Below are 72,089 nucleotides of genomic sequence, written 5' to 3' on the forward strand. Positions count from 1 at the left end.
TAATTGTCAATATTATTGGTGGTGTTTGATAATCGACTAGAGTTTATCATCTCGGTTATTTATAAATGTATTTACTTCTTGTGAGTGTGAAGATGGAAAGCAATCAATTTGGTTCGATTTTTGTTATACATGAAAAAAAACAACCCAATTTGAAGTACCAACAGAATATTTATAGAATGTGTTTTGCTCAATGTGTTATGATGAAAAAGCCATAAAAGCAAAGCAGAAGTAAGACCAATTTGTTGTATCAACAAAAATCCCACTTGATAATTTTTTATACTCCATAATGTGACAAGTTCAATAGTTTTGTATATATTCTTTTCAATTTATGCCAAATGTGCAAATGGTTACCGAGTCTTTTACATATATGTGCTTTTTTTTTTTAATATAGTTTAACCATTTGTCAAATTTTACCCTAATACTTTCGGTGAAGTGTAAATTTAGTCTTAACGTACGAAATTGTTTAAATTTAACCCTACGTTACCGAAAATTTAAAAAATTAGATTGTTATTTAAATGTCATATCAGAATTTTAAAATAACAATTACGTTTAAGATATTTAATGTGTCACTAGCATAGTTACAAAAAAACCTATAAAAAATACTGATAACTAAATCTACCACTTAATAATTAATTATAAATTATAAATTACATCCAAATCTAGCACAGTTGTAAATTATATATTTTTGTTATCTTAGGTAATATGATCCTTCTTAAAAAAAGAAGGTTAACAAACATTTTTGTTATTTTTGAAAATATAACTTTTGATACATAAAGATAATTGTTTAATAATAGGTTTACAATTATTATCTGGGTTTATTGATTAGAACATTTTGAAAAACCCATGCAATATTAGAACATTTTAATATTAGAACATTAGCAATGCTTTCTCGACTATCTCTTTAACGTGATGTGAATATTAGAACATTTATTTTTTACCAAGCACTAGCAATTGAATTTGTTTCATTTTTGTTTCATTTTTGGGACTTTTTAATAGTGTATATGTACTTTTAACATTTAATTAGTAATATCTACTTGGGTTGTTAAAAAAAAACAATACTCAAATTTAATAGCTTTTGATTCATTTTTTTTGTTTGTTTTAATTGTTATCAAATTACCCACTCAAGTCGGGATGCGGATGAAAGTGTAAAAAAGCCTATGCAATGAAATTCTCACAAAATCTATAAATCAGAATTATAATATGTAAGTTTTTTTTATATTGATTATTATAATTTTAAGTCATTGTTTGAATTTCTTTTTTACCAAAATATTATAAGGCATCCCGTGCATTGCACGGGGTTAATGCTAGTTTTATAATATTTGTTGAAAAAAAATGAACAAACCACAAGCTCACTTTATTTTTGGGCTGCTAGCCGCTGGTGTCATTTCTGGAATTGGTGCTCAGGTATTAGGGGTAAATTACACCCATGGAAACTGAACTTTATCCATTTTCACATTATGGTCATTAAACTTTATTTCTTTCCGGTATAGCTACTGAACTTTATACTTTTAACACCGATGACCACTCAACGCCTCAAAACGACCGTTGACGGCTAAAAATAAAAACTCCAAAGCGTTAATAATATTCTAAGGAACTTTAATTTTTGAAATTTTTTGTTTTGAGGTCATTTAGGTGTTGTTTGGTTAGGAGAGAGAAAATGTTTTTTTAGAAAGAGAAAACTCCAAAAAATGTGATTTTCGAAAACAAAAATTGTGGATTCATGGTAAATGTCGTTCTGAACAACTTTAATTCTTGAATATTTTCATTTTGATGTCGTTTAACGGTCATTTTGAGAAGTTAGTTAAAATTGAGTGGCCACCGGTGTTAAAAAGTGTAAAGTTCAGTGGCCATACTGAGAAGAAATGAAGTTCAGTGGCCATAATGTGAAAATGGGTAAAGTCCAGTGGCCATGGATATAATTTACCCATATTAGTAAGGCATAAATGAGCCGAGCTAAACCCACATAGGTTTGGTATTGGCTCGTTAATATTTTGATCCAAGCCCTCTCAAACCAAGCTTTGACGAGCTTTGACCGAATCTAACCGAGTCGAGTTTTTATCGAACTTCTAACAAGTTTAATTAAAATTCATCATACGTGCATAGAAAAAGTAGTATAAGAGAAATTTATCTTATAACATACTCCATATGAATTTAAAAAAATTAAAAAAATAATAATCACATGTTAGATTCAAGAAAAGTAGATAATACTCTTTGTCAGAGAACACAAACTCACAAAAAACATTAACAATGAAATATATATTAACGTTTACATTTTGTTCCTTATTAAAACCTAACTTTCTAGCTAAAGACTTAAAGGCCTAAGCTTTTTGTTTTTTTATCATGTTTCTTATGAGTTAAATCTTATGTGAGTTATAAATTATGATGAAAATTAATAATAATTAATGAAAAAAAATTAAAACAATGAAATATATCTAGTAATTAAAAATAATCGAGCTTGTATCTCTTCTCTTTTAGATCTTTCCCTCTCTTTTAGATCTATCTTCTCTTTTTCAGATCTGTCTTCTCTCTCTCAGATCTGTTGTCATGGTGAAGAATTTTTATGAATATTGAGAGTTTTGAGATCTATCTCTTCTCTTTTAGATCTATCTTCTCTTTTTCAGATCTGTCTTCGCTCTCTCAGATCTGTTGTCATTGTGAAGAATTTTTATGAAGATGGAGAATTTTGAGATCTATCTTCTCTCTCACAGATCTATTTCTCTCTTTTAGATCTTTTTCTCTCTTTTAGATCTATCTCCTCTCTTTCAGATCTCTCTTCTCTCTCTAAAACACAGGATCAATTTTATAACTCAATTTTTTTTTTCTCTCTCTCTCTCAATTAGTTATAACTAAATTAACTATAACTAATAGTAGAATTTAAGACCTAAATCCTAAAAACAAACGGGCGATTCTTTTGGCGATTTTTCATGGCGAAGGAACGGGAGGCTAGGTCTAGGGTGATGATGGGAGGAGCGGGCGGCCGGGCTGCGAAGGAGGCGATGGCTCGTGTGGCGGCGAAGGGGCTGGGTGTGGATCTGGATCCGGATGGAAGATTGGCGGAGGAGGCTAGGAGATCGGCGGATATTTCTCCGCGGGTTAGACGGTTCAGTACCGACCGTATCCGTGAAAGGTCGAGGGAATGGGTTTCTGTTCCGGAGGAAGGCGTTGCTAGGGCGGGGCTTGGTGGCTCGGAGTGTGGCCAGATTACGGCCGCGGCTTCGGGGGCGCTGGGACTGGTTGATGGTGTAGGCGGGAGCGCTGGCTCCGTTTCTCTGCCAGCTGTAGGAGAGGGAGAGCATGAGCGGGGGGCGGGATCCTTGGCCTGCGTTGCGGATTTTATCGCCCCGGCTGGGGAGGGCGGTAGGCCTTCGCCTGGCGCTCCTGCGAGTATAGGCAGCGACGTGGGGTTGCCGGCACTAAAGGTGGATGCCCAAGGCGAGGCCTCGAAGGATGGCACAGAGTTTAGGGATGTTGGGGATTTTGTGGCTCCCCCGTTGAGCGGGGCTTTGGCCCAGGGGGCTGCTTGCCTAAAAATCTCAGTTCCTAGGTCTAATCCCGGTATTTATGGTAACCCTGGATTAGGGCTGGGGAATTTATCCTGGAAAGACAGGGTAATGGAGGTGGTAGAGGAAGAACCCATGATTGAGGATGACATTATCGAGGAGGTTTCTGAGGGAGATGTTTCTGACTCAGATATTGAGGATGGTGAGCAAGAGGACCCTTTGTGTCCTGTTATCCGGCTTTCATCGGAAGACAAGTGGGTTCTTAGATTCAAATGGAAACTCTCCTTAATTGTTACTGTTCTTGGGAAAAGGATAAGCTTCAATTACTTTGCCCAGAGGATCCAGGCCCAATGGGCAAAGAAAGGGAAGGTTACCATCACAGATCTGGAGGATGACTATTATGTCATAAAATTTACAAGGGCGGAAGATTACAATTCAGTGATTAATGGTGGACCTTATATCATATCCAATCATGTTTTAGCGCTGAGGCCTTGGGTACCAAATTTTAATCCGCATGATTGCTCTGTTAATAGGATCCTTACTTGGGTTAGATTCCCAGGTCTACCCATTGAATACTATAATGAAAGATTTCTGAATAAGATTGGTGGCCTGGTTGGGAAAGTTCACCACGTTGACAAGACTACCGTGGGGGCAGAAAGAGGCAAGTTTGCCAGGGTTTGTATTGATATTGATCTTGCTAAGCCTCTTCTGTCTAAATTCTCCATTCAGAATAAGGTCTTTTATATTGAATACGAAGGTATTCACAATATCTGCTATGAATGCGGTATGTTTGGCCATACCTATGATGGCTGCCCCAGAAGAAGGAAAGTGGTCGAGGAGGTGGTGGTGCCTATCATAGGCAGAGATGAAGGTAGCAAAGGTGAGGAGAAGAATTTTGGGCCATGGATGTTGGCCAAAAGGTCAGCCCGAAGGAAGCCACGTGCTTATGCTTCTCGGAATCAAGTTTCAGACATCAGCAAGGAGATGACCTCTCTCCAAATTGCTCTTGAGATCAAGGCTAGGCCTCCTGATACTAAGAGTGGTGTTGGTAGGGACTCAGCTTCCGGTTCATGATCTAGATTCGGAGCCCACTTGTTAGACGAGGTGCCGCGGCCTAATCTCCCGGGCGGACCGGGGGGTGGACACCTCATGGCGACGTAAGCGGTGATTGGCGCCGAAAGCAACCAATCGTGGAATCAAGCTGCTCGGCAGGACCGGAGCTCGGAGTATGGAAGAGTCGCCACCCACGAATGGGAAAATGAACACCGATCCCTTGCGGGAGACCGGTGAGGGTTCGGGAAACTTAGGTACGAGCCGAGAAGGCTAGCTCCTTTCCGGAGAAAGGCTACTAGGCACCCCGACATCGCCCGGTTATGAACCACCGGCCTCCTACTCAGCGTGTTAGGCGATAACGGACTAATCGCATATTTCTTTAAGTTTAAAATTCATTTGAAACCTTTTCTTTCTCGTTTTGAAAACCGTTTTGAGCATATATCATTGAAAGCCACTTTGGTAAAGAATCACCCATTTACATTGCTGCTAAGTATAAAAGAGAGAGGGGGAGAAGGAAGAATTGATTTATTTACAGTGTGTCTTATGCCTCGATTCGTATGTTAACTCTACACTAAACTCACTCCCCGAAAACGAGTTTATTTACATGGTTCGTACCTTAATCGCCGTTGGAACGATTTAGGTACGTTTCAAAACCCCGTTAATTTACATGGCATCTACTTGAATCGCCGTTGGAACGACTCGAGCGTTTGAAGACGTGGAATAAAGAATTTTAACCCGAAAACGTGGTTAGGCATACAAGTCAATTTATTTTATACAAATCATTTAAGAAAACGATTCAAAACTTTTATTATTTTCAATAAAAACGATTTTAATTACAAGGTTCGCCTAATCCGTCGTTGGAATGGATTAAGGTTTCAACAAGTGATGTTTTGAAAATGGTTTTAAGAATGTCAAGAAAACGTTATTTACACTTTAGGAATATCTAGAAAACTTTAAATTTAGATAAGCAAATTAAACTCTCTTTTTGTGATTTTACTTTTTCCCTTTTCACTCAATTAACCTTTAACATTATCATAATTACAACCATAAACCAATTAAACCAAAATTCACTAAGTAAAACCCATTTGGAATATATACATATATACAAGAATAAAATAGAAATACATATATACATAGTTTTATCTAAAAATAGGGATATATCTATAGATGAAAATAAGTAAGAAATATTATATGATATAACAAAGAAAGTGAAAAAGAATACTAAATATTATACCTTTTTATTCTAATTCAAAACATGTAAAAACAATGAACCAAGTTCATAAATGGGAAGAATAACATTTATTCTCCAAAATAGTTTTACCCAATGATAACTAACATAATTCAAATGAGCCAAAAAACCATATATATATACATATATACTACTTTATAATATTAAATCCAAACGAATTAAATTTCAACATGAAATAAATAAATCTATAGTACATAATAAATAGTTATAGGATTAAAAAAATAATTTTTATAAACATATTACACAATAATATACATATATATACAAGTAGAAATGTCAAAAAGTGGAGAAAGGAGGGTAAAAATGGTGATTTTCGGTTTCCAGCAGATTACAGACGGAAAATCCGTCGCCAATCTGCTGTTAGTGACAGAAAAGGTAGAATTACAGCAGCACTCCAAAACTTTCCAGATTCGTTCAAAAGCTTTAAATTAAATCTAATTCAATCGTTTTGGATCTCCGAACTACCAAAAATGGATCATAGTCTATAACGGAGTTTCCTAAAACGACGTTTTTATTTTAAAACGTTATTCGGAAATGTCTTTTCAAAACGTATAATTACAACGTTTTTAATACCCGAACTACCTTTTAATCGGATCACGGTTCGTATTGGGATATTAAAACGAGGTTTTTTATTTTAAAACAAAACCGAATTTTTATTTAACACGGGATAAAAATAAATAAATACGAAGAATTAAATAAAACGTGATAAATAAATGAATAACTAAATAAATAAAATTATAACATAAGAATAAATAAAGAAAATAAAATAAATGAAATAAATAAAACGAGTCTAGTCCTCGGATAATACTTCAAGTTCGGTATTGACGGTTGAAGTCGGTTCATTCCACGAATCGTGCTTTCCCGGTGTTTTTATGTTTTTGGTAAAATTTTAACTTTTAGGAAATTTGGATTTTTTAGGAAAAAAAATGTTTTTTCCCAAAAAAAAGATTTTCTCTCTCTAAAAATGTTTAGAGTGAGAAGCTCCTCCCAAAAGTCCTCCTTTGAATGCATGGGTATCCGTGCCTTATATAGGCAAACGGATCCCCGGAACTTTGGGCGACGCCCGAAGAAAATTGGGCGTCGCCCAAAGTCAGTTGGGCGAACGCCCAACTTATGTTGGGCGAACGCCCAACATGGTTGGGCGCGCGCCCAACCAGCGTTGGGCGCGCGCGCCCAACTGACGTTGGGCGTTCGCCCGACAATCGTCGGGCGTCCGCCTAACGTCGCTGGGCGCTCGCCCAGCGGCCGTCGGGCGTGCGCCCGCGCTGTCGGGCGTGCGCGCCCCACGGTCGTCGAGCGCGCGCTCCGCGCTGCCGAGCATGCGCGCCCAACGGACGTCGAGCATGCGTCCCGCGCTGCCGGACGCGCGTCCAACTGTCGTCGGACACGCGTCGGCTGCCGCTAGGCGCTCGCACCACGTCGCTGAGCACTCGCGAGCCGTCCACTTGACGACCGCGACTCACATTAATTTTTCTTTTCTTATTATATATTTTTGTTTTAAAACTTCCGGAATCAACCGCTTCGACCGTCTTGTTTACAGGTTTTCATCACAGGTCCTCCGACTCGGTGTCTACACCTGTCTATTGTGGATGGTCAGGATTCGGAGTTACCAGCTGAACACATGGAGTTAAGTATGCCAAGCCTGGAATCTGCTGAGCCAGCTACCATCCTTGGTGACTCTATTAATCCTCTCTTCGATCCCAAAGCTTATGCCAAGGGGAAATCCCAGATCACTGGCTCGACAGGGAAAGCAAAGCTTAATGAGGTTAGCGTCCTGAATCCCCTTGTAGACCCCCTAATTGGGAAGTCTATAGGAGTTAATAAGTCTCTTCTGAAGAAACCTAAGGCTAACCTTAAAAAGAACCTTGGTTCTTTGGATTCTTGGGATAAAAGAGGGCCGACTGGCACCTCTTCTAGGCTCTCAGGAGCCCCGAATAAATACCTGTTCTAGGGTGTGTGCCTGTGATCAGTTGTCTTCCTTCTGATGGACTTCTTTGTTTGGAATGTTAGAGGTGCGGCTAGCAAGGCAACCCGCATCCATGTTAATGATCTTATTAAGCAATTTAACCCTTCTTGTTTTGCTCTTCTTGAAACCAAGGTTAGTGGTTCTAAAGCAGATGAGGTGGTTAAAAAGTTTAAGAATTGGAAGTGTGTCAGGTCGGAGGCGACTGGTCGAGCAGGGGGGATCTGGCTTTTTTGGAAGCCAGGTCGTGTAAGTATTAATATTATTACTATTGATAACCAATTCATTCATAGCAAGGTGTGTTATCCTAGCAACAAACCTTTCTTTGTGTCCTTTGTCTATGCTGATCCGATCCTGACTAATCGGAAGAGGCTTTGGGAGATCCTGTTCTCTATTAGTACGAATATGATGGATCTTTGGTTGGTCGCTGGTGACTTTAATGATATTGCCCGGATGAGTGATCAGAAAAGGGGGGGGGGCAATCATTATATCAACCGGTGCCTTAACCATAAGCAGAATATGGATCTTTGCGGGCTATCGGACCTTGGTGCGGCTGGCCATAAGTTCACCTGGAAAAGGAACAACGTGTTTGTTCGGTTGGATACAGTGTATGCGAATGTAGCGGCGTTCTATAGATTTCCTGAGGTAAACGTGTTGAACCTCCCTTTTCGCCACTCGGACCATAGTCCTATCCTCGTTAAGCTGGTTAAAGGTCATCGGCCCAAAGGGAATAGACCGTTTAGGTACCTTATTGCTTGGGACACCCATCCTGAGTTCAGGAACTTTGTTAAGGATAATTGGCAACCCCATTCTAATGTTCTCCTTGCTGCTGAGGAGTTTAGAAGAAATGTGGTGGGATGGAATAAAAACATCTTTGGCCATCCGAAGGAAAAATAAACTCTTAAGGAGGATGGAAGGCATTCAACGTTGTTTGGAGATCCGTTTTGACCACAGTATGAATTGTCATCTTAGATCTCTCCAGAACGAGCTGGAAGCGGTCCTTAGACAGGAAGAGCTCCTTTGGTTCCAGAAATCTAGGAAGGCTTGGATTAAGGATGGTGACCGGAACACCAGATTCTTCCACCTTTCTACTATTATTAGAAGGCAAAGGAACCAGATCGATGCTATTAAAGATTCTAATGGTGACTGGATTTATGAGGAAGAAGATATTCGTCGCCTTGCTCTTGAGTTCTATAAAAACCTCTTTAAAGAGGAAGTTGTGGATCTGGACAAAGCCCACTCTAGGGTCACCTTTCCTAGGCTGGAGGAGGAGGTAATTGTTGATGCCTTTCATCCTATCGACCGGAAATAAATTGATCTTGCCTTCACCAGTATTGGAGCTACTAAAGCTCCAGGGATTGATGGTATCCCTGCTAGTTTCTACCATAAACACTGGGACTCGGTGAAGGAAGGTGTCTATAATTTTATCTTTGGAGTCTTCCGTGGTTCCAACGAGATTAGCCCGGTGAATAAAACCCTCCTGGTTCTGATCCCTAAGGTTGAAAAGCCCTCCTACTTTTTACAAATGAGGCCGATCAGCCTATGTAATGTTTTATACAAAGCTATCACTAAGATTGTGGCGAATAGGATCCGGCGGATCCTTCCTGAGATTATTAGCCAAAATCAAGGTAGCTTTGTTCCTGGTAGGCAAATGATGGACAATGTGGTAATTGCCCAGGAGATGGTCCATTCCATGAAAATGAGGAAGGGTAAGAAAGGGATCGTGGCTCTCAAGCTTGATCTGGAGAAAGCTTATGATCGTTTAAACTGGAGCTTTCTTTTGGATAGCTTAAGTAAAGCTGGTATTCCTGAGAACTGGAGGAGTTTGATTGAAGGTTACGTGTCTTCTCCTGCTTTCCAGGTTCTGATCAATGGAGATATGTCTGATGAGTTTTCTCCTTCTAGGGGTATCCGTCAAGGAGATCCTATAAGCCCTTTCCTTTTTGTGATAGCAATGGAAAGGCTGGTGTTAGACGAGGTGTCGCGGCCTAATCTCCCGGGTGGACCGGGGGGTGGACAACCTCATGGCGACGTAAGCGGTGATTGGCGCCGAAAGCAACCAATCGTGGAATCAAACTGCTCGGCAGGACCGGAGCTCGGAGATATGGAAGAGTCGCCACCCACGAATGGGAAAATGAACACCGATCCCTTGCGGGAGACCGGTGTGGGTTTGGGAAACTTAGGTACGAGCCGAGAAGGCTAGCTCCTTTCCGGAGAAAGGCAACTAGGCACCCCGACATCGCCCGGTTATGAACCATCGGCCTCCTACTCAGCATGTTAGGCGATAACGGACTAATCGTATACTTCTTTAAGTTTAAAATTCATTTGAAACCTTTTCTTTCTCTTTTTAGAAACCGTTTTGCGCATATATTATTGAAAAGCCACATTAGTAAAGAATCACTCATTTATATTATACATACACAGAGAAGGTGGAAGAAAGAAGTGGTTTACGACTTTATTTAAATGTCATGTTGTGTGTTTACTCTATGCTAACTCATTTCCCCAAAACGAGTTCATTTACATGGTTCGCACCTTAATCGCCGTTGGAACGATTTAGGTGCGTTTTAAAACCCCGTTTGGTGAAGTTCACCCGAATCGCCGTTGGAACGACTCGAGTGTTTGAAAACGTTAGGATGAAAACCTTTTAATAAGAAAACGTGGTTAAACATACAAGTCGATTTTATTTTGTACAAGTCCTTTAAGAAAATGGTTCAAAAACTCTATTATTCACAAAGAAAACGATTTTAATTACAATGTTCACTTAATCCGCCTTTGGAACGGATTAAGGTTTTAAAACATGGTGTTTTGAAAACGATTTGAAATATTAACAAAAAAAACAACTCCATTTATTTACATTAGGAACCTCTAAAAATTCATTAGTTTAAATAATTAAATTGAAAACTCTCTTTTTGTGATTTATTTTCCCCTCTTACTTAATGGACTCTTTACCTATTATGAATAAACCCCTTTAAACCAAGATTCACACTCAAATAAAGCCCATTTGAAACCCGGGCCCATGGATGGGCCAAAAGAATAAAGAAAACAATTTAAGTATATATATATACATTTAAATCAAAAAGAGAATATGAGAATGAAAGTTAATAAAAAAGGAACTATATAATACATGTATGAAAATACTAGATATAATACATTTATACTTTAAAAATATGAAAATAGTAAATAAATCTCATAAATAAGAAAATAATCTTTATCCAAAATAGTTTCATATAATAATCAATAACATAACCCATATACCCCAAAACTACATATATACACAACTAATATAGTTTTAAATATAAAAAATAACATATACCAATATCTACTAATTATTTTCCAAAATGCCCAAGTAAATAACCTTTAAAATAGGATCTAATATAACTCAAATGAATAAAAAAAAAACATATATATACATATACTTATGTTTAAAAATTAAATAAAGAATGATATACAAACATCCTAAATAATTATATACACTAAATATCTAAAATAGTTTGAAAAACATATATTACATAACTATACATATATATATTAAGGATTAAAAGCTTAAAAGTTAAGAAAAAGGGACTGAAATGGCATTTTTTACGTTTTGGCAGATTTATCGACGGAAAATCCGTCGGTAAACAGCAATTAGTGACAGAAATGGCAAATTACAGCAGCACTCCAATTATTTCCAGATTTATTCAAAAGCTTTAAATTAAATTTAATACAATCGTTTTGGATTTCCGAACTACCAAAAATGGATCATAGTCAATAACGGAAGTTCCTAAAACGATGTTTTTTATTTTAAAACATTATTCGGAAATTTCTTTTAGATTAAAAAAACTTATAATCTCAACGTTTTTCGATACCCGAACTACCTTTTTATCGGATCATGATTCGTATTGGGATATCAAAACGAGGTTTCTTATTTTAAAACAAAACCGAATTTTATTCAACACGAAACGAAAATTAAATAAATATGCTAATTAAATAAAACGTGACAAAATAAATGAATAACTAAATAAATAAAAACTATAGCATAAAAATAAATAGAAGGAGAAGATAAATAAAATAAAATAAAAGAGTCTAGTCCTCGGATAATACCTTAAATTCGGTATCTGACAGTCGAAGCCGATTGATTCCACGAGTTGCGATCTCCCGTTTTTTATATTTTTTTAGTAAAAATTTAACTTTAGGAACTTTGGAATTTTTTGAGAAAAAAAATATTTTTCTCAAAAAAAATTTCACTTTCTCTCTCTAAAAATGTTTAGAGTGAGAAAGGCTCCCTAGAAAATCTCCTTTCTTCATTGGGATCCGTGCCCCTTTTTATAGGGAAACGGGTCCCGGAACAATGGGCGACGCCCGAGTAAAATCGGGCGTCGCCCAAAGCCGTTGGGCGGCCGCCAAGGCTTGTTGGGCGGCCGCCCAACAATTGTTGGGCGGTCGCCCAACAGCGTTGGGCGCCCGCCCGACGCGGTTGGGCGCTCGCGCCCGCCTACCGTTGGGCTTCCGCCCGACGCGGTCGGGCACTCATTCAACGGCCGCCGGGGCGCGTCTTACGTCGTCGGGCGTGCACACCCCGCGGCTGTCGATCTCGCGCTCCGCATCGTCGGGCGTTCATGCGTCGTGACCGCCGAACGCGTGTTCCGCGCTGCCGGGCGCACACGCCTCGTGGCTGATGAGCGCGCGTCCCGTGCCGCCAAGCTCGTGTCTTGCTCGGACACCGAGCGCGTACCATTCATGGTTGGATGCGTGCGTCCGACAGACGTCGAGCGCGCGCTTTACGTCGTCGAGCGGGCGTCCGATTATCGTCAAACGCGCGCCAGCCGCCGCTAAGCACTCGTACCGTGCCGTTAAGCATTCGCGAGCTTATCCGATCGACAACAGCGACCGATCGTAACTTATTTATTTTATTTATTTATTATTATTTTTTTCTTTTTGAAACTTTCAGAATCAATCGCTTCCACCGTCTTGTTTCCAGGTTTTCGTCACAGGTCCTCCGACTCGGTGTCTACAGTTGCCCCTACTTTTCTATTTTGACAGTGATGTGTGTGTTTTGAAAACGTTTTTTGCTAATGTAACACATGCAATGTAAAACATATAAAAGTAAAAGACACGTAAAGAGTAGGAGGGAGCATACCTGACCTTCGCGCTGCGCGTTCCGGTGTCGTTCTTTGATTCCTTCCATCGTCGCCTCTGGAGTGGCCGTCGATGAATGTTCTTTTCTTGGAATCTTGCGTACATTGGTTATGGGTAAGAATGGCTCAAAAGCAATTTCATTCTACGATCGTAAGTGAAATGGCTCAAAGGCAGCTCCGGTCTGCAACCGTAAATAAGATGGCTCAAAAGCGACCCTGGTCCACGACCGCGGGTAAAATGGCTCAAAAGCAACTCAGGTCTGCGACCGTGAGTAAGATGGCTCAAAAGCGACCCTGGTCCACGACCGTGGGTAAAATGGCTCAAAAGCAACTCCGATCTGCGACCGTGAGTCAGATGGCTCAAAAGCAGCTCAGGTCTGCGACCGTGAGTCAGATGGCTCAAAAGCAACTCAGGTCTGCGACCGTGAGTGCCCATTTATCCGATTTTTTTGACGGCACTCAAGCTCAGACGCCTGTGTGCGAGCAGCCCTACTATGTCGGCGAGTCCTCCAGCGCTGCCCGACCGAAGAGGTCTTCCCTAGGTGTGCCCCTACCAGACTACGGGAGAGACTTTGCCACGATTTGTTATGACGAGTTCGGGGCCGCTTATGCGGGATTCGAGGCGGCTCCTCCCATCTTCTCCTCGAGGGTCCCATTTGATCTCTCAGACGCTTCTCTGACTACGAGAGAGACCTGCACGGATTACGTGGGGCTGTCTGGTTATCTCCGAGATCGCCTCAGCTTGCGCTGCACCGATCACCTGGTATGTATCATTATTTTACTTTAGTGTAGTGGAAGGTATGCATGTATGTATGATTTATGTTCGTGCCTACGCTACTTCTTATTTTTATCTGTTTTTCCTTTCTTTTGCTTTAGAGCGATCTGCATGCCCACGAGCGGAGGCAGAGCGAGTTGGTGCGGGAGGCCGACGCTCGGGTCGGTCAGGTGTATCAGGAGAGAAATGACCACTGGTCAGGGATGATGCGACGGGAGACTGAGGGTCGCCTTGCCGTCGAGGAGAGGGCACGCGATGAGTCGATCGGACGCCTCGCTGCCGAGGAGAGAGCACGGGTCGCCGATGAGAGAGCATGAGTTGCTGATGAGCGAGCGCGAGCTGCCGAGGAGGCACTATCTGCGGAGCGGGCATTACACTTGAGAGATTTTGAGGACTATTGGGACTTCACTCCGTATTAGGCTCGTTATGTGTTGCTTTGTAGCTTTCATTATTGCCTTGTAGCTTTTATTGGAATTTCCCCATTGTATAGCTGATGTATAGGGAGTGGGGTGGATAGTAGGTAGGCTTTTTGTGAAAAGTAGGATAGGAAATGTATAACTCGCGATTCATATTACCATGCTTTCAGTAGATTATGATGATTCCAATCATTCTCGTCAAATATATTCATGCCTTTATTTATTTACAAACAACAGAAATACTTAGTCTCTTATACATTGTTTTTGTATTTGCTCAAGTCATAACTATTGTTACCAGGACCCGCATTTTTTCGGTTTTCAGATCCCAGCGATTTTTCAACTCTCCTTTTATTATCCCGGAATTTTCAAATGAGCGCCCTTTCGGGTTTTCACCCATTGGGATGTCCCTTATTGTTGCATAGATCGCCCTTTGCGGGTTTTCGACCTATCAAGAATTTTTATTTCTTTCTTTCTTTTTTTTTTTTTTTTTTTTTACGAAAAGTATTTCTTAAGCCTATCCAGGTTGGTAGGTTCGGAGAATTCCATGCCGTCCATTGTGGTTAACTTCACCGCTCCTTTGCTTAGTATCTTCTTCACGACGAATGGCCCTTCCCAGTTAGGCCTAAACTTGCCCCTAGGGTCGGTGTGCGTCACGCGGATCTGTTTCAGCACCAAATCTCCTTCTTTGATAGGGCTGGTCTTGACTTTTTTTATTGAAAGCCCGAGCCATTCTTCTCTAGTATAACTGTACATGGTAAAGCGCTTCCATCCTTTTTTCGTCAACTAGAGCCAACTGCTCACATCGCCTCTTCACCCATTCCGCCTCGGGAATTTCTGCCTCCACTGCGATTCTCAACGATCGCTTTTCGATCTCAATCGGCAAGACTGCTTCTGTTCCCTACACCAAAGAGAATGGCGTTGCCCCAGTTGAGGTTCTAATTGTCGTGCGATAAGCCCATAACGCGAGTGGGAGGTGCTCATGCCAATTCCGATGTGATTCCACCGTCTTTACGAGAATCCTCTTAAGGTTCTTATTAGCTGCTTCTACTGCTCCATTAGCCTGTGGACGGTACGGAGAGGACCTGTGATGTTCAATGCCATATTCTCGGAAAAGATTTCTTACTTCCCCCTGAAACTGGACCCCATTATCCGTAATCATGTGATGAGGCACTCCGAACCTGGTGATCAAGTGTCTTTCAATGAACTTTCTCATCTGCTTGGATCCCAGTTTGCTAAACGACTCTGCTTCTACCCACTTGGTGAAATAATCGATGGCGACTGCAATAAACTTATGTCCATTTGAAGCGTTAGGCCTTACTTCGCCAATGATGTCAATGCCCCAAGCAGCGAATGGCCAAATAGGTGCCAACACATGTAATTCCATGGCCGGAAGATGACTGCAATCGTCGTGGATTTGACAATCGTGACATTTCTTTTCATACTCGTTACAATCTCTTTCCATGGTGAGCCAATAGAAGCCTTGCCTAATAATTTTCTTAGCTAGTACTGCTCCTCCCATATGGGCTCCGCAAATTCCTGAATGTACCGACTCCATTGCCTCGCGAGCTTCTCCCGCATCCAAGCATCTTAGTTGTAACCCATCAATGTGCCTTTTGTAAAGTAAGTCGTTGTGGATGACGAACTGCCGAGCTAACCTTCTAATCACAGCTTGATCCCTAGGTTCTGACTCTGCTGGATATGTTCCATCTTTCATGAAGTTCACGATATCGAAATACCACGGTTTTTCACCTGTCCCTAACAGCATTACGTCTTCGTAGCACGGTTTGTGAGATCTTCTCAATACCAACGGTTTCGAAGCAAGGTTCCGGGGATTGTCCCAAACTGACACCAAAGTGGCCAAGGCATCCGCCGCCTGGTTCTGTGCTCAAGGAATATGATAGAAACGGCATTCTTTGAATCTTTGTGCCAACCCTTCTAGTTGATCGAGGTACGGACGTAGTCTTTCTTCTCTTACCTCCCAGTTTCCTTGTGCCTGTTCGATGATCAACTTTGAGTCACCCCAAATTTCGACATATGACGCTCCCAGTGCCGCTAATGACTCTAAACCATAAATGCACGCTTCATACTTGGCCATATTATTGGTGAGAGGGAAGGATAACTTCTTGGCCATCGGGATCCTTTCTCCTTCCGGTGAGGTAAGTAGTACTCCTACTCCGGCTCCATTCGAATTAACTGCTCCGTCGAAGAACATTTTCCACGGTATAACTTCGATTGCGTTCAAGTGCTCATCGGGGAAATCATAGCTTATCTCTTCTTCCTCTGCATTCAGGGGTTGGTTGGCCAGAAATTCTGCCACGGCCCTCCCTTTGATAACCTTCTTCGTCACATATTCAATGTCAAACTCGGACAAAAGCAACAACCATCTGGCTAACTTCCCCGTTAAGGATGGAGTTCGGTATAGATACTTCACGGGGTCCATCCGAGAAATAATGATCACTTTATACGATTGGAAATAGTGCCGCAGTTTCTTTGTCAACCATACTACTGCCACACATGTCTTTTCGATCATGTTGTACTTGAGCTCGTACTCCAGGAATTTCTTACTCAAATAATACACCGCGTGCTCCACACCAGTGTCTCCCTCTTGAGCCAACATTGCCCCAATAGATCGCTCCTCAATTGCTACATAGAGGAGAAGCGGCTTTCCCAGTTTAGGCGGTCTCAGCACTGGCGGATTAGACAAATAGTTCCGGACGCTCTCCAGAGCTTGCTGACACTTATCATTCCAAGTAGCGGGTTGGTCTTTCCTTAGCAACTTAAAGATTGGCTCGCAGATTGTGGTGAGTCTCGCTATGAACCGACTGATATACTGAACCTGCCCCAGAAACCCTCTCACTTCCTTCTCATTTCTCGGCGCCGACATCTCCTGTATAGCCTTCACTTTATCAGGATCCACCTCGATTCCCTTATTTCCGATTACATAGCCTAAGATTTTCCCCGACGAAACGCCGAAAAAGCACTTCTTCGGGTTTAACCTTAGCTTGAATTCTGCAATTCGGGCCAAAAACTTCTCGAGCGCGGCAAAATGCCCTTCTCTTGTCTCTGATTTGACCATCATATCGTCCACGTAGACTTCTACCTCTTTGTGTATCATATCATGGAACAGTGCTGTGGCCATTCGCTGGTAAGTTGCCCCGGCATTTTTCAAACCAAACGGCATTACTCTGTAACAGTATGTCCCCCACTCGGTTGTGAACGAGGTTTTTGCTTTGTGCTTTTCAGCCATCTAAACTTGCATGTAGCCCATGAAACCATCCACATTCGTGTGTAAGACGCTTGACGCTGCACTGTCGATCAATACGTCAATATGAGGCAATGCGAACTCATCCTTTGGGCATGCCTTGTTAAGATCTCTGTAATCGACGCACATCCTCACTTTGTCGTCCTTCTTTGCGATTGGCACCACATTTGCGACCCAAGGGGGATAGTCGATCACTTCGATGAATCCTGCTTCTAACTGCTTCTTCACCTCCTCTCTGATCTTATCTGCCCATTCTGGTCTCATACGTCGGAGCTTCTGCTTTACGGGCTTTGCTTCGGGGTAAGTTGGAATGCGGTGAGTTACGATAGATTGATCAATTCCAGGCATGTCTTCGTATGTCCAAGCAAACACTATTTCGTATTTTTTTATTATTCTCTCAAATTCTTTCCTCTCTTCAATAGTTAATTCTTGAGCAATTTGTATAAGTTTAGGATTTTCATCCGTACCAAGATTGAAAGTTGACATTTCTATTTCATTGATTTCAAATGTAGGCATGTTATATGAATGAGAATGCATGGAATGATCACGATCAACATCAAGCAAGTAAGCAAAATCAGAATTCATTTCATTGATAGCATGGGTGATTACATCATCTGATTCAAACAAAGCAGTAATACAATTTTCATCATCAGGGTCTTCGGACTTCTCATGAATTTTGGAGGTACTAGGCTCATCTCCTGCTCCTGCAGTTGTTTCGATGGTGATGACCTGCTCCTCGGCATTTAAATCCAGCATCATAATCTCCTCGGCATTTTTTACGTTTTGGCAGATTTATCGACGGAAAATCCGTCGGTAAACAGCAATTAGTGACAGAAATGGCAAATTACAGCAGCACTCCAATTATTTTCAGATTTATTCAAAAGCTTTAAATTAAATTTAATACAATCGTTTTGGATTTCCGAACTACCAAAAATGGATCATAGTCAATAACGGAAGTTCCTAAAACGATGTTTTTTTTATTTTAAAACATTATTCGGAAATTTCTTTTAGATTAAAAAAACTTATAATCTCAACGTTTTTCGATACCCGAACTACCTTTTTATCGGATCATGGTTCGTATTGGGATATCAAAACGAGGTTTCTTATTTTAAAACAAAACCCAATTTTATTCAACACGAAACGAAAATTAAATAAATATGCTAATTAAATAAAACGTGACAAAATAAATGAATAACTAAATAAATAAAAACTATAGCATAAAAATAAATAGAAGGAGAAGATAAATAAAATAAAATAAAAAAGTCTATTCCTCGGATAATACCTTAAATTCGGTATCTGACAGTCGAAGTCGATTGATTCCACGAGTTGCGATCTCCCGTTTTTTATATTTTTTTAGTAAAAATTTAACTTTAGGAACTTTGGAATTTTTTGAGAAAAAAAATATTTTTCTCAAAAAAAATTTCACTTTCTCTCTCTAAAAATGTTCAGAGTGAGAAAGGCTCCCTAGAAAATCCCCCTTCTTCATTGGGATCTGTGCCCCTTTTTATAGGGAAACGGGTACCGGAACAATGGGCGACGCCCGAGTAAAATCGGGCGTCGCCCAAAGCCGTTGGGCGGCCGCCCAAGGCTTGTTGGGCGGCCGCCCAACGATTGTTGGGCGATCGCCCAACAGCGTTGGGCGCCCGCCCGACGCGGTTGGGCGCCCGCCCGACGCGGTTGGGCGCTCGCACCCGCCTACCATTGGGCTTCCGCCCGACGCGGTCGGGCACTCGCTCAACGGCCGTCGGGGCGCGTCTTACATCGTCGGGCGTGCACGCCCCGCGGCTGTCAAGCTCGCGCTCCGCGTCGTCGGGCGTTCATGCGTCGTGACCGCCGAACGCGTGTTCCGTGCTGCCGGGCGCACACGCCTCGTGGCTGACGAGCGCGCGTCCCGTGCCGCCAAGCTCGTGTCTTGCTCGGACACCGAGTGCGTACCATTCATGGTTGGATGCGTGCGTCCGACAGACGTCGAGCGCGCGCTTTGCGTCGTCGAGCGGGCGTCCGACTGTCGTTGAACGCGCGCCAGCCGCCGATAAGCACTCGCACCGTGCCGTTAAGCATTCGCGAGCTTATCCGATCGACAACAGCGACCGACCGTAACTTATTTATTTTATTTATTTATTATTGTTTTTTTTCTTTTTGAAACTTTCAGAATCAATCGCTTCCACCGTCTTGTTTCCAGGTTTTCGTCACAGGTCCTCCGACTCGGTGTCTACAGCTGGCTCACCTAATTCAAGAAGCTGTGAATAAGGGGAGTCTCCATCCTGTGTCCATTAACAGATTTTGCCCTCCTATTTCCCACTTGTTCTTCGCTGATGATGTGATGATCTTTGTGGAAGGGAATGAGGAGCAAATTGGTGTGGTCATGAATATCCTGGAGTGCTTTTGCGTTGCTTCTGGCCAGAAGATCAATGTCCACAAGTCCCGGATGCTTTGCTCTAAGAACATGGATAGAAGCCTCTGTAATAAGCTTAGCGATCTTTCGGGTATCCCTCTTACCCAATCCTTGGGAAAGTATCTTGGGATCCCCCTTCATAGTGACAGAGTTTCCAAAGCCTCCTTTAAGGAGACTCTGGACAAAACTAATGGGTTGTGTGCTAGTTGAAAGGCCAATTCTTTTTCCTTGGCTGGCCGTCTAACCTTAATTCAGTCTGTCAACTGCGCAGCTCCCAATCATATCATGCAAGCATGTAAGTTGCCTGAGCCGGTTCTCAATGAGCTTGATAAAATCAACCGGCGTTTTCTTTAGGGTGAGTCTGGAGAGGGTAGGAAGATTCACCTAGTCCCTTGGAAGGAGGTCTGCCAGCCTAAAAGCAGGGGGGTCTTGGCATCAGACAAGCTAAAGATAACAATAAGGTCTTGTTGATGAAGCTCCTCTAGAGAATGTGGCAGAACCCTTCTTCTCTTTGGGTTCGATTGCTTTGTGGCAAGTATCGAAAGGACAAAATCTTTGGGGGCCCTAAAGAGAGGATTGGCAATTGTTCTTTCCTTTGGAAAGGGCTCAGTGCTGTGTTTGCTGAGTTCTGCACGGGGGTTGGCCTGGAGGTGGGTAATGGTAAGTCCATAAGCTTCTGGTATGACACTTGGATCGGAGATAAACCTCTTATAGAGGTTTGCTGCTCTCCCCCGCCTAGCAATTTCCGCAACTGGAGGATTGCCGATGTGGTGGACTCTGATGGGGACTGGATTTGGTCTATGTTTGATTCCTTCTTGAGCCTTGATTCTCTCCTCAGAATCAGGGGAGTGAAGATTAGTAACCTTGAGGAGGACAAGGATAGGCATTGCTGGGCCCTGACAAAAAATGGAGCTTACTCTTGCAAGTCTGCCTTTGAAGCTTTTACTCTTGACAGATCCGACCCTCTTTCGGACACTTGGAAATCCATTTGGGCTCTGAAAATCCCTTACCGAATGAGGAGCTTCTTGTGGCTTGGAGTCAAGGACAAGTTGCTGACTAATTCGGATAGACATAGACGTCACTTGGCGGATTCAGGTGCTTGCAGTAGATGCAGAGGTCAAGTTGAATCTTTGTGTCATGCCCTTAGGGACTGCCCTAAGAGTAAGGAGGTTTGGCAGAAAGTTCTTCCGCACCACATTCTCCCCTCCTTCTTTGCCTACCCTGAGAATGACTGGTTCTCCAATGGGGTTAAAGGTAGGTTAATGGCTAGCATGGAGCAGGGAGACATTTTATTTGCTATTATCTGCCACCACCTTTGGAAGTGGAGAAACGAGGAGATCTTTGGTGAGAAGACTGTTTTTATTCAGAACTTACCCGAGTTCTTCTCTAAAAAGCTCCTTACCATTACGGGGAGCTTCAAAGGGGACCCCCTTGCCAATTCTACCCAGAATAAAGAGGTTCAACTCGTTGGGTGGTGTAGACCGAAGGATGTGGTGGTTAAGTTGAACACAGATGGCTCCTGTCTCAACAATGGAAAGATCGCGGCTGGAGGCGTGCTCAGGGACGCGGGAGGTGCCTGGTTGTCTGGATTCACCCATAACCTGGGTTTGGGCTCATCCTTTTCAGCGGAACTTTGGGGTATTCTTTCTGGAGTCAAGCTTGCCAGAAATCTGGGTATTAAAAGGCTTGCTGTGGAGTCTGATAATATGGAGGCTATTAGTATGATCTCTAATAATCATGCTTTTTGCCTTAGTAGCCAGAACCTTATCAAAGCAATAAGAAGTCTTGGCTCCTCCTTTGAGTCCTTAGAGTTCAGCCACATCTACAGAGAACAAAATCGAATTGCGGATCGCTTGGCGGCGGCTGGGCACGAGGGGATGTTAGGTGTTTCCACCCTTTCTGATCCTCCTATCTATCTTTCTTCTCTCCTTTTAGAGGACAGAGTTGGGGTTAGCTTTCCTAGGCTGATCCCAGGTTAGCTTTTGTCTCGGTGTTGGTTTGTTTTCTTTCCTGTTTCTACCAAAAAAAAAAAAAAATCGAGCTTGTTTGCGAACTTTCGAGCCGAACCTGAGAAAGCTTGGGCTCAGACTCGTTAGTGCTTAAGCAGATCTGAACTCAAACCAAGCCTTATCAAACCGAGTTTTGACCGAGTTTCGCCCGAACCGAGCTCGAATAGTTTATAAACTACCAGACTCATTGCCAATCCTAATCATTACATATTACGTTACATGTCAAAAAATTACTAAGAAATTTTACTATACATCTACCGCGCCACAACATTACATTACTTATTAAATTACATGTCAAAAAATTACAAGAAATTTTACTCATCTACCGCGCCACATCATTTACATGACTTTTATACTTTTACCGGTAAAACATTACAATGTGTAATAACTAATCCATCGTGGAAAGGACTCATACAGCTACAGCTTCAGTTGAATTTAGAAAAGGAAAATCACGTTCTCTCCTTTAACTTCTCTAAATAACTGAGACAAAAGATCCAATACTTGTGGAAATCGATTTGATAAGAGCTTTTAAAAGACGTTCAGTTTCTCATCTCTATAACTAAGCCAATACAGATTTTAATAGTGTGCTTATTAACCCAATGCAGGAAAGAGGCTTTTTTTTAATGCTATAATAGGGGTATGGTAGTGATAATAATGCTACCTTTGGTAGCTCGACCGATACAACCAGCCTTGTACGTGTTTACTCATTTCGAAACATCACCGGATACAACTGGGATTAGCAGCAAACTGTATGCAGTAATTATGTCTGTATTATTAAGCGATTATTGTCTATACGGATACGACACAGCTGCTCACTTAACTGAGGAAACTAAGGGTGCTGATAGAACTGGTCCTATTGCCATTCTTTCTAGCATTGGTATCATTTCCGTTTTCGGATGGGCTTATTACTTAGCTCTAAACTTCAGCATCAAGGTATAAAAATATGTATGCTAATATACGACGCAGAATTGTTATATACGACGCAGAATTGTTTCTAGCAACATCTACAAAGTGTAGTTCAATGTAAAAATTGCAGGATGCTAGCTATTTATACGACGCAAACAATGAAACAGGCGGGTGTATCAGTACCTGCACAGATAATATACAACGCCTTTCATGGAAGGTATCACAAATCTGCTGGAGCTGTTGCCATCCTCTGCATCATATGGGGATCTTTCTTCTTTTGTGGACTTTCAGTAACTACAAGTGCTGGCAGAGTGGAAGTAAATTAAGATAAATTCATATCATTTGCTTCATTTCTGAAAGGAAAGTGTTTATGGGGATCATTTTCTACATAGGTTTATGCTCTAGCAAGAGATAACGGAATCCCGTATTCAAAAATATGGAGAAAAATTCACCCAAAGTACAAAGTCCCAAGGAATGCAGTGTGGCTATGTACAGCAATTAGCATACTCCTTGGCCTGCCTATCTTGAAGCTTGATGTGGTTTTTACAGCGATTATATCGGTAAGTACAATCGGATGGGTAGGAGGATATGCTGTGCCAATATTTGCAAGATTAAGGATGGATGAGAAGAACTTCAATGCCGGACCCTTTTATTTGGGGAGAGCGAGTAAGCCAATTTGCTTGGTAGCCTTCTTGTGGATATGTTATACCTGTTCAGCTTTCCTGTTGCCAACAAGCTACCCTATCAGATGGAAGAATTTCAACTATGCACCTGTTGCCCTTGGGGTTTGTTTGTCTCTGATAATGCTTTGGTGGATATTAGATGCAAGGAAATGGTTTAAGGGCCCTGTAAGAAATATTGATGCCCAAAATGGAGATATTTTGTGTTTTTTTTCCTGCAAAAAGAACAAAGAAATCTCAGGTTACATACGGGATACTACTAGTATTAGTTTCCTTGTAGGATCAAATTTCTTTTGCTTGTAAGCAAAGTAACAGCTATGATTCTAGAAAATGGCCAGTTCTACAAGTTCTCCAAATCTCAGTTTAACCATGAATTTCAACTCTTGAAAAACTCAATACAAACAAAGTGTGCAGCTGCTTTAGTTTTTTTTTTTTTTTTTTATAAAAGTAGCAAACTTTTTTATATAATAATGGATGGACTTTGAGTCAACATGAAGAACTTAAAAAAGGAGCTCACCTCAATTTCCTTGACATATGCATCATCATAACCAGATTCTGAAGCAATTAGAACATCTCCAAGGTACTCCCGGAGAAGATTAGTAGTTCTTCGGTGTCCCCCATTCCTACATTAGATAAGTCAGAGAATCATGTGTCATTCTTTAAAAACCTATGGAAGACAAGGTAAAGGGATGGAACCTGCATGGATACTATGAATTGACTCACCTAGTCGATTCATCAGAGCAAAGTAAGCCATCGCTTTAAAGACTAACACCTCTTGTGGATTCCTCGAAAAGTATTTGGAGGCTTTGGTAAATTTGGCAGGTAAAAACCATCAATATCTGTAGGGCTCGAATCATGCAACTGGAGAAGAGATTTCAGCAAGGCCTCCTCAGTGATCCCACTTAATGAGAAATTCCATTTGAATACAATTCACAAACAGCAAGCAATGACCAATAAATAATAAAATAAGTGGAAATGGATAATTGGATAGGGATCTGAAATAAACTAACCATCCAATATCGTCCTCCCGATAGAGACAAACTCCGTCAAAAGCTTAATCAAATTCCAGCTCTAGGATGCTATAATGCAATTAAACCAACGAGTAAAAGAAACTGTTCTTCGAGGTGTACAATATTGTCTAAGATATAAACTACCTTGAGGGGATCAGCATTGCTCAGAACAATTTCATCTACTACTGCTTGCATATACCTGAGTATGCCAACAAAAAGAAGAACAGTTACACAAGAAATACTCATAAAAGTATGAGCAGAATAAGGTTTAACTTTTTGAAAAAATAAATCAACATGAAACAAGCCTGCCTACATGAACAAGAACATGCATGCAGACAAGAAAGCAGAATCATCAACCAGTATTACTTTTATGTTGGAAGTTGCTGGCTTTGATGATGATTTCTCTCTATCCCTAAGGAAATTCTGTTTCTGATTAGTCTGCCTCAGAGCTCCGGAAACATTAGGCATAGAAGATTTTCTAGGCAATTTTTTTTGAACATTTGGTTGGCTTCTGAAGCTATGGCTAGAAATATCCTCATTCTGTTCTTTATGGCCTACCAAGCCGCTGCTACTTACATTCAAACTTTCTCTTCTTTGAACATTAACTTTTGCTTGTATTGCAAGAGAGATGGACTTTCCCTTGTTCTTTGAACTAGAAGAACCATCTTCTCTCTCTTCTAAAGCAGTGAAAGACGTAGCATTGTCCAGTGAGCCATTCCAGCTCTTGTTCAAAGGCTGCCCCTTAAGATACTTGTTCAAAGCCGTAGCATTGTCCAGTGAGACATTTTCTGTGAACCATCCAATTTTTCTTTAAAATCCCGTACTTCCAGAGGCACTGAAGAAGATCCAGCCACCAACATCCTGGTTCTGGCAGTAGCTTATGGGCTAGGATCGATCAATTTTGCAGCAGCTTTCATGATGTGAGCCGCAGTTCTACTCTCGGACCGAATCCAGGACTCTTAATAGGAGATAGAAGTTTGTGATGAGTTATTGGAATTGATTTAGCAGATCTTAGAGGCAAAGTTTCAGTTTGGAACTTTTCAATAGGTCTGCTTAACACTTTTTGAGGGTTCGAGTCCATAAAGTTCCGAGGAGGACCATCCTCCTTATTGAGCAGGTTTCCGGAATACATGATCTCAGGGTCATGGCAATACTCAAAATGTTTTCTCCGTTGAGAAGCCTCACTATGGGATTGGGTATCCAAAAATGGGTTCAGAAATACTTGATGTCAGCATGGAATCTAATCCATCATCATCTGTTACTGATGAAGCACAACTATAATCACTACTCTCTCGTATGCTTAGACCCCGATAGTTTCATCATCATCCATCTGCTGAATATAACATTGCTCTTTCAGATACATAACTTAACCTAATATAAAACTTAACAAGAACAATGCCAAGAGAATAGCCTAGTAGCCTCCTGAAACCTTCAGTTGCTGAATCTAGTCAAACTAATCGAACCTAGAAAATGATCTTATATTACAATACTGCACTTACTGCAACCAAAATCATCACTGCAACATCCAATTCCCTAAACTCTAACTAAAGCCACTAAACCGCCTGCAGCAATCCAGTCACATTCACTGACTGATAATACTGCATCTTAATTATTATTCCCTAAATTGGAGTTGATATCCCTACTGCCAAAACCCTTTGATCTCTCATTCTCTATACTGAGTGTTGGATGAATTTTCTACATACCCAGGAACTAGGAAAATACAAGAATCTACCTAAATTAATTATCTTCTGAAACACATATAGAATTCAATCTAACCTCTCAAACATGACAAACAACCCATGGAAATAATGAGGTTAAAACACAGCAATTACCTCAATTCTCTTCTCTTCCTCTTCTCTCCCGTTATTAAATTATGAGTAGTTATTAAAGTATGGTAAGGGTAAGGTAAATAAGTCAAGTATGGATTATGAATGGAAAAAGGAAAATATGAAAATACTTTACCATGAAAACCCCGAAACCCACTCGTTCCACTCATTATAACACAACAATTACCATATCCAGTACTTGAACACTAGAACTTACATTCTCAAGCATGGCAGTGTTCACTGGAACACCATTAGCAACCTTAATTTGGGGATGGGTTATCGTCACTTTCTTCACCTGGTTTGTCGGACTTGCCATGTCTGAAACCTGTTCTTCTTTCCCTGTATGTACCTCGCTTCTTTCCATCTATCATCTCGTTTCAGTTATTGTAAAATCTAGCTCGAAAAACTCAAGTTTAGGGAAGTTTCCTTATACTTTCCCACATCGCCTAAAAAGAGATTGATGCTATTCTTTATAAGTTACGCTGAAACAATAAACTTTCGCCGAGCTTGGTAACGCGAGCTTGTGACTCATGTGAGGGCATTAGGGTGATGGAACATGGATACGGCTTATTCGGCTGGGTTTGATGCGGCTAAACTCTGGTCCGCCCATTCCAAGCTGAGAGTGAACCGTGAGTTCCGAGCGAAGGCTTGGATCTCCCAGTTCATAATGTGGAGGGCACAGCGTGAGGCTGGTTCCACAGAGCAACGATTACCTCCCTCTCTCAGCAGTGGAAGGATAACGGGCCGTTGTCACTCAAGCCCAAGTAGGTCTAATAGGCCTTCCTAACTGGACCATCACCTTGTTTAACAATCCCAAGCCCAAACTTTGGAAGGATATAACGGGCTATATAAGCTTCTAACTGGACCATCATCACCTCTTTTTTCTTTGATTTTTTTCGTTTAAATACATATATATTACGGGTAAATTATCAATTCCTTATTTATGCAATTCCAAATTATATGTTCTTTTTATATTTATCATCTTGAATTTAAGATTCATATTTATATGATTAAACTCCAATTTTTCTATTTTAGGTCCAAGGTAATAGTAAGGTCATAATAATACATGGTAACCAGTGTTAATAACTATAAATAGAAATTGCTTATCTTAATTCTTTTTACAATAAAAAACTTTTGAGTTTTTCTATAAATATATAAAGGGATAAGGTATCAAAATAGTCCTGCGGTTTTTGAAAAAGTATCAATTTAGGCTCAACGTTCAAAATAGCACAAATATAGGTTTAACGTTTACAATATAATATCAATTTAAGCCTCACGTATAAAATAATACCAATATAGGCTTAACGTTTACAAAATAATACGAATTTAATTTTAACGTTTACAAAATATATCCAATTTAAGCTAAACATCACAATTAAATTAACCATATTATATTATTTTCCTATTAACTTTATATGTTATCTTTTTATTTAGTTTTATTTTCTTATTTATTATATTACAATTAATTAGTTTTTTTTGCCCATTAAAACCTTATATTTATTTTTCATCAACTATTCCATGACTCCTAAATTTCATGGCTCATGTAATATATGCAAACTAAAAGTAATTGAATATCCACAATATTTTGAACACTGACATGTATCAATATTTCGAAATATTGTGGATATTCAATTACTTTTAGTTTGCATATATTACATGAGCAATGAAATTTAGTAGTCATGGAATCATTTATGAAAAACGAATATAAAATTTTAATGGGCAAGAATATAATATGATTAATTTAATTATGACGTTTAGCTTAAATTGTATATATTTTGTAAAACGTTAAGCTTAAATTCGTATTATTTTGTAAACATTAAGCCTATATTGGTGCTATTTTGTACGTAAGACCTAAATTGATGCTATATTATAAATGTTAAGCCTAAATTGATATTATATTGTAAACGTTAAGCCTATATTGGTGCTATTTTGAACGTGGAGCCTAAATTGATACTTCGCCAAAAACCTTAGGGCTATTTTGATACCTTATCCCATATATAAAAGATAGACAAGGTGCATGTATACATTTGGATGATAAAAGAAACCACAAAATTCGGTTTGGTTAACTGAACCGATACTCACCCCTAGTCATATGCTTTACTCATATCCATTTTTAGTGTCACATTACCTACTTTCTTAGCAACGTTATTGTTAATGCTATGAATAAGTTCAAATGCGATCAAAACGTTGTCGACCAAATAACTAAAATAACCAAAGTTGACCAAATCAAAATTTTTTGGTTCGGTTTGGTTACTAACCAAATAACCAAAATTTTTATATTTTTAATTTAAATATTTAAAATATTATAAAATATGAAATTTGAGCTTCATTAATTTCAAATTTGCAATTTCAAATTCAATTAACCAAATACCTTATATATTACAAATTAATTCAATAATGTTTAAAACCAAAATTTTGGAATTTCTTGCACAAATTAAAGTATGAAAAACAAATAAATAAGTAAAATTATATTATATTTATTTAAATATATATTTACTTTTGAGTTTTTCTATAAATATATAAAGGGATAAGGTATCAAAATAGTCCTGCGGTTTTTGAAAAAGTATCAATTTAGGCTCAACGTTCAAAATAGCACAAATATAGGTTTAACGTTTACAATATAATATCAATTTAAGCCTCACGTATAAAATAATACCAATATAGGCTTAACGTTTACAAAATAATACGAATTTAATTTTAACGTTTACAAAATATATCCAATTTAAGCTAAACATCACAATTAAATTAACCATATTATATTATTTTCCTATTAACTTTATATGTTATCTTTTTATTTAGTTTTATTTTCTTATTTATTATATTACAATTAATTAGTTTTTTTTGCCCATTAAAACCTTATATTTATTTTTCATCAACTATTCCATGACTCCTAAATTTCATGGCTCATGTAATATATGCAAACTAAAAGTAATTGAATATCCACAATATTTTGAACACTGACATGTATCAATATTTCGAAATATTGTGGATATTCAATTACTTTTAGTTTGCATATATTACATGAGCAATGAAATTTAGTAGTCATGGAATCATTTATGAAAAACGAATATAAAATTTTAATGGGCAAGAATATAATATGATTAATTTAATTATGACGTTTAGCTTAAATTGTATATATTTTGTAAAACGTTAAGCTTAAATTCGTATTATTTTGTAAACATTAAGCCTATATTGGTGCTATTTTGTACGTAAGACCTAAATTGATGCTATATTATAAATGTTAAGCCTAAATTGATATTATATTGTAAACGTTAAGCCTATATTGGTGCTATTTTGAACGTGGAGCCTAAATTGATACTTCGCCAAAAACCTTAGGGCTATTTTGATACCTTATCCCATATATAAAAGATAGACAAGGTGCATGTATACATTTGGATGATAAAAGAAACCACAAAATTCGGTTTGGTTAACTGAACCGATACTCACCCCTAGTCATATGCTTTACTCATATCCATTTTTAGTGTCACATTACCTACTTTCTTAGCAACGTTATTGTTAATGCTATGAATAAGTTCAAATGCGATCAAAACGTTGTCGACCAAATAACTAAAATAACCAAAGTTGACCAAATCAAAATTTTTTGGTTCGGTTTGGTTACTAACCAAATAACCAAAATTTTTATATTTTTAATTTAAATATTTAAAATATTATAAAATATGAAATTTGAGCTTCATTAATTTCAAATTTGCAATTTCAAATTCAATTAACCAAATACCTTATATATTACAAATTAATTCAATAATGTTTAAAACCAAAATTTTGGAATTTCTTGCACAAATTAAAGTATGAAAAACAAATAAATAAGTAAAATTATATTATATTTATTTAAATATATATTTAGTTTGGTTATCGGTTAAACCAATATTTTTTTCGGAATGACCGAACCGATAACCGAATACCGAACAAGAAAAATTTGACAACCAAACCGAACCAAATTATTAAAATAACCGAACCAAATAAGAATTTTGGTTCGGTTATCGATTTGATCATCGTTTATTGGACTTTTTGCTCACCCCTAAACATAACAAGCAACAAGCTAAACTCAGTGAATATGATGCAGAAAATACCACAGCTATGGCTAAAGTAAATAATTGCAACATGGTCCTCTTCAAGACGCTTGACAAAATGCACGAGCCACAAATTTAGAGCTCGTTTGGCTACTTGTTGTTTGTTGTTCCTGTTTACTGGTTTCTGTTTTCATTTGCTTTTGGAAAATGTTGTTTTTCCAAAAAGCAGAGTTTTCCTGTTTTTGTAAAAATCTACTTTTCAGTTGTAAAAGACAAACAGGATGTGTCTAACCAAACACCTCAAACTCTGCATTTTACAGTAAAAATACAAACATGGAGTGAAAAGTAGAAAACCAAACACCATCTTAATATTATGAGACACAATAGAAGAATGCTTGAGATGTTGTCTAAATCTAAAATGAGGAAGGAAAAATTGTGGAACTACTTTATCTAGCACAACGCAATAATATATGTATTTGTAGAAACAACCACAACTAAAGAACCCTTAAGACCAATATTAGATAGTCATGGTGACAGTGTGTTACAAGTGAAAACTCCCATCAACTACAACGTGAGTCCTCATAGAGCATAGTAACACTCACACCGACTAATCACACATGAAGCGTAAATAAACCTATAAAAAGTCATGATAATTGGGAAGCCAAATTCCAAATGTTTGCATATAAACATGTCCTAAGAGGAATGATAAGGTACCAAATTTTTACTTATTCCCCAAATGTTTGATACTTACATAGAGTGAAGTCGTATACCTTAATAAATATTGAGTTGCCTTCGTAAGCATGATCAATCTAGGCTCTAAAGATGATGGACAACCTAAAAATAGTATAAGGGACTGATCAAAGACTCCATCGTTTCTTTGACTTTTTAAAACATATATTTTCAGCTAGATCCATCGATACCGTTAAAGCCTATCAAATTAGTATCAACAACAATGATGTCTGAACCTCTTAGAGACCACCTTGCTCATTTCCATCATACGACTTCTTTTGTAAAGTCCATGAACTTGTAAGTCATTATCGATAAGCTGAAGGAACTACTTGTGAATCTCTATCTCATAAATGTTACACTGGACCACCATGCACATTTGAGGGCTCATGGCAATAGCAAAAATATGGCACAATATGATGATAGTAAAGGACGACAAAAAAGAACAACATTACAATTTTGTTGCTAGGGATGGTAAAGGTAAATATGTAGGTACTATAGAGATTATTGCCTTCAAAATGAAAATGCATCACTATCATATTATAATCGGCATGATGATCATTCTCAATAGATGTCTCAGAAGTACAAACATGATAAACCACACACGAAGAAAGTGTTAGTCCCTTGTAAGGTTGCAAGTATAGTTTCAAGGGGGGGTTAGGAACTATTTTACCTTTTAAAATGATTAGGGCAAATTTCTTTTCTCTGAGAAAAGATTATATGACAGCGGCGCTGATCAATCGACAAGACACTGGCTTAGTCAACTAGTGACTAGGTCAGTTTCGTTGCTTAGGTCAGGAAATAGCACTTCGAGTCTATTCCTGAACTAATTCGTTGGCAGCGCACAACTCAGCTTGACCTCTTTTACTTGGTCAGTTTTAATTTGTTTTAAGCAAGCAATATAAATAAGGAGTTAAGGTTTAGAAATATTTCACTCAGCAGATTTATCCAGGTTCGGCTTCTTCTAAGCCTACGTCCTGTCCCCGGAACACTTCCGAGATTTCAAATCCTCTACTGAGCTCTTTAAAGGTAGAGCCTCAAACCTTTTATAATATCAGCAATTGAGTATGACAAGAGTACATTCCTCTATACTTCTACTCAATCCTAATCTCTCCGCTGAGTACTTAAAACCGAGTACTCAGCCTCTCCTTTCTATTCCTAGAAATGATTAAGATTTGTCCTAAACAACAATTGCTAGAACACCTTAGATGATTGAGGATCAATCACTCTAGACTTTTACACAAATGAATAAGCTTGTAGTGTAAGAATTTGCTTTGCTTTTGATGGAGAACTTTTGTACACGTTTGGTCAGCGTGACGGCTTTTGCTCAAAGTTCTCTCTAGAATGTGGATTCTGAATGCTCTATTTATAGAGAGTTGTGAGAGCTTCTGGTTATTTCAAATTTCGAAATAACCGTTGGAGGGAAACGGCTTCATGTCGCTTTCACTCAGTCTGTTCAGCAGTTCTCTTAGCCAATCAGATTCCAGCATCTTCTGTTCTTCGGTCAGTGTGGCAGTATGTTCCTCCAAATCGGGTAATATCAACCAGACAGCTTGCTGCGTCTTCTGATCTTTACCAAAGGAGGAAATACTTTGTCTGGAAGCTGCTTTGTGGTCAGCTGCTGTCTTGTACGTTTTGTCGAGACAGCTCAGCAGCTTCATGCCGAAGTTGTCTACGTGGATCTTCTCGATCCTTCATTGGTGAGCTGCGTTTCAATACTCAACGGCAGCGTTTTGAGATACGCGGGCTGAGTGATCTTAGGCTTGTTTGACTTGGGCCTTGACTTCCATATAGGGCTTGGGCCTTATGATCTTTATGTCTTATAACAATTATAAACTCAACATTGAACAAACACATTAGTAACAATAAATCAAAGCATTTAAACTTAATGTGTTATAGAATATTTAATTTCACTTAATTAATTTTGTCAAATCAAAATCCTGTGGAAAGGTGTTTCAACAGAAAGTACATTATTCAGAATAATAATTTTGTATATCACCCAACATGCCTATGAACCTCCCTTTAATGAAAAATAGCATTGTAGATGGCCAAAAGCAAATTTCCACTCATATTCACATGAAAAAGATTGAAGTTTCACAAGGGACAGAGGCATCCAACAGAGGATTCCAAACATTTCAATTAGGAGACAGATGTTGAGCGATTTCTGCAAGTGCACGGTATACGCTTGTAGTAATAAAAGATATCAAACCTACAGGGAACGCTTTTTAATAAAACCTTATTTTAATTCAGATTTAATTCACGTAATTTAGGTTTAACTAGAAAATCATTTAATTGTTTGGATTTGTTTTGTTTGGATGAAAATATATTGCTGAGACTTAGAATGCAAATCTATCTTAAGATTTAATTACACAACAGGAACTTTTGTGTTTAAAAATAAGAAATACACGAAACTTGCTTGCATTAAGAAAGAAAGCAACTATAACATTGATTAGATTATAATCATGTAATAATTTATCATTTAATGCAATTAACGGGCTTTGAATTGCAGACGATCTTTCTACGGTCGGAACAGATCGCTACCTTAATCAAATTGGTGTTTTATGTCTGATAAGCCGAGCTATCGATCATATCATCCATAAATCTTAATCCTTTTAAGTGTTCAACAAAGTTTCCTTAGAAATATATTTATGTAAAAAGGTTTTTAATGAAAACACCAGTATATTGTTTTGAAGAACATATTGTCAGAACATACTTCAGAACAACAACAGAAAACATAAATTGAATAAGAAATATATATTATTATTGAATTATGAATCTTCACAAGTTAACAGAGAAGAAGAAACATGGATAACATTTTAACTAATTTGAGTTCCGGGTTGTCAATCATTTCCTCAAACTTCGTAGGTTTGTCAGACCCTGGGGCGCTTCAGCCGCTAGTTCTTCTCATTGCATCCTCGAAATAGAGATCGCTGAATCCACTATCAGAATGTAAACTTGACTTCGAACAATTCTTGAATCTAAACTAATTGAAATTGTGTATGTAATTAAACTAAAGAACAACCTGTGTACAACAAGTTTGTTTTTACAGAAATGAAACTAAATCTAACTCTCTTCTGAATCAGAGCTTTCTTTCAACAAAATATCCAACTCTCTAAGAACCTTGAGTTCTGAAATGATGCACTTATTTATAGTTGCTGAAAGGTTGTGTTTGAAGGGTCGTGTCCGCTGGTGAAGGGTTGTTTCTATCCGGACGAACAGACGCGTTATTTGGAATTAAAACATATGAAATCAGTGCTGAAACTTCGCTACTGCTACCGAGATAATGAAAATCTCAGTCGCGATATGGGGCATATGGAGATTGTTGAACGGACGTGTATTTTCAAGACACAAACATGAATGTCGTGACTGAGATATTGGGAATCTCGGTCGTGATACAGACTTATGCTCCCGTTCGTGATCGTTTCCCAACTCCTCGTATCGGTCTTCTGAATTTGCACGTGCTTTTAGCTCGTAAATGTGATTTCTCCCTCGTTTTTGCTCCGTTTTAGCTCCTATTTGGATTTTACCAAATATTTAAGTACCTTGCACAATAGAAACAAATATAGACGTAAAAGTACTCTAAACAAATATAATTAGCACGATTTCAATATAAAACTAACGTAATTATTAATGATATTTTAGGTATATTTTGGGCTTATCAACAGATAAACTTGTACAATTTAGAGTTCAACTATCAGCTAGCAATACAAGCTTAGAGCACTCATAATATGAAAAATCGTGAAACACTGTAAGAAGAGCCAAAACGGCTTCACTATTAAGGGAATCCAAGTCATTCAAGAGGGAGCATCCTCCTAGTCTGTTGTCACTCTCTATACAAGAACTTGGAGAATCCACCAGAGCCTCCCTTCATGTATATCATCCTTTCCACACTTCTCGTAATAAAGGATTTTGCCTCCATTTGGGACCCTTCTGAGGATTTAATCCTCATAAAGGTCCTGATTTAGCATATTGCCCACTGTAGATCTCTGCTAACCAAGGATAAAACCGGTAACTTTTGTACTGGTTTCATTTTGTAAGAAACCGATAAAACTAGTTTTAAAATATAAAAAAATTATTAATTTTAGTTGAACTGGTAGCTAGTCTACCGGTTTTAGCTATAGTATTTTTTTTATCTATAGTATTTTAGAAAGTAAAAAAAAATCGTGACTTCTTATAAGCTTTTGAAAATTTTAAAAGCAAAAACTAAAAAATGGTCCCTATATTTTTAATAATTTTAATTTAACTTCAAACCATTAATCTTTAAACTTCACTATTTAATTTTGGAAAGTGGTTGTTTAGCTCTAACATATAAAATAGTACAAATTTAAATTTAACGTTTCTAAAAAAATCAATTTTAGCCTAATGTCACTGAAAATTTGAAAAGACTGTTTTGCCTGTTATTTAACTGTCACTCCTAACCTTCCAAATTTCATTTATGTCTAGGATAAATTAATATATTACTGTTAGCGATATTTTCGAAATATGCTAATTTCAACCTTGTCACGTGTGGTTAGGGTGCGGGCGTGCCAGAGAAGATTATTTCTCAATTAAAATGGTTAAGTTTATGGAATTTGCACGTCAAAACTTGAAATCTAAACGAGGCGATTGGCGAGAGAGGCAAGGATTGAAAAAGTCCCTCTTGGGTCTCTCGCGCCGTTATAGAAACTTTGCGAGATAAATGATTTTTATTTAACCTAATGTGGATAAATTAAAGACGGACAGATAAAGGAAATTAAAGTGCGAAATTGACACGAGATTTGGAAAAATTGGTATTTTATTGATATAAATCAAGGTTTGAATACATATGTTCAACAAGCATGAAATTGGATAAAGAATTACAATTGAAAATTTTCTATACTAAACATATAGACAATCAATTGAATTGGGAAAAGACAAATCAATACAAAGAATTGAAATGCAATTAAAATAAATTGAAATTCAACGACAAACTCGGAGCCACAATAGCTATCTCGGCTGGACTTTGAACTTTGGTGTCGGCTTGGAATTCTCGGAGCACTGTGGTCGGTCGGGCCCGTATGGTATACGATCTTGGCAATGTCAGAACGTGTGGTAGGCAAATGGGGCAGATTTAACCTTTGACTTTGGTGGGCTTGTTTGAGTACTTAAGAACACGGAATTGGACGATTAAATAGGCTAAATTTAACTTCAGGAGGTCAGGAACAAACTTCTATAAGAGATCGAAGGCTAAAACGGACTCTAAATGGACGAAATTGAGAGTTGAAAATAACTGGTCGAATCTGGAAAAATCTGGAAACAGAATATCTAAAACGATTTGGGCTGTAAAGATCGGCTTGTAAATATAGTTTCTGAGAACGAAATTGGGAAAATAAATACACTAGATTGAACTTCATGACGTCAGGAACAACTTTGTTGAAGGGATTGGAAGCAAAAAATGAATTTAAATGGACAAAATCAGGCTTTGAAAGAAGTTGGACGAATCTGGAAAATTAATTTGAAAACAGAATTCTAGCTATGAATTGAGTAAATTAAAGACTTGGGAATGCTAAATTGATTTGAAAAAACTTGGAAAGAGGCTATTGGAACTAAATTGAGGCTAAAGGTAAGCTAGAGAAGGAATTGAAGCTAGGAAAAAATGAAGAACAAAAGGAAGAACTTGAAGAACTAAGAGCAAAAGAACTTAAGAACTAAGAACTTAAAACTAAGAACTAGAGAGCATTGGAAGGGACCTTAGGAAGGGGTTTTTGTGTGTGTTGAGTGTGTGTTTTTTATGAAAGAGAGGGGGTCTATTTATAGTTTTTTGGAGTGGCATTTTGGTAATTATTCAGTGGTATTTTGGTAATTATTCACCAACTACCCCTTGAAACTCTCTCCCACTAACTTGCCACATCATCAACTAACTTAACTTCTTCAACTTCCACTAACTGCTGTTGACTGCTTCCAACTGCTGCCGAGAGAGATAGCACGCCCCGCGTATGTCCGGGCACGCCCTGCGTGTTGGAGGTCTTGAACCTTGTGCGTTTCATTGATGGTATCTACGCGTGGCGCCTTTGGTGTCACGTCCCACGTAGGAAGGTACGTCCTGCGTAAGAGAAGACCGCCCTGCGTGTTTGTGCTTCTGATCTTGGAACACTTTGTTGATGCACTTTACGCGTGGCGTATAGGAAGACACGCCCCGCGTAAAGGAGTCTCTGAAGCGATACGCCTTCGGATGTGTGGTATACGCCCCGCGTGGTTGAGCTCCCGAGCTGTCCTTCGAAAGTAGCTTCCTCCACGCCTCGCGGGCTGGCTAATACGCTTCGCGTGTTAGAGTTATGCCCCACGTGGTGCAAGACGTGCTCATCGGTTGGAGGTTAGTTTACATATGTATTTTTATTTTTATTTTACCATTATTATTTTTCTAGAAGAATATAAACTATACTCTAAAATTAAACTCAAGCTTTCTATATACATAAAATAAAATTTATTTATTTTGGGCCAACAATTGCCCCCCTCTTTTGTGTATAAATTGACTAGGATTGAAAATTTGTACACAAAAGAATGTATTTAGGATTTTTTTTTTTTTTTACTTTTTTTTTTGGGAAAATTGAAAAATAAAGCAGGAAAATTACAACTTGAAAACGTAATTTAAACGAACAAAACAAAGCAATATGTATGCCGAAATTAATCGAGATAATTGTGCAAAAATAATAAACAATAACAAACTTGACCTCGTGACCGATGAATGGTCTTATTGGTCAGAATAAATTTAAAGAAATAGTTGTTCAGAACAGTTGTTTGATGGGATTAAATTTGATTTTGAGATCAAATAAATACCAAAAGCTTGGTTCTGAGATAATTGGTACTTTAGAATCACGGATTGCTTTTGAAAATGATATGGAAATGGTTTGCAACAAGAGAATGGCTCGTAATAATGAAAAATAACTTGAAGCTATAATAATGATTAATCTGGACACAACGGGCTCGAATTGAGGAGTGGATAATGTTTATCTAAGCTAAATGGACTTCTAGAATAATCAGATTGGAATTTGTCGCAGTGGAGAAATTGGACGTGTCGGAATCATTTTAAAATTTGAAGGACTCAAATGAAATTTTGCTAATTAATTGGAAAATAAATACACAAGTTATCTGATGTAAGAAAAATCAAATGACAATGGGGAGATTTCGAGTGAGAATGAGGTTATAGAAAATCGTTTTGAACAAAATAAAAGTTGAGAGTTATAACTTGCATATCAACGAAGAGATTGAGATTGGTTTTGCAGGAAAAGGTGGTTTATGGCGGATGAAATCAATTTTGGAAAAAAAAGGCCAACCAGAACAGTTGTTTGATGGAAATTATGATTTTGAGATCAATAATTACCAAAAGCTTGGTTCTGGGTATTTTAATTAACCGGAATCAACTAACAGATAACAAGTACGATTTAGAAATGGTAATGATTGAGTGTTCTGGTTTGTGAGTTAGAGTTTGAAGAAAAAGAAGAAGATGCGAAAACAAAAGTAGAAAATATGAACCACATGGAAGCATGAACATAAATAATTTATTTTGAAAACTGAAATATTTTTTCATTTTCTATTTTTTTATGCTGGCAAAAACGCCAACTTATTTTGACCATAAATGGTCTTATGGACTATGTTGTAAGTACAACATTATGTTATCGCCTCATACAATAAAATGCTCAGTAACATCTCTACAAGAGGGATATGAGTTTCCATGTCTAGACTCTTATTTTCATGACTCTCTTTCCGTATAATAAAAAGTATTTGTAAACTAGAGTCTAAATGAATAAACACGGTTAAGAAGTAAAAACCTTGTGACTTGTCTGGATGGTAGGACAACTGAAGTAGACTGATGACAAGTAGAATCATGGATTGCAAACTTGATCTTCTACTCGAGTTAACCAACTTCATAGTGATCATAGGCTTTGGAAAAACATGAGTTGCTGGAAGAATCATTAGAGGTATTTCTGGGGTGGATTCTCGATTAATCTCTTGATCTTGACTGCCCCCCAAACCACGATCATAGAAGTTTTCTTCATCATGACTGAGTTGCGAATTACAATCATAGAAAACTTCTTCATGTGTTTCTGAAGCCACTTCTTCTTCGATATCACAACTTTTCATAAAATCTTCTGATTTTAAAGACTTCACAAGGATGAGAGATTCTTCTAGAATAAATTCTTGTTGAACCTCTTCCGGTTGGATGTCCCTCGGGTTGGATACCTCATCATCTTGACTGGATTCTGAATCATAGCTCCAAGAAACGTCTTCCTCATCTTCTTGAATTTCTACAGGTGCTTCATGGATGCCCCCCGAGTTAGAAGTGCTTGATGGGTCGTCACCCTCCCGACTGAAATCCGAATTGAGGTTATGAGATATATTTTCCTCCTCTTCCTGGGCTTGTACAACTATCTCTTTGTTCACGTCGGGACTCCCTGGAAATTCTATTGACTTTTGGGGATTTGCATCTATGGGCAATACTTCTAGAGTGGGTTCTTGTTGAATTGCTTCCTCTTTACTGCCCCCCGAATCAAGATCACTAGACACGACATCATCCTCTTCACTGGATTCTGAAACGTAGCTCCTAGAAACATCTCGTTCTTCTTTTTGAATTTCTATAGTAGTTTCGTGGATGCCCCCCGAGTTCGGAGTATCTGATAGGTCATCATCCTCCTGGCTAGAATCTGAATTGAGGTCATGAGATACATCTTCATCCTCGTCTTTGGTTTGCACAACTTCCTTCTCGTTCATGTCGAGGCTCCATAAAATCCCATTGACCTTTGGGGATTTGCATATATGGGCAGTACTTCTAGAGTGGGTTCTTGTTGAGTTGCTTCCTCTTTACTGCCCCCCGAATCAAGATCACTAGACACGACATCAGTGTTCTAAAAGTCGTAAGGCGTTAGTCGGGCGGACAAGACCTCAAAAAATTAATCGGAGATTAATCAGGAATTAATCGGGGATTAATCGGATATGTACTTTTCTATTTTTTATATTTATAATTAAATAAATATAAAATATAAACACATTTAAATATAAATTATCACATCTAAAAATAATATTAATAAATATTATATAAATATTATAAATATTTTTTTAAATAAATAATAAAATATCCATAAATATTATAAATATATTGAAATTAGTTTTATTTGTAAATTTAGTGTTGTGTAAATTAGTTTTATTTTTTTAGTTGTGTTGTGATCATTAATTATTTGTTATGGGTAGTTTAGTTTGAGTTTTTTTTTTAATTTGGGTTTAAAAAATCGATTAGTTGTGATGGGTAGTTTAGTTTGGATTTTTTTTTTAATTTCCAATATATGTTGAAATTAGTTTTATTTGTAAATTAATTGTTGTTGTGATCATTAATTATTTGTATTATTTATTTTGTAGCAAATTTTTTATAATTTTATGATTTGATCCGATTTTTAGCCGCCTAACCCGACTTGACCCAATTTTTAGCCGCCTAACCCGACTTACCCGCTTAACCCGACTTGCCCGCCTAGCCCGACTTGCCCCGATTTATCCCAACTTGAACCGCCTAGGCGGAAATATATCGGACCCCCGATTTAACCCGCCCAGTTATAAAAAATCGGTCAGTGTTCTGAATTTCGTCGACTAGTCGGCCGATTAGTCGGCGACTTGGCCGACTTTTAGAACACTGCACGACATCATCCACTTCGTTGGATTCTGAGTTATAGCTCCTAAGAACATCTCCTTCTTCTTCTTGAATTTCTATAGGAGTTTCATGGATGCCCCCCCCCGAATCAAGATCATTGGAAGCGGCGTCATCCTCTTGCATGGACGTAGAATCATAGTCATAGGGATTGTCTCCATCCTCTTGACTTTCTATCGCCGCCTCACTGTTAGGAAGCTTCGTTTCTGGAAGAGTCGGGCGTGTGGAAAATGCTTCTAAGTGATGAAGTACTTCATCTTGGATGGCCCTGATACGGCCTTCAATGTAGACTCTGAGAGAAGCTGCTATATTAGCCCTCTGTTTCTCGAGTTGATCCAAAGATTGTTGATATGCATCGTCTATTGATCGGTTCTCCTCCATAAGTAATGATTCGATTTCTCCATCATCCTCAACAACTTGGACTGCTTCCACCTCTGCCACACGACTAGAATCCTTGAAAGAATTTTGGTCATAACTCATATTAGAGCACACAACATTTTCATATGTCTTATGCTCGATTGGAGCCATGACCGTACTTCTTTCAAAGCAAGATTGCCGACACGGATGACGAAAATGGAGGTTTTCATCCCTATAATTGCAAATATAATTATTTCGGTAATGAGGATTACTCATCCGTAGATGCTCCCATACTTCAATATAATCAGGACCATGTGGATTTTTATGGGACTCCTGGACTTGCTCCACGTAGCAACCATATTGATCATCATAGAATGACGCGGTTTGAACATAAGCACAATACTCACAGTCGATATCACGTTCATCACTATGAATATATTGAATATAGCCATCAGTGTAGCACCTAAAAACGGTGTACCAATGGACCCATGGTACTGTTGTATTTATTGTAAAATGGCGATCTCGATTGAAGCCACCAAAATACACTGGTATCGTAGCATCCCTTGTATCTTCATATGCTGTCCTCGTCATGGCTTAATTGTTATGCACCTATTGATATTCAGAGGCATTCTTCGTGGATAATAGAAAAAATGATTAAATCAAATTTATTATGAAAATAAAGCGAATAAAATTGCATAAAGTAAGAGCATGGAATAATAATAAACTAAATTGGAAAGCTGGAATTAAGCAAGAAAAATAAATAAATAAATATTGGTTAAAACACTGATGAAGCAAAGAATGAACACAAAGCTTAATTGAAAATACAAAAAATATGTACGTAGAAAACTGGTATTTAAATTTTTGGCTAAGCCTAAATAAAAAATATAGGTCCCACTGGACGTGCCAAAAATTGTTAGCGATATTTTCGAAATATGCTAATTTCAACCTTGTCACGTGTGGTTAGGGTGCGGGCGTGCTAGAGAAGATTATTTCTCAATTAAAATGGTTAAGTTTATGGAATTTGCGCCCTAAAACTTGAAATCTAAACGAGGCGATTGGCGAGGGACGCAAGGATTGAAAAAGTCCCTCTTGGGTCTCTCGCGCCGTTATAGAAACTTTGCGAGATAAATGATTTTTATTTAACCCAATGTGGATAAATTAAAGACGGACAGATAAAGGAAATTAAAGTGCGAAATTGACACGAGATTTGGGAAAATTGGTATTTTATTGATATAAATCAAGGTTTGAATACATATGTTCAACAAGCATGAAATTGGATAAAGAATTACAATTGAAAATTTTCTATACTAAACATATAGACAATCAATTGAATTGGGAAAAGACAAATCAATACAAAGAATTGAAATGCAATTAAAATAAATTGAAATTCAACGACAAACTCGGAGCCACAATAGCTATCTCGGCTGGACGTTGAACTTTGGTGTCGGCTTGGAATTCTCGGAGCACTATGGTCGGTCGGGCCCGTATGGTATACGATCTTGGCAATGTCAGAACGTGTGGTAGGCAAATAGGGCAGATTTAACCTTTGAATTTGGTGGGCTTGTTTGAGTGCTTAAGAATACGAAATTGGACGATTAAATAGGATAAATTTAACTTCGGGAGGTCAGGAACAAACTTCTATAAGAGATCGAAGGCTAAAACGGACTCTAAATGGACGAAATTGAGAGTTGAAAATAACTGGTCGAATCTGGAAAAATCTGGAAACAGAATATCTAAAACGATTTGGGCTGTAAAGATCGGCTTGTAAATATAGTTTCTAAGCACGGAATTGGGAAAATAAATACACTAGATCGAACTTCAGGACGTCAGAAACAACTTTGTTGAAGGGATTGGAAGCAAAAAATGACTTTAAATGGATAAAATCAGGCTTTGAAAGCAGTTGGACGAATCTGGAAAATTAATTTGAAAACAGAATTCTAGCTATGAATTGAGTAAATTAAAGACTTGGGAATGCTAAATTGATTTGAAAAAACTTGGAAAGAGGCTATTGGAACTAAATTGAGGCTAAAGGTAAGCTAAAGAAGGAATTGAAGCTAGGAAAAAATGAAGAACAAAAGGAAAAACTTGAAGAATTAAGAGCAAAAGAACTTAAGAACTAAAAACTTAAAACTAAGAACTAGAGAGCATTGGAAGGGACCTTAGGAAGGGATTTTTGTGTGTGTTGAGTGTGTGTTTTTTATGAAGGAGAGGGGGTCTATTTATAGTTTTTTGGAGTGGCATTTTGGTAATTATTCAGTGGCATTTTGGTAATTATTCAGTGGCATTTTGGTAATTATTCACCAACTACCCCTTGAAACTCTCTCCCACTAACTTGCCACATCATCAACTAACTTAACTTCTTCAACTTCCACTAACTGTTGTTGACTGCTTCCAACTGCTGCCGAGAGAGATAGCACGCCCCGCGTATGTCCGGGCACGCCCTGCGTGTTGGAGGTCTTGAACCTTGTGCGTTTCGTTGATGGTATCTACGCGTGGCGCCTTTGGTGTCACGTCCCGCGTAGGAAGGTACGTCCTGCGTAAGAGAAGACCGCCCTGCGTGTTTGTGCTTCTGATCTTGGAACACCTTGTTGATGCGCTTTACGCGTGGCGTATAGGAAGACACGCCCCGCGTAAAGGAGTCTCTGAAGCGATACGCCTTCGGATGTGTGGTATACGCCCCGCGTATGGAAATACACGCCCCGCGTGGTTGACCTCCCGAGCTGTCCTTCGGAAGTAGCTTCCTCCACGCCTCGCGGGCTGGCTAATACGCTTCGCGTGTTAGAGTTATGCCCCGCGTGGTGCAAGACGTGCTCATCGGTTGGAGGTTAGTTTACATATGTATTTTTATTTTTATTTTACCATTATTATTTTTCTAGAAGAATATAAACTATACTCTAAAATTAAACCCAAGCTTTCTATATACATAAAATAAAATTTATTTATTTTGGGCCAACAATTACTAATACAATTACAAAAAAAAAAAACATGTTAAAATACTAACAACTAAGTTTGTCATATAGTTCTTTTCAAAAAAAAAAAAAGTTTGTCATATAGAAGTTAATCACAAAAAATATTGTCAAAATGTCTAAAATATTTATTGTGTTATTAATATAGTTACAAATAATTAACCAAAAACGTATGGAACTATTTCAATTTATCGACAAACTCGTTTGGAAGGTTCGATGTAACAGTCAAAATAGTTTTTTCAATTTTCAATAATGTAAGACTAAAATTAATTTTGCTTATAACGTTATGGTTAAATTTATAATTTTAAACTATAAGAATAAACATTTTTAACCGAATTAGATATTTACTGTTAACTAATTTGGTAAGAAAAAATTTAATTAAGGAATCTAAAATAGATAATTAAGGAGTCCAAAAATTAATAAGTAATGGTTTGAAGTTAAATTAAAATTGTCAAAACTATAAGGATCAATTTGAACTTTTTTAGCTTTTAAAATTTTGAAAAGCTTAGTGAGAGTCACCGCTTTTTAATACTTTTCAAATAATATAGCCGAAACTGATAGACTAGCTACAGGTTTCAAAAAAAAAAAAATAATAATTTTTTAAAAATCGATAGCTAATCTATCGTTGTCCTTACAAAATGAAACCGATAGAAAAACTACTAGTTTCGTTCTTAGTTAACAGGGACCAACAACGAGTAATATGTTAAATCAGAATCCTTAAGATGATTGGCAATTTGCAACACAACTTCATTAGACTTGGGTGAATAAATCGGCTCTCACTCTAATCATTAATACGTTGCAATACGCTAATGGCATGTGTGACCATATCATGTAACCTTTGGAACCACTAGTCTCAATCACATTTTGAAGCTTGGGTCACGACACAAGTGCCACAATCCTTACGTGGATCCATTAATAGCACAATCGATTAAAATTCTTCAAATGTAAAAGAATTTCCCCTAAACCTATGACAAATGAGCTCAATATTGATTCATCTCAAACTTGGGGTTTTTTTTTTATGGTTTTTCTCTTTTTTTCGTCTTTCTTGTTTTTATGTTTTTCCTATTTTTTCATTTTCATATTTTTCACGTTTTTCTCATTTTTTCCCCATGTACTCATTTTCATGTTTTTCTTGTTTTCCATTTTCTCATCTTTTCCGTTTTTTTTTTTCATTTTTCATTGTTTTTAGTTTGTAATAAAATTTTGTGATTGCATTTAACTAAGGAAATATAGGTATTATATTGGTAATTCTATTTCATCCCATGTTTTTTTTTAAGTTAGTAACTAAACATGGTAATGGAATCACTGTTCCATTCCATTCAATTACAACTTTAATTACTCCATCCGTTTCTTTTAAATTGTCAATTTTGATGTTTTCATTAGGACTATAAAAAATTAATTAGTTTTGAACTTTAAAATAAAATTCAGTGATTAAGATTAAATTTACCCTTATTTTAAAAAGGCTTAGAATTATTTAACGCATCAACTTAAATCATATTAGTTCTAAACCATGGATTTAATACATATTCAAAATCCCAAGACCTTTATCAATCCCAAGTTAAGGGTAAATTTTAAAAAAGAAAAATAAATTAAATTAAAAAACAAAAAGGGAGATAAATGGAATTTAAATTTTGATTAAAAAAAATAATAGATAAAAAGGAATGAGGGAGTACATTACAACGTACCAAATGCAACTAATAAGTGATATTGAAATCTCCAACTTTGATTATTTTTAATTTGATATTTGTTTTACTCAAGTTTCCCTTTAGTTTTCCCTCATCATTCTCCCTCGACCTGACATCTAATCAATGATTTTTTTCCTCTGCATTATTTTTTTTTGTGTGTGTTCTGATAAGAGGTTGAGGAAACTTTTTATAGCATTCTATGCGCAACAAAACTTTCTCCACAAATTGAGGCCTCCTCTAATGGGTTACTGAGGAACCTTATCTGGATTTTGATGAACTTCACTTCCTAGAGGCTTTTGAAGTCGTTTTTCATAGTGATTTATTTTGACACTTTTTACTTCTACCCGAATTTTTTTTATCTTTACCCCCCTTACTTGTTATTGTTGGCTTAAGGTTCCTCAAAACACCAGAAGTATCCTTGGGAATCTAGGTATGATAAGTTCCGCATTTCTTATTCTGTAACTCTGTAAGTTTTATATATAGATCTTATTTTCTCTAGTTGGTGACTTCTCGAGTATTTATTGCAACCATGTTTATAGTTTCCAATATAGGAAAAGGATCTTCAAGTACCAACATTGCTTCTTTTTTCTTTGGGAATTTGAGCATCCCGTTGTTGATCCCATCATGGACAACGTTCTTGAAGGTCCAAGATGTGTTGGTTGCATGATTCCACGAATCATGGTATTTGTAGTGTTTTTTTCCTATTGCTTCCTCCTTTAATAGTAATATATGACGTGCAGACAAAGTAATATGCTTTTCCTTTAAGAGAAATTCAAATATCGCGTCAATCTTAGAGACATCAAAGCTAGATTGGGGAGGGTTATCATTGAAAGATTTCTTTAATGTCTTATGTCCTCCAAGGGGTTAAGATAGTAAAGGGAAACATGATCCTCGATACTCTGCACTCTTTTTTCTTGGACTCTCTCCACTCAGCAGGCCTTGCACTATGTCACTTTGGTAGCCAACTTTTAAAAGTTTGTGAACTCCATCCTTTGGAACTTCTTCCTTTAGATCGATGTCGAGTCCCCTTTGGACCATCTTCACATAGTCGACATTTGGGAGATAAAGATTGCATCTGTTTCTCATCTTTTTTAAACAAGCAATAAACTAGTATGCTCTTTCACCTTTCTTACGAGTAAGCTCAGAAAGTTCAACAACACATACTTCCAGGTCTACCTTGAAGAATTGAGTGTGAAATTGCCTCTCCATCTCCTGCCAACTATGGTTGGAGTTCCTAGTGAGAGTAGCATACCAAGTGAAGGTCGGTCCCTCTAGTGAATTTGGAAAAAGTCTCAAATTATTGTGGTTGAAGTTATGGTAGTTGGAAAGTTCCTCATATTGGATATGAATCTTGCTATACACTCACAGGTTGACAAAACCATATTCCCTAGAAAATAGAGTGAAGTCGGGTGACTTTGTATCCCTTTAAGGATATGGCTTGTGGAACTCAGGACGACCAACTTGACGAAATTCAGGCCCATATAGTTCTTAAACAACATCTCTAACTACGTTTATAGTAAATTAAGGAATCTCCTAGGGGGATGTCGTTGCTTGTGACATATGACATATGAGGAATCCCAACGTTCCTCCCTTTTCCTCTATAGTTGCTTCCCGTCTCCCCAGTGATATTGTGACCTCTTGGCTTCTTAGTAGGGGTGCAAGTGATCGGTTAACCAGTACATTAAGGTTAATTCGGTCGGTTAACCATTTTATCATTTTTGAAATACACTAGTCCACTAAATTTGGTTAACCACTAATCGGTTAACCAATTATTCGGTTGGTTAACCATTAATAAAAATAAACATTGAAATAATAAATGATATAAGCAACGAATGAATAAAAAATAAAAATAAAACCTAAAAAATTGCATGGCGAAGGCAACATGTTAGTTTTTTAGCTATAAATAATGTTTCAAAATGACTCATAAACATTCATAAATTTAAATAAACATAATAATAATAATAATAATAATAATAATAAAGTAATAACACATACGGAAACTCTTGAAACCCAAAATATTATAATTTAATATTGTCACAAATGAAAAGATAATTCAATATAGAAATCTAAATCAAACAAAAAAAACATAAAATAAAGCAACGAAAATTGATCCACAATTTGCTAAAAACATTAGATGTCAAAAATAATTTTCTCAATCAACCTATCATTACTTCAATCATTATTCCTCCTGAATGAGCAACCTTAAGCCTTGCACGACCTTTAAGTGAGGGAACTGATCTCTATCGAAAGAGAGATTGAGAAATAGTTAAAGAAGAAACATCTTTCTGTTGAATGAGAGAGGGAAAGAAATATACTCGACAACTCATTAGTGAGTATCAACGATTGAGTGGAAGGAAGATGAGTAACGACTGGTGAGTGAGAGGGAGAATCGAAGATGAAGAGCTAGGGAGGACATGGTTTCGTTCATTGGGTTTGTGGATGGGGTAACGTGAAAGAACTTCAAGTTGAAATTGTAACTTAAAATGAAAAGAAATAAATTATAATTTAAATAAGAAAAATGTCATAAATTCATAATACTTAACCCTAGAATCTATAACTATTTAATCTAACAATTATATATTTATTTATTTTTATTAATTTTATTAATTTCAGTCGGTTACCGAAACTGCTGGTTATTATAATACTAAAAACCAAAATTTCTAAATTTAAAAACTATAAACTGAACCATCAGTTTCAACTAACCTTTTTTCGATCTAGTTTTAGTTTGGTTTTTCAATTTTACGGCTTTTTATGTGCACTCTTAGAACATGAAATTGTGTAGGAGATAAAATTAGTGTTTCCAAAATATTGAGTAGGTATAGATGACTTAATTTGGACAGTCATTATTAAATGTGAAAATGCATTTAACCAATCACTAAGTGAAAATCGTTGACTTTCCATAATCACTCAGTCTCATGAAGAAGGAAGTGCATGAGAGGGAAAAGAAGTGCATCATGAAATTTCCTAAAATGTTCTTTCCATAAAAGGTTTCCTTTGGAGTTTTCCTTAGGTCTCCCTCATCATTCATGTCTCCATGGCTTTCCTCAAGAAAGAAAAAGAAGTAAGAACCTTTTACCAATTACACTTAGATAAAAAATGCAAACAACTCTAATATTCTTAAGAAAGAAATAAGTAATGCTTGAATAATAATATTATTATGAAATGGACATGGGGTAATTTTCTCTATAATAATCAAACATAGGGCCAAGTTGACATACAAAAGATAATTCATAATATGAAGGAAAACAATAATTGAAAAGTTGCACGCCAAAAGCAATGCATTAATTGCACAAGAAAAATACAGAATTCTGGCATCTCCTATTAAAAGAAACTATAATTAACAATGCACCATGCAACATTTAATTACAAAAATGGTACCAAATCAGCTTGTCAGAATTATCGAAGCCCTGCTAATCATCAAGGATTTTTCAAAGAAAAAAAAAACTTTTCTACACAACAACTTGTATGATGTGAAATTCCTAAAAAACTATGTTACGTTAGCTAGACTGTTGGAAACTTGATGGAGCAGTCAATTCCAGGTTTAACTTTTGGGAGAGAAGACTTGGTGCCTGTTTAAGGGACTTGTGTCTTTCTTCACTAGACACAGAAACGAAATGCGTTTCGTTCATCATCATATCCGGTTCCGGCTTTCTCTTAACCTTTTTCTTAGTTAATGCACCATCTACTCCTCCCATCTTTGCCTCCTCCATCAGATTGCTTGAACTTCCTTTTGGTTTCTCTTGTTTCATCCTGTCCGAGGTTGGAGCACTCATAGACGGACTTGGTACTCGAACTGCTGCTGCTGCTGCTGCTGAACTGGGAACAGACTTGCTTGCTAAAGCCAAAACAGGACCGCTTGTAGTTGTATCAGTAGCCAACCTCTCCCGCATATACTGTTGTTGCTGACCGATGGAACTGGTCTCAACTCGAGGAGTAGTCTCATCTAATCTAGGTGTCATCATCTTTTTTGTCTTCATTTTTTCCTGTTCCTAGTGAAGGAAAATAGGTTAGAAAACTTACCAGGTAAAAGTAATGTCACAGCCACATCACGAGAAAGAGCAGATGATACATGGAGTTTCGAGGTGTTTAACTCCCAACAGATGAAAAACTTAAAGAGTTATACACTATGTTACACAGAAACGGATACAGAAAAGGAAACAGGGAGATCAAATTTGTAAAATTATAAGAATCGGAAATCATAAAAATTAAAAATATATAAATACATCTATAATTTTTTTAAATTATACGAATGTATGTTTTGAGGGCGAGCCTTGGCGCAACGGTAAACGTTGTTGTCGTGTGACCAAGAGGTCACGGGTTCGAGTCTTAGGAGCGGCCTCTTGCCAAATAAATTGGCAGTGGAAGGCTTGCCCCCAGTACACCCTTGTGGTGGGACCCCTCCCCAGTATCCTATTCATGAACAGGCCTGTATCAGAGGGCTCTTTAGGGGGAAATCTATGCAAATGCCTGGGATATACCATATGCATCCAACAATATAACAATAACAGTCACAGAGAGAAGGGCAACAGGAAAGTGGGCTAGTAGATCTGATGTACCTTATGTCTGGTAAACACAGCCCTTCGTCTCTCTTTTGCCCTACAAATTGCACGTTTGATCCCATGGTTGTCCATGGAACCACTTGGCCACAATCCTGCAAGCTGAATTGTGCATGGAGTTCAAGTAAAAAGCCCTATTACTAAATATTAAAGAGCAGTTTAATGTTTTATTACTTTCAGGGCATGCGGGTGAAAGAAGGATAGAGAACTACATTACTGCAGTGCTTTAAAAGGGGTATGGATCCACGAGAGAAAAACTTTGTCAAACAGAACTCAGAAAAAGATACTCAATGAAACATAACATACCTCAATATACAACTTTCTGACTTGTGGTCCAGCATCTTCATCCAGTCCCTAGAGTCAAGAGAAATTAGCAATGGATTAGATATATTTAGCAAAAGAAGAATGACGTATATCACAAAAATCTTTAAGAATGAGTGTTGCAAGCAGGATAAAATTATGAATACATCAACAAAAAAGTCATAAAGATCACAAATTTTGTCCTCCAGCGCTGGCTCCATGCTAAACTTTCTTTTCAATGCTCCTTTTTCTTGACCACCAAATTCTTGAAAATCATCCGATGCTCCAGCTTGTTTCTCCAAAGCCTGAGGAGAAGAAAAAAAAATAAAAAATGAGCATACAGACAAAATTTGCACTAAAAGGCTTCAAATAATTAAATGGTTATCAATTATAATGTAATTTGAAAAGCAATAATTTCTCTGGCAAGCAATGTCACATCACCATTCAAAAACTAAGGTGGTTCATGAATCATAAGTAACAAGGGCTGCAACCTGCCTCAAATTAGAAAGACAGATCCAGATAGAAAAAACCAGAAAGGTCCTTAACAAACCCCCCAGACAATAAGCAATAAGCACAAAGACTTTATCAAGTAGATGCATCAGATGCAAAAAGAAATGACAGCCCTACAGTTTCTTCAGCCTATTGATTTCTAGTTAAAGTTTAGTCTCGTCAATACCACTACAAGTGACAACTCAGAAATAGAGGAGAACATTTAACCAACATACCTTGGACTCTGAAGAAGGGGCACGTATCTTAATCAACTCAGCAACTTCTTTCTTTACCTGGTTAAACCTGACATCTTTCTCCTGCTTTGCTGACAAACCCATGCTAATCATGACTTTTAGATTTCTCTGCAGCGGACACAGGTATTGGCGGTCACACAAGAACACAGCCAATGCAGTACACACATAGACCAAAAGCAAGATGAATAACAATATCAATGATAAAACTTTATTCTCTATTAACCTAACACTATTTCTCCAATGGAATTTGTATATTTCATAAAGTCGTTCTGACAGAATATATCTGTCCAAATCTTCCAGAGAGAAAAACAGTGGGTCACAAGAGCCTGGATGTCTGAGCTAGTCATTAGGCCACATATACAATTACCATATCCTTGATAATTTTACATAAAGAAAAATGGTGGTTTCCGTAACTTCAGAAATCCAGAAAATTAATTCAGATAAATCTAGAGCTAATTGTGATACTTGAAACTAGTTTTCGAATTCACTTCTACATCATCAGCAAAATAACAAACCAAGTAAAAAAGAATTCCCAAATAAAAGACGAAAGCACAAAAAAGAACCCCTAATATAGCACCAATGAATTTTTAATTTTCTCCAGGCACTGACAGGATGATAAGGTATATTAGACGATTTGAGATCATACACAAAGAGGTTGGAAAAACTATCCAAGTAATATGTTAGAAGGAATTCTTTCTTTTTTAAGTTTAAATTTTTCAAAAATTGTAACTGAAATGTCAAAATAGGACAAGTCAACAGATGACCAAAATTGACACAAGCACCCAAAAATATGAAATATAAATGGTAAATTTCAAAAGTGGGGATCAATCAAACCACATACAAAATGCTCCATTAGGCCACAAAATTATGTAGAAAACAATCAAATAACATAACTGAAGTTACAACAACAACAACAAAGCCTTAGTCCCGAAATGATTCGGGGTCGGCTAACATGAACCATCATATAAAACCGTGAAAATCAAGTCGTGTCAGCGACACAGATTCGCTCCCTCCACTCCGTCCTATCCACTACCATATTTTCCTCAATTCCCAATAAACTCATATCACTCTCGATCACCCTCCTCCAAGTTTGCTTAGGTCTTCCCCTACCCCTCACCACTACATCCCTTTGCCACTCTTCGGTTCTCCTAACCGGCGCATCAAGCGCTCTACGTCTCACATGGCCAAACCACCTTAGTCGGTTTTCTCTCATTTTATTCTCAATAGATGTAACCCCTACTTTTGTCCTAATTATTTCATTACGCACCCGGTCCTTTCTCGTGTGACCACTACATTAAGAAGAATCCGACTACAAAGTCAGGGTCCAAGAAGTTACCAAAAATGAGAGTGACATAGAAGCTATAGGAAAAGAATTATCATTTTCCTGTAGAAAAATACCTTGAGTGTTCTTAGTTGTATTAAGTGACCAAGAATGCTCATAAGGCGATTGAGTAACTCCTTTGTTACTTTACCCTGGCTTGCCTGCTGCAACAATACAAATGTTACAAATCCTATATTTACTAAAAAGCTTAACACTGTAAAGAAAAGGTTAACAGTAGTAGAATATATAAATATATATATTAGTTATACAAAATACTTAAGAAAAAGGTAATCATGAAAGCACTCAGAATACATAGTACCGCTAGTCTAGCAACTTTAGCAAGTTTCAGCTTTATTTCTCTAGGCAATCTCCTTTTGATTGCCTGGGCAGAGCTATCAGCGTCTTGATTATCTAACGCAGGTGGCCTTGCTGCAATATATTACAAAAGAAAGCAATTCAAATTCATGTGAAACGTCCACAAACCATCATATAATTAAGAATAGAAGGAGTACCAAAAGTTTGAAGCTTACATTCAGCAACCATCCTCTCCAATTCCCGGATGGCATTTTCCAACATGGAACTTTTGGACCTAACACTAGAACCCTCTCTTCTGTGTGTATGTGAAGGTTTCTACACAATGTTACATTCAAAATCAAGTTAGAGGTGAGGGCAGTTCCAGCATTTCTAAACCATCTACAGTCTGCTAGATCTGAGACCTTTAAGTTTCAAAAGAGTTATGTGACAACTCCGCATGAGATTTGTCTCAGATAAAATTCTATGCAAATCTTACAAGTACAAAGGAACAGAAATTTTAAAAGGACTCACTATAACTTGCATAGAAACCCTGGTATCAGGCATATTGAGGTCAGGCAGCTCACGGACACCATTTTTTTCTTTTGATCGAACAGATGGTTCAACTTCATCAATGGTTGTTGATTTTGATGATTGCACCTTCAATTGTGGATGAACACTTTTATCCTGATATTTCTGATAAGACGCATCCACAGAGCCACTTGCATCCTTTGATTTGTTGGCGAGGTTCTTTGATTGAAGCCCTCCAGTCTTGGGCTTGTCAATGTCATTAGCATCTGCTAAAGACGCGGAAGCATCACCGTTTGAAACCTTTATTGATGAAGATGGATCCAAATTCATTTTAGGTTCAGCAGATTTTCTCTTGGAAGAAATTCCAGATGCGTTTGGCAGATTTTGGGATTTCACATCATCATGATGTTCGCTTGTCATACCCAAACTTTGAGAGGGATTAGAAGTGTTCTTTCCCAAAGGAAGCACAGCCTTCCCAGCCACCGTCTTAGTCGTTTTAACTTGTTTAGCTGATGTATGACCATCATCATTCTCACCAGGAGTCTTATTTATATCTCTTCTTCGCCTTTTCTTTGCTTGCTGGTTAGGTAGAGCAGTAGGCTCAGTTCTTGCAAACAAAAAGAAAAAACGAATCAGCAGATGAACACTACATAGACATATTCATATAACATTAGTGTTCATATAGAGCCCGACTAACCATTAAATCTAAGCATTAGGATGATTTTAATCTCCACCCCTAACATTCTAATAGATCTAACGGTGACTGACCAAATTGGTCAGTCATGGTCCATGTGAACACTAATGACTCATATAAATAAGCAGGTGCCTGAAAATGTAACTCCTGGAATATAATACAGACCACTTGTGCTAGTGAGAGATCTAAAAATAACTTACATGCGTTCAAGCTTTCCCCTGTTGACAAAGAATCCATTGTGTTTTATTGCTGAATTATCCACTTCAAAATATTCATCCTGCATTAGAGATTGCATCCAACATTGTACACCCAATTAAGATTAAAATCTTTGTGAATACTAGTGCAGAAACACAGCAGCATAACATAAAAGTTAAAAAAAATAAACAAACGGAACAGACAAGGATACCAACCAGCTCAGCATCATCAATAAATGAGTCATCTGTATCATATTGATCATCATCGGGAACATCCTTTAGATCTTCCTCATCACTACTATCCTTACCCTGAGAATGATTAACTCATGTTAGAACCAGAAACTACCAGTTATCTTGTACCTTGCACATCAAATACAATTGAAGACACAAGGAAATAGTATACATAAGACAAGACATAGAGCACCATGTAAAGACGTTCAATCTTCTCAATTACAGCACTGAAACGACTAGGCCCATCCTTCCCTTCATGTTCAGCTGGTTGTCCCTGAAGAAGGTCAAGCACATATGAGAAATCGCACTGCATTAAACTAAATTGAACAGAAAAAAGTAGAATGCACATAGTCCATACAACTAAAAAAATCACAACTTCACCAACAACCAAAGGTGGCTAAAAAAAACATTCATATACGATTAAGCGACATAAAAGAATCAACTCTTTATTGTGTTTTCAAATTCATAAATTAACAATTATCGTGTTTGTCTGATATGCGTTTAGACCTAGAGATGAATCCAGAATTGCCTCTACATATTCATATTTCCGCCGTTTTCCACAAATTTTCAGCAACCGAACCAAATTCACCAGTTAAATAAACTACAAAGTAGGACAGAAAACTAATTACAGCTTCGCAACTTAAAAATTTATTAAGACGAACAAGAAACATAGAGTATCCACATGCTCATACACGCTATATTGGGATTGAATGGGCTTACGGGAGCAAGACGAGACTCGAGATTAGGGTGGGCGTTGGCAGGAGGTGGTTCCGGAGCCGCTGTGGATCCACTGTTGACCTTGTTTGCGTCTTTCATGAGCTTCTTCCATGAAACGAATGTTGTCTCTCCGGGTCGGAGCTCCACCGAGAATATTTGCCTGTCTCCTAATTTCACGTACGACGGCGTTACTCTCGAAGAAGATTCACCACCACCACTAGTCCCTTCCTCCATAGGACCTAATGCTCACAATTTTTAGGGTATCAGATTGAGAATTGGAAGCTTAGACTGACATAGATAGAAGATGAAAAAGTAATGAAACCCTAGATATTGTATTTAGTGAGAAAGAGAGTCTCTGTGTTTAAGACATGGTTTCTGAAGAGAGAAAGAGACAGAGAGGAAATCTGGGCGGGATGCGAAAACGGTTTCGGGGGGTTTAACTGGAAAAGTGAATTTTCTGTTTTATTTTTCTTGCGGTTTCTTTCCCGAGAAAATTCGAGGAGGGAGGGAAAGATGCGAGGGCGGGTTTGGGTTCATCACTTGGTTTCTTTTGACCGACCCGGAAACCGGGCCCAGCCCATCTATTATGGCCTCAAGTCCAATAACAATTATTTTTCAGTAAAGTACATAACACATGTCTCAATTTTAGTAAGAATATATCTGGATTATTAAGTAACTTTGACCGTGACCAGTCAATTTTGACCATTTTATATAAATAATTATAACTTACCATATATTAACTATCCTAAAAAGATAATATTACCCTTCAATCAATTCTAAGACCTAATTATCTTTCCTTTTTATTCGCATACTCTTTTTCTTCAATTTTGTTTCTCCTTTTCTATTTCTCTCTCTTCTAAACTGATAAGACGGTTCCTCTTTGAATTCCCATTTCTAATATCAACAATCACAATAAAAATTCCAACTGAAGTTTTAAAGTTGACATCTTAAGTTAAACGAGTGGAAATTCACAAATTAAAATGGCGTTAAACTCATTTCTTAAAGAGATTTCCACTATTTTTTTTTACCTTTTCTTCACCTAAAAGCATATAGAATGGAGTTAAACTGATTTCGATATGCAACTCTGATAACTATAAATATATATACATGCATTATTCATTCTCTTAATTTCTATCTTCAAAATTATAATATATAAAACAAAACAAAAAAGAAGAGAAAGGGCATTACTTGAAGGAACAGAGAGAGTAGAGGTACGAGAAAAAAGAGGATTGAACGATGTGTTAAGAGAAAATGAGGATTTTGATCGGAGAAAATAAGGGTGAGAGAGAAGAGAACCAGCCATGGTTTGTGAGAGAGAAAGACAATAAATGGGTATATATTGGAAAGGAAATAAAGTGAAATTCTGGAAAGAGAAATTGTGGGTTTTAATTTTTAATTAAAAATTGTCAAACAAATGGTCAAATTCATATTGACTGGTCAGTTATAATTTTGGTCAATTAAAACTATTAAATTATCTAGCCACTTTTATTTGAGGTATATTTTTTTATAAAATAAAATTTATCTACCAGAGAGTATACTAGGATAAAGTTTAGATATCATTGATATAATTACTCCTCAATCTTTCCATATTTTCTTTATGGTAACAATTTATAAATCCATATACTTTACCTATAGATACACATTTTTTTATCTGAGACGTTTCTAACAAATTTATGAATTATGTCGGGATAATAGTAGTTTTATCTTAAATAAATTTATTGAAAGGAATTACATTTTTTAATTTTTGATTAATTGTATTCTCAAACAAATTGGGAATATAATCAAGGAGCCAAGGTTTCTATTTGTTAAGCAACTTGTGTTGTGTTTCGTGATCTTAATAAATCAATGTAACTTTTATCCCTATGTCTCTTTCGATGGTTCTATCGTGGTAGATGTTAAGATAAAATTACTATTGATTTCTAACTGAAACTGTTATAGATCTTGTCTCTTTGACATGTTTTTGTTGAAACACCTTTCCACATAATTTTGATTTGACAAAATTGTTTAAGTATAATTAAAAACATATTCTAAACACACTAAGTTTAAATACTTTGATTTATTCTACTAATGTGTCTGTTCAATGTTGAGTTAAATTGTTTATAAGACATAAGGATTAAAAGGCCCAAGCCTAATACAACAATCAAAGCCCAAGTCAAACAGTTCAATACAACTCGGCCCGCGTTTATCAAAACGATGTCGCTGACGAAACTCAGCAAGAGAAGGATCTAGAAGACCTTCAGGGAACAACTTCGGAACGAAGCTGCTGAGTTGGTTCGACAAAGCGTACAAGACAGCAGCTGGCTAAGGAAAACTTCCAGACAAAGTATTTCTACTTTGGGTAAAGTTCAGACGACACAGTATGCTGTCCAGTTGACTTTACCATAAAAGGAGAGACATTTTGCCGAGCTGACCAAAAGCTGACCGAGGACAGAAGATACTCTAATCTGATTGGCCGAGAGCTCTGAGCAAATCAGGATGACAACGACAGGAAGTCGTTTCCCTCCAATGGTTATTTCGAAATTCCAAATGACCGATGCCTCAAGACGTCTCTATAAATAGTGCCATCAGAAGCTTCATTCAAAATAGAACTTGATCAAGCCATTACGCTGACCAAATTTCTACGCAAGTTCTGCAAGCAAAAAGCAAAGCAAATCTTACACTACATTTCATATATTTGTGTAAAAGTCTAGAGTGATTATTCAATCATCTAAGGTGTCTTAGCAATCATTGTTTAGGACAAACACTTATCATTTCTAGAGATTAGAAAGGAGAGGCTGAGTGCTCGGTTATAGTACTCAGCGAGAGATTAGGATTGAGTAGAGGTATAGATGAATGTACTCTTGTTATACTCAGTTGCTAAGATTGTAAAAGGTTTGAGGCTCTACCTTTAAAGAGCTCAGTAGAGCATTCGAAATCTCGGAACGTGTTCCGGGGACAGGACGTAGGCTTAGAAGAAGCCGAACCTGGATAAATCTGCTGAGTAACGTATTTCTTACCTTAAACTCCTTATATATATTGTTTGCTTAAATAACCAAAAACTGACCAAGTAAAGAGGTCAAGCTGAGTTGTGCGCATCGAACATCTGAGCTCAGGAATAGACTTTAAGTGCTATCTCCTGACTCAAGTCAAGAAACTGACCTAGTCACCAGTTGACTAAGCCAGTATCTTACTGATTACTCAGCGCTGCTGTTAAAACCTTTTCTCTTGAGAAAAGAAGTCTGCCCTAAATCTTCAAAAAGTTTAAATAGTTCCTAACCCCCCCCCCTGGAACTATACTTGTAACGTTATAAGGGGCCAACAAGTGGTATCAGAGCCTAAAAGCTCACTGTAAAAGGTTTAACAACCTTGAGCTGATCCACACTATGGGCGAAAACAGTACTCGGTTTCTCCCAGGAAACCAAACAACTCAGATATTGCCTGAGGGGCTGTCCATCACTCGGCCTTCCCTATTCTTCGGGTCTAACTATACCTTCTGGAAGAATAGGATGAAAAATTTCATTCAAGCTACAAATATGAGTGTCTGGCTATCTATAGTGCAAGGCCCATTTGTACTTGTCGAAGTTGTGGCTGGCCAAACAGTTGTAAAAGCTGAGGCCAAATGGACAGAGGATGATCTCAAGAAGCTTCAAAATCACGCTTCGGCTATTAATATGCTTCACTGTGCGCTCGATGCTGCAGAATATAATAAAATCTCAGGTTGTGAGTCGGTGCAAGAGATCTGGAAGAAGCTGGAGGTCACCTACGAAGGAACCAATAAAGTAAAGGAGTCCAAGGTGAACCAGCAGATGAGACTGTACGAGCTTTTCGAGATGAACAATGATGAGGGGATATCTGACATGAATGCAAGATTTACCAACATCATAAATGAGCTCAAGAGACTTGGGAAGATCTTCACTGAGGAAGAACAAGTCAAAAAGATACTCAGGAGTCTTCCTAAAGACTGGCAAGCAAAGAAGACCGCTGTTGAAGAAGCTCAGGACTTAACCACCTACAAATATAACGAACTCATCGGCTCGTTGCTGACCCATGAGATATCAATGAAAAACTTCGAGGTGAAGGAAAAGTCTGAAGACAAGAAGCAGAAATCTCTTGTCATGAAAGCTGACTCCACTGAAGGGAGCTCAACAGATGATGAGGAGATGGCTATGTTCACAAGGAAGATGAAAAGGCTATTCAGGAAAAATGACAAATATTCTAAGAAGCCTTACAGAAAGTTTGATAAGTATAAAGCTGACTCCAGCGACAGCAAATACAAGAAAGACAACTCAAAGCCTATTACATGCTTTGAATGTCATCAAACTGGCCACATAAAGTCAAGCTGCCCCACGCTGAGGAAAGATAAAAAGAACGGCAAAAAGGCAATGGTGGCTACATGGAGCGACAGTGATGAGTCTTCATCAATAGAAGTTGAGGCCACCGAGTCAGCGAAGATATATTTCATGGCTGACGAACTTGCTGAGCCATGCGTTTCTGAGCATACTGACCCCTCCATTGCATCTGAAGATGAGGAGCAATCAAATGAGGTAATACCACTTTCCCAGCTCAGAAACGAAATGGGTAATGCCCTGAGTGATCTCTATACACTTATCAAAAAGTGTAATAAGAAAATTAGAGCACTCAGCAGGCGTTGTGACGAGGTTGAAGAGGTCAAGCTGAGTGACCTCAGATACCTTCTTCAGGACAACTCAATGTTGCATGATAACATGAAGATCATACATGAGTCTGTCTCTGAAGTCCAATCAGTTTCAAAGAAACTGAGAAAGGATGTCACAACTATCCAGAACCAATTAAAGGTTCCAAATAAAAGAAACAGTCCTCTGAGAACTCAGTACCAAGGTACTCAGCAGAGATGGAATCCCCAACGGAATGTCCAATGTGACTTCTGTGGGAAGAAAGGTCACACCACAAAGGTGTGCTGGCATGCTCAACACTGGGGTGCTGACCAGTCAGTGAGACAACCTAAACAGAAGGTCAGCTGTGACTTCTGTGGAAAGAATGGCCATACTGTCCATGTATGTCGCCATAAAATAAAGTATGATGCTTTACCTGTTGCACCTAACAAGCAAGGACCCAAAAAGAATTGGGTACCTAAAAGTAACTAGTTACAATGCAGGTAAGCCTGAGATGTGCTGAGAAGTCAAAGATGTGGTATATTGACAGTGCATGCTCAAGGCATATGACCGGTGATGAAACTCAGTTCATCACGTTTGAGCGTAAACGAGGAGGAAGTGTAAGTTTTGGAGACAACAAAAAGGGTAAGATAGTAGGGTCATGAACCATTGGAGGTAACCCCACTGTTGAGTCAGTCTCCCTAGTCAGCGGACTCAAATATAACTTACTCAGCGTAGCTCAGCTATGTGACAATGGGAGAAAAGTTATATTTGATGCTACTGGATGTAAAATATACGAGGGTAAAACAAATGAGTTAATCTTAACTGCCCCTCGCATAGATAATGTCTTTATGCTAGACTTAAAGAAAAGTTTTCAAAAACTGTATGCTTAGTATCAAAGGAAGAAAATTCCTGGCTATGGCACAGGAGACTTGGTCATGTAAGCATGGACCTCCTGGCCAAATTAGCAAGAAAGTAATTGGTTGAGGGACTGCCTGAACTTAAATTTGAAAAAGATCAATTATGCCATGCTTGCCAAGCTGGAAAACAAACCAAACAATCTTTTCACAGCAAAAACATTGTCTCAACTAAGCGTCCGTTAGAGTTACTACACTTGGATCTCTTCGGTCCAGTCCAGCCGCTGAGTCTGGGTGGAAGAAGATTTTCCTTGGTCATTGTAGATGACTTCTATCGGTACACTTGGGTCATCTTGCTGAGTAGCAAGAATGAGACCTTTGAGACATTTTCAAATTTGGTTAGAAAAATTGAAAATGATAAAGACCTAAAATTGGCTCACATCCGAAGTGATAATGGTGGAGAATTCAAAAACTAAAAGTTTGTTGAATTCTGTGAAGCCAGCGGCATTGACCATAATTTTTCTCCTAGAACACCTCAACAAAATGGGGTTGTAGAAAGGAAGAACAGAACTCTGGTTGAAATAGCCAGGACAATGCTGGATGAGCATAGGCTTCCAAAGTATTTTTGGGGAGAGGCTGTTAACACAGCGTGCTATATTCTTAATAGGGCTCTAGTTAGACCTATACTCAAGAAAACCCCCTATGAACTTTGGAAAGGACGAAAGCCCAATATTGGATACTTTCGTGCCTTTGGCTGTAAATGTTTTATTTTGAATACCAAAGATAGCTTAGCAAAGTTTGACTCAAAAGCTGATGAGGCTATCTTTTTAGGCTACTCAACAAACAGCAAAGCATACAGAGTTTTTAATAAACGAACTCAAGTTTTAGAAGAGACAGTTCATGTTGAGTTCGATGAGACTAACCCTGTAGGTAGATACCAGCCACTGACCGAGGATGATCCACACTCAGTAACCGCTGCCCAAGAACCAGCTGCTGAGTCATTCACTAAAAGGCTGACCAAGAGTAAGAGTGAACCTAAGATTACTTTCACTGACCAGCCTACTTCTGCAGAGATTGTTGAAACACAGACAGCACAAGACATAAATCTACCGAAAGAGATAAGGATTCCAAGAGGGCACTCAGAGAGTGCAATCCTTGATTCTGCTGGGAATACCCTGATGACAAGGAATCAACTCAGGAGGTACCTCAGCAATGTAGCCTTCGTCTCAGTACAGGAACCTAAGAACTTCACTGATGCTGAGGAAGATGAATTCTGGATGAGCGCAATGCAAGAGGAACTCGATCAATTCAGAAGAAACGATGTATGGGAGCTAGTGCCACATCCAAGGAGTCAGACGACCATTGGAACAAGATGGGTCTTCCGCAACAAAATGGATGAGCAAGGAAATGTAGTCAGGAACAAAGCAAGGCTTGTAGCTCAGGGCTACAGTCAGCAAGAAGGTATTGACTATGGTGAGACCTTTGCCCCAGTGGCAAGGCTAGAAGCTATTAGGATCTTATATGCATATGCATCTTACATGAACTTTAAATTATTCCAAATGGATGTTAAGAGTGCATTTCTTAATGGAGTTATAAACGAGGAAGTTTATGTTAATCAACCTCCAGGGTTTGAGGATCCAAAATTCCCAAACCACGTTTATAAACTCAAAAAGGCTCTGTACGGCCTCAAGCAAGCACCACGTGCTTGGTATGAGAGGCTGACCAGTTTCCTGCTAACTAAAAATTATGTCAGGGGCAAAGCTGATACAACCTTATTCGTTAAGAGAAAGGGTAAAGATACCCTGCTGGCTCAAATTTATGTTGATGATATAATATTTGGTGCAACTAACGAATCAATGTGCAAGGAATTTAGCAAACAAATGCAGACTGAGTTTGAAATGTCGATGATGGGAGAACTCAACTTCTTCCTCTGACTTCAAATAAAACAAGGAAAGAATGGCATCTTCATCAGTCAAGCTAAATATGCCAAGGAGATATTAAAGAAATATGACTTGGAAAATTGCAAGCCAATATCCACTCCTATGGGCACTGACACTGTCCTCTGCGCTGACGAGAATGGTAAGTCAGTAGACAGCAAATTGTATCGAGGTATGATAGGCTCTCTACTTTACTTAACAGCCAGTAGGCTGGACATTCAGTTCTCAGTATGCTACTGTGCTAGATATCAATCTAACCCTAAGGAATCTCATTACATAGCTGTAAAAAGAATTCTTAGATACTTGCAAAGCTCAGTAAACGCAGGTTTATGGTATCCCAACACACATGGCTTTACACTCGTTGGATACACTGACGCTGACTATGGTCGAGACAAGCTAGAACGGAAAAGCACCTCTGGAGGATGTCATTTCTTAGGAAGCTGTCTTGTGTCTTGGTTCAGCAAGAAGCAGGCGTCAGTAGCCTTGTCTACCACTGAAGCTGAGTACATTGCTGCTGGTCACTGTGTTGCTCAAGTCTTATGGATTAAGCAACAGCTTGAAGACTATGGTGTTCAAACAAAGACAATTGAGGTCAAATGCGACAACAAAAGTGCAATTGATCTATCAAAGAACCCAATTCAACACAGCAAAATGAAGCATGTCAGCATAAGGCATCACTTCATTAGAGACCATGTACTCAAAGGTGAAATAAAGCTGACTTACGTCCCAACGAATGAGCAACTTGCGGATATCTTCACAAAGCCACTGGCTCGTGAACAGTTCAGCATACTGAGAGAAGCCATTGGTATGTTTAATCCTCTTCAGTAAATTCCTATTCTATAATGTGAATTTATGCTGAGTGAGTTACTATGCTGAATGATTTATGCAAATGCATGCTGAGTGATTGTTATGCTGAGCACTTAACACAAAATACACATCAATACTGAGTCAATATGCACACCGAGTAGTAATCTTAAACTGAGATATCATTCTTTCATACTACTGACCACTCAGAATTCAAAACGCTTAGTATTCTAAACGCTGAGTGTTAGATCCGTTGCACTTAATGCTTAAGCACGCGAATAGCCACGTAGGATGACGTATGCGCCGAATGTGTCATAAAAACCAGGATTTTTGTCGGTTGACAATCCCAAGGCAAAACTGACACATGGATTCGATATGATCCACATTTCACCGCTATAAATAATGGGCAAATCCCCATTCTTTATTTTCTTTACATCTACCGAATTCTAAGGCAAAGACTTTCTCTCTAAAAACTCTCAAAGCTTCCCAAACGCATTCTGCAACCATGACTAAAGTTTCATTCAACATTTCCGGTGTCGGCCACACTAAGCCCATCTCCGATGAAACCTCCAGGCAAACCTCTGTGCCTAAAACTACTAAGGTCACTACGCCGAGTAAAGGAAAAACTGGGCAAGCTACCTCCTCCCAAGAAAAACCGACCAAAACCAGAACCTATACCAAGGTCTTTGGTAACATTAGCGAATGGAAGGTGGATTTCTCACGATGGGTCTCTGAGTCCTTCGTAACCTCCGAGCAACCCTTCTGCGAATGGATATCGCAAAATGGATGGACAGAGCTGTTCTCTATTAGGGATCACACTTATCCTAACCTCGTAAGGGAGTTCTACCATAACCTCCGTGTTGCTGATGACAACCAGGACTGTCTGGTAACTGTGGTAAAAGAAAAGACTATCTTCATAAATCCTGACTATCTGGCAAACCTGCTAAAGTTGAAAAATGAAGGAGCAAAGCTGAGAAGATCTGGAGATCAGGACAAAACTGGGTACGTAGTCAACTTCTGTAAACCTGAAGGGCACTCAGGAGAAGTATCCAGTTCCTCTATGGGTCAGCACCAAAAGATGGCTCACTATCTGCTGAGTTATTTCATCTACCCCAATATCAACTGCACCACCTCAGCAACGAACTTCGAGCAATGCTTCATATGGCATATGCTGACATATAAGCCAATCAACATGCCAGTATTCCTCATTGCTGGCTTCCTAAGGAGTACCGGAACTCTAAGGCTGGGATCGCTCATCACCAGGATCCTGATTGATTATCAGATAGACCTAACTGATGAAGTTCAAGCAAGAGGATCTGAAATCACAGCAGCTTCGCTGAGGGCTTTAAAGTTCAATCAGCCTCTGAAGAAAGGAAAAACTGCTGCTGCTGATGAACAACAAGCTGAGGAAACAGCTATCCCGACGAAAACGAGAAGAACTAAGGCTCCAGCTGCCCACAAGAGGAAAGCTGCTGAGACCACTTCAAAGAAGGCTGAGCCTAAGGCAAAGAAGCCTAAGTTAGTTGCTGAACCAGGTCAGGAGAGACCGAAGTCAGCTGAGAAAAGGAACAGGCAAGATGAGCCTGAAACTGAGGACAAAACTAATGCTGATGTGCAGCCTCAAAAGAAGCACAAGTCTTCTACACTGACTCCCATCGATGCTATTCCTACTGACGTTGTTGTGCCTGGTGACTCTCACTACACACAGTGTCTAGGAACTGTATCTGAGGAACAAGAAGAAGAGGTGCATCTGGACGACCAGTTTATTGCACAAGTTGAGGAAGAACTAGATGGTGATAATTCAGAATATAATGAAGAAGAAGAGGCCAGTGATTAGGATGACACTAAGGATAATGAGGAGACAACCAGTGAGGTTGAAGCTGAGAAAGCCAATACTGAGTTGGCTGCTGGAGAAGAACAAGAACTTGACCAACACAATGATGATCAAGTAGATGAGCAAGCTGACCAGCATGATGCTGAATAAGAAGAAACTTCTCCCTCTCACTCAGGAGATTCTATTCTAGCTGACACTCCTCCTCGCAGAATAAGATTGGTTAAAGCAAGTGAAAAGACAGTCAGCGAGCCTCCTGTACAACCACCAACTCTTCCTGACTTCGTTATTCAAAAGCCAACCCAGGACCCTTCTACAGTTAAGCTAAAATATTTCAAACGACAACAACCTTATACTACATCGGCATCTATCGAAAAGCAAGCCTCTGTTTCTTCCCAATAGGAACATGCCGACTTGAATGCTTCCGCCAACTCAACAAGTCAAGTTGAGCCGATTACTGTAAATGCTGTTGTTCCAAGCATTGTGCTGACTCCAAACATCACTGCCCCCGTCAGCACTGACAGTATTCGAATTTCCTCTTCTCCACTCAACATATCTGCCGATCAATCAGTTCTACCAGAACCTCAAGTGCAGATTGGAACAACACTCCCAGTCACTGACCATGTCATTCCTCTAACTCCTCTTCCTACCGGTCATACTGATGTCACTGAAGGCTCTCAAAGTTATCTAAATGCCATTGAGTCTGGCAAAAGAATAATCGACTCAGAGCAAGCTTTGATTAAAGACCTTCAACAATCTACTCCTCTTGTTGCTGGGTCTTCAACTATTGAGACTACTCAGCTTTCCCAAGTCACTCAGCTTCTCAACGAAGTTAAGGTCTTCAAGGATTTGCTGAACGTCATCATTACTTTTCAAGCACAGCAAGCTAAGCAGGATTCCATTGCAAAGCTGGCTGAGATCCAGCTGACAACTGTTCAACACTTAAACGCTCTCCAACAACAAGTTCAGACCTTGTCAGCTGAGAACACACGCTACGCCACTTCTGATGAAGTAAAGATGCTCTTTGCTCAGCTTTCACACCGAGCAACTCAAAACCAATGAGCAAATGGTTTCTTATTCTCAGTGCTCTGTAGAGCAAATTGGTGAGGCTGTTCGATTGCTGAATCTGAACAAGCAAGAGATGGATACTGACGCTATGAAACAGAATGAAATGTTGTCCATCACCAGACAAACTTTCAATCACATACGCCACAGCAATGTTCAGCATCAATACTATGACACCTACTTACTCAAAACATTCCATCAAGTCATTGCTGGTCTGACCGATGCACTTACATGGATAGGCAAAGCTGAAGCCTTCACAGTCAGCATGATCAGCGCTGCTGAGCTTAAAATACCTACCGAGGTCTCAGAAAATGGAGTGGTTATTTTTTATGGTGTCAATGAAAGCGCCGATAGACTTAAAGCGCTGTCCACTGAACTAACGAGAGCTGTCTTAACCGACACCTTTAGGATTCCTCCTCCCGATGCTGACAAAACGGGGGAGAAAGCACAAGCGAGAACACAACATGAGTCTAGTCAGTCCAAACAGAGGAAAAAGAAATAGACATAGGCTAGCTCAGTATAGGCTAAGTATGTATGTAGTCTCTATGCCTGTCTCAAATTTTTGTTGTAAACACTGACTACCTACATTAAATATCAATACTTGCATCTTATGTTCAAACTCTGAGTTATGAATTATTTTTATACGATGCTGTGTATTATGTCATTATGTATCTTCAATTAAAATCAGCTATGTTTAAATGCTTACAAAATTGATTGATTGAACCAAATCCTGATAACATGTTTGACATTGACTTACATGTAGTCTTATTAAACTCATTGAACAACAAATTACTCAGCGCCCTCTGAATGATAAAACCTTCCGCTTAATACTGAGTAAAATAGAATATGTTCCATGAGCTGACCTATATCAGTAGCTCAACCCTTGCGGGGGAGTTTGCTAAGTTATATTAGGTCAACTATCATGGGGGAGCTCAACACTGAGTTCCTCGCTGAATAGTTTTGCCAACATCAAAATGGGGGAGTTTGTTGAAACACCTTTCCACATAATTTTGATTTGACAAAATTGTTTAAGTATAATTAAAAACATATTCTAAACACACTAAGTTTAAATGCTTTGATTTATTCTACTAATGTGTTTGTTCAATGTTGAGTTAAATTATTTATAAGACATAAGGATTAAAAGGCCCAAGCCTAATACAACAGTCAAAGCCCAAGTCAAACAGTTCAATACAACTCGGCCCGCGTTTATCAAAACGATGTCGATGTGTACCAAAACGCAACTCAGCAAGAGAAGGATCTAGAAGACCTTCAGGGAACAACTTCGGAACGAAGCTGCTGAGTTGGTTCGACAAAGCGTACAAGACAGCAGCTGGCTAAGGAAAACTTCCAGACAAAGTATTTCTACTTTGGGTAAAGTTCAGACGACACAGTATGCTGTCCAGTTGACTTTACCATAAAAGGAGAGACATTCTGCCGAGCTGACCAAAAGCTGACCGAGGACAGAAGATACTCTAATCTGATTGGCCGAGAGCTCTGAGCAAGTCAGGATGACAATGACAGGAAGCCGTTTCCCTCCAATGGTTATTTTGAAATTCGAAATGACTGATGCCTCAAGACGTCTCTATAAATAGTTCCATCAGAAGCTTCATTCAAAATAGAACTTGATCAAGCCATTACGCTGACCAAATTTCTACGCAAGTTCTGCAAGCAAAAAGCAAAGCAAATCTTACACTACATTTCATATATTTGTGTAAAAGTCTAGAGTGATTATTCAATCATCTAAGGTGTCTTAGCAATCATTGTTTAGGACAAACACTTATCATTTCTAGAGATTAGAAAGGAGAGGCTGAGTGCTCGGTTATAGTACTCAGCGAGAGATTAGGATTGAGTAGAGGTATAGAGGAAGGTACTCTTGTTATACTCAGTTGCTAAGATAGTAAAAGGTTTGAGGCTCTACCTTTAAAGAGCTCAGTAGAGGATTCGAAATCTCGGAACGTGTTCTGGGGACAAGATGTAGGCTTAGAAGAAGCCGAACCTGGATAAATCTGCTGAGTAACGTATTTCTTACCTTAAACTCCTTATATATATTGCTTGCTTAAATAACCAAAAACTGACCAAGTAAAGAGGTCAAGCTGAGTTGTGCGCATCGAACATCTGAGCTCAGGAATAGACTTTAAGTGCTATCTCCTGACTCAAGTCAAGAAACTGACCTAGTCACCAGTTGACTAAGCCAGTATCTTACTGATTACTCAGCGCCGCTATTAAAACCTTTTCTCTTGAGAAAAGAAGTCTGCCCTAAATCTTCAAAAAGTTTAAATAGTTCCTAACCCCCCCTTGGAACTATACTTGTAACGTTATAAGGGACCAACAGTTTTGTTCTTCTTATCGCTTACAAATTTATTTATTTTTTTATCATACCACGAGGTAATCCTAGAGGGTCCGCACCACCGCGGTAGCAACTTTAAGTCATGTCTACATCCAGACTAATCCTCATTCGCTGGTTGGTAGGCACCTCAAATGGGTGGGACAGCAGACCCAAGGATTTAAGATTGCTCCCTACCCAAAGTGAGGTTCAAACCCTCACTCTTGGTTAAATATGGAAGAGCTACTATCACTCCACCATATCCCCATGAGTATCCAGTCACGTCCTCTAACCCGTCCTGCACCTCTAGCAAGCAGGAGGGTTGGATCCGGTCGCCACTCTTGTCTATAAACAAGGTGGAACTGAACATCAACCACATCCACCTGATCGCCTCAGTCTTGACAATCTAGTCTATGGTACACATCTCTATGATGGAACTGGCAAATACTTCGCCTACCTTTGTAGTGGTTACTCAGCAGCTCTTGTCTAGTGACCCTAAAATTTTAGTACACATATACCATATAAACGATTGCAATGTTATAATAATAACCAATGTTTTGAAAACCGGACCGGACCGATCGGTCGAACCGCGAACCAGTCAAGTGTCTGGTCCGATTTTAACTATACAGGTTCAACTATATTAAACCGCATCAAACCGGGATTGAACCGCGAACCGATGTTGAACCAGTGAACCGGATTGACCGTGGGTTTTTACCGTTTTTTGAAAGAAAAATATTGAATTAAGAAAAAACTAAAAAATTAGACAGAGAACAACCTCTTTAATAATTGATGTTAATTAATTTAATTTTAATATTAAGTATTGTGTTAAACTATGGGTTTGATTTTAGATGTGTGAAATTTTAATTAATGTGTTAAATTAAGGATTGGCTACTAATGTGTGAATTTTTATATTATCTGTATGAATTTTTAATTTTTAATTAATATGTTAACTTAAAGAATTGTTTATTATATGTATGAAATTTTTAATTTTATGTTCAATGAAACATGATTTTATTATATATATATATATATATATATTTTCTTTTCTTTTTTATCCGGTTCAACCGGTTAAACCTATTGAACCTTGAACCAGTTGTCTCACCGGTTCAACGTCCGGTCTGGTTTTTAAAACATTGATAATAACTAAAGTAAACTGATAAAAAAATAAAACAAGAATGTAAATTATTTACCAGCTGATGACTCCGCAGCAACAAAACGGCTGCCTCTCCCCTTCGTCACTTGACAAAGTGGGATCCTATTGACTGCCTGATGGTCTGATTCATCCACGTCCATACCGACATCCTCCTCCTCAGCAGCTATAATGTGTTGACTCTCTGCCTCCTAAACCCTATGTGCCTCTGCCATCAGCCTCTATGCGTCTCGGCTCCTCCGAGCAGAGGCAGTGACACCACGTCTGGTAGTCTGTCGCTGTCCGGAACTACCTCCTACGTCAAAAGTCTAAAAAATGACAAACAAATCGAAATTCGTTGTTATTTACTCTAATTGAAATCTATTCATAAACCCTAAGCATTTTTGTTATTATTTACTCTAATCTGATTACTATCTTGTCTAATTGAGTTACATTTTTATTTACTATCAAGTTCACTACGTACGTTAATTAATGATAAATAAATACAAATTTAACGTCAAAACAACAATCAGATGCTTCGGTAACTTGGTATATGCATTTTTTCCAATTTCGGGTCATCCTAAATGGAGGGCGACTAAAATATAGAAGAAACGTTCAATTTTGGGCTCCCCGTAAGGTGGGCGGAAAAAAAAGCACCTACCTAAAGGGCTGGCATTTTTTCTGTCTGACTATGAGGTGGAACTCGTGTTTTCGAAGTATTTTTTGCAAAAAAAAACGTACATTTCTATGAATTGTTCTTTTTCCTTTGACATAATTTCCCGCCATGATTCTCGTTGCGTGTTTGTGATTTTGGAAGAGATTAGAGAGAGAATGAGAAGTTCTGGTAAAAATAAATGACAAGGGCAAAAACGTCTTTATGGGGACAATGATAAGTAATTTGGGGGTGAATAGCAATCCACTATAAAATACATTAACATATATCTTATCATCTTCCGCATACCTCCACCTTTGTATATAATTTTAATTAATATCAACCTCCCATATATACTTCTATTTATATTAAGAGCGCGCCCAAACTTGCATTTTGTATGGGTTAATTTCAAATAAATGCTTCGTGGTTTCAAATTTTTTGCAGATTGGTACCTTTGGTTGGCAAAATTATCATTTTTCCAAATTTGGCTAATAACGACCTCAAAATGAAAATTTTCAAGAATTAAATTTGTTTACTATCATATTTATTATGGAACCACATTTTTTATTTTAATATGGGCACTCCTGTGATATCTATCCTTTTTTCAACTTATTAATTATCTTCGTACCAGACAAAGCTTTGCCCCACCGCCGTGAGCTCTTGGAAGGTGAGGAGTGGGTTGGTGTAATAGCTTTGTCGAATGGGTTGGCAGGTTATGCTATTGGATAGGGCGTCGATAGGGACTTCGACGTTCATAGATTTGACATGGGATGATATGTGATGGAACTTTGCCAGGTACCCCATTAGAGGCTCAATTGGTCACTACTTAGCATTGTTGAGGTCGGAGATGATCCTTTTTGCCTTGACGGCCCCTATGAAATGGGCGATAAAAAGGTCCTTGAGGAGGTTGAAAGAATCGACAGACTCGGGTGCCAGGCTCCGATACCATTCTTGTGCCACACCAACTAATGTAGTGGGGAAAAGCTTACACATGGCATCGTCTTTCTTTGAGTGGAGGTTGATCATACTCATAAATGTCGTGCAATACTCATTGGGGTCCTCGATGCTAGTATAAGAAGGGAACTGCGGGGTTTTCAAATTCTTGAGGAAGCTAGCCTCTATGATTTGTTGGACCAGCGAGGTTTTGCTTGATGCGATGCTTCCGCCCACGGCGCCTCCTAAGCATTTTTTTTTGTCCAAGAAGCACTATAAATGAGTTTTCTAGTCATTGCCTTGCTCTACCTGCCTTGAGAGGTGGGGTGTCGAGGCATGTGGATTTGGTTGCTCATCCATGTGCATGCGTTTGTCTCCTCCAGCCCTAGGGCGGTCTGCTCTATTTTAATTAGAGGAATTTCCAGGTCCTCTTGTTGTCTTCCAGTTGTTGCGCCGTCCGTGAATGCAATGTGGGCAACCGTTGCTTCTAGCTCCTACTAACGGGTAGGTTAACTTGTACCCACTATTTCCTTGGTGGGAGTGGGCTCAATGGGTTGGGTGTTTCAGCCATGTCGGGGGAGAGAAGAAAAAAGAGAAGGGTTTTAAAATATTTCGATCCACGCTCACCGCACCAAATATTGGGGAGTCTATCTTGTTATCTGCAGAAAATGTTGAGGAGTCGATCTTGTTATCTGTAGGAGTTCCACCTATGCCGGGAGCAATCCTCTAGAGACACTCCCATGATCAAGTTAATGATGATAGTCTATGGAGAGAAAGTTCAAGTGCCCGTAACTA

At 38.3% G+C, this 72,089-nt stretch overlaps 1 protein-coding gene, 1 long non-coding RNA gene and 1 pseudogene across 7 annotated transcripts; 1 reads left to right on the top strand and 2 right to left on the bottom strand.

Moving 5' to 3' along the window:
• The first annotated feature begins 22,169 nt into the window (after window positions 1-22,169).
• On the top strand, window positions 22,170-23,628 carry LOC136200460 (amino-acid permease BAT1 homolog; annotated as a pseudogene).
• A 213-nt stretch (window positions 23,629-23,841) lies between these two features.
• LOC136201430 (uncharacterized) lies at window positions 23,842-26,827 on the bottom strand. Its single transcript, XR_010673829.1, has 3 exons — window positions 24,702-26,827; window positions 24,049-24,534; window positions 23,842-23,948 (listed from the first exon to the last, which is right to left on the bottom strand). It is a non-coding gene; the product is annotated as an uncharacterized lncRNA (long non-coding RNA).
• A 21,997-nt stretch (window positions 26,828-48,824) lies between these two features.
• LOC136235374 (ubinuclein-1-like) lies at window positions 48,825-55,647 on the bottom strand. 6 transcript variants are annotated; one of them, XM_066025016.1, is made up of 13 exons: window positions 55,157-55,643; window positions 54,630-54,710; window positions 54,422-54,514; window positions 54,212-54,288; window positions 53,321-53,924; window positions 53,026-53,125; window positions 52,815-52,924; window positions 52,573-52,656; window positions 51,157-51,282; window positions 50,599-50,736; window positions 50,438-50,485; window positions 50,132-50,233; window positions 48,825-49,564 (listed from the first exon to the last, which is right to left on the bottom strand). In XM_066025016.1, exons 1-13 carry the CDS (start codon window positions 55,385-55,387, stop codon window positions 49,073-49,075), a joined length of 2,286 nt encoding a protein of 761 aa, XP_065881088.1. In that variant the 5' UTR covers window positions 55,388-55,643; the 3' UTR covers window positions 48,825-49,072. The 6 variants fall into 6 exon arrangements, with proteins under 6 accessions (XP_065881088.1, XP_065881090.1, XP_065881087.1 ...); XM_066025018.1 differs by having other exon boundaries at window positions 48,825-49,558; window positions 52,573-52,659; XM_066025015.1 differs by having other exon boundaries at window positions 52,573-52,659.
• Window positions 55,648-72,089: the final 16,442 nt, after the last annotated feature.

The sequence above is a fragment of the Euphorbia lathyris genome, chromosome 7 (genome assembly GCF_963576675.1).
Source record: "Euphorbia lathyris chromosome 7, ddEupLath1.1, whole genome shotgun sequence".
Classification (NCBI taxonomy): domain Eukaryota; kingdom Viridiplantae; phylum Streptophyta; class Magnoliopsida; order Malpighiales; family Euphorbiaceae; genus Euphorbia; species Euphorbia lathyris.

What these genes read in the sequence shown, in the direction of transcription:
- LOC136235374 (XM_066025015.1), bottom strand. Translation starts at nt 55,387, where the DNA reads ATGGAGGAAGGGACTAGTGGTGGTGGTGAATCTTCTTCGAGAGTAACG. An exon ending in AGGGGAAAGCTTGAACGCAT is followed by an intron (nt 53,925 to 54,211) that starts GTAAGTTATTTT and finishes TTTGTTTGCAAG; the next exon opens with AACTGAGCCTACTGCTCTAC. An exon ending in CTAAAGTTGCTAGACTAGCG is followed by an intron (nt 52,660 to 52,814) that starts GTACTATGTATT and finishes GTATTGTTGCAG; the next exon opens with CAGGCAAGCCAGGGTAAAGT.